Raw genomic sequence first — 72,089 nt, 5'->3', positions numbered from 1 at the left:
GTGAAAACACATATTGTACAGACAAAAATTACGTGGCCCGTTTTAGTATCATCACCCAATGTGGACATGTGCCTTATGTCAGGCGACCCTAAACGTTTAGTTCAACTCCGCCATCATTCTCTGTGACGATATACAAAACTCTGTACAATGGCCAAAATTGAGTGTGGTGCTATGCTTAGTTGTATCTGGCCACTTAGTTACCAGAAAGCAGCAAGCACCAGGAAGACTGCTTCCCGGTACCCCTCCAGACCACGAGGAGGTGGACCCAACTATACACGTACTAAACTAAATGTATTATTTCCAGCACTCATAGGAAGAAGCGCAAATAGTCTCCTATGTGTGAGTATGGGCTTGACACACCAAGAATTATGAGTATCGTCCAGGGTCATGGGTATCATCATTCTTCTCTTTTTTGGTGATTCCCTTCTCTCTCTCTTTCAGGTCACTCAATTTTTTTTTTTTTTTTTTTTGCCTGGTGCAGCAAAAGCCTCAGGCTTCCTTAACCCATATGGCTAATAATGATGATGATCAATGGGCGCTGCTCTTCGTGGACTAATGTTATTAGTGGAGTCCCACATGGTTCGGTGTTGGGTCCACTGTTGTTTTGTATATTTATCAATGATATTGATGAAGGTATATCAGGCTTAATGTCGAAGTTGCAGATGATACAAAGGTTGGCAGGGTTGTTAATGACAGTAATGGCAGTGTGCTACTACAGGATCTAGAAACTTTGGGAAGATAGGCTGAGAAGTGGCAAGTGAAGTTTAACATTGACAAATGCAAAGTACTGTATATGGGTAGAAGTAACCCCAGAGAAACGTACCAACTGTGTGGTACTACACTCAGGGAGTTGGAGAATGAAAAAGACCTGGGGGTAATTGCGCAGTCAGATATGAAGTTTTCTGAACAATGCAGACAGGCTGCAAGAGCAGGTCATGGGCTTTTGTCAATGAAATATAGAAAGTTTGCTAACAGGGAAAAGGAGGTGATTGTCCCTCTGTATAAGGCAATGGTCAGGCCACGCCTTGAGTACTGCGTACAGGTCTGGAGGCCTCATTTTAGGAAGATGTCGATTTGCTTGAGCGTGTACAGAGAAGGGCAACAAGATTGGTGATGGGAATGAAGGGATCCTCTTACCAAGAGAGGCTTAAGTTCTGCAAATTGCAGCGGCTGGAGACTAGGCACCTGCGAGGTGATCTGATTGAGGTGTATAAGGCCTTGAATGGGTTGAGCACGCTGAATTCTGATGGAATTCTTCCACTTGCTCAGATTACCAACCTAAGGGAGCATAAATTCAAATTGAGGAAAGACAGATGTAGAATAGATGTGCGGAAATTTGCCGTTAGCCAGCGGGTGGTTAATTGCTGGAACAAACTTCCATCTGTCGTTGTGGAAGTTGATAGGTTGAATAAATTTAAGGAGGAACTGGACAAACATATAGAGGGAATGGTGGTGTAAATTTTTTTTTTTTTTTTTTGGCTGATTCTGCATAATTTGGCTGATTTTGCTTTCTTGCATCACATGACACTATTACTACTACTATTTACGTGCAGTGGTGAAAATCACAAAGAATCCTACATCCAGTGGAGATAGTGTAATATCAGTGGATGCTAACAGTTCCCGTACGCAGGAAGCCAAGTCTGGGTACGAGCAGGTGAAAATCCCGTCTCTAATAAACTGGAGACCAGCGAATCCTACCCACGAAGGGGCTAGCACAGGGGAAAAAATTGTCCCCAAAGAGACTAGCATAATTAACAATTTAAAAAATATAAATTTAAATGAAAAAAATAATAATTGAATTGCAAATAAAAATAAATAAAATATTAAAATAATAATAATTATTATTATTATCACCCAATATGGGGAGGGGGTGGGGGTTAAAAGTTACTTGAAGGCTCTAATCCATAGATCTTTGTTACAGGAAACAATGAGTACATCTAGCTCAGTCTCTTCTTCTTCCCAGTGATTGAACTATCTATTCCTTCGCGTAATTTTGTTTCTCGATTTAAAGCCAGCGATAAGTGGAACGGGGAGAAGCCGTTTCCTGATTTTGAAACAGCGCCTAAGGGGGAAAAATTCTCTCTCTCTGTCTCTCAGGGTAACTCAGAAATTTTTTTGGCTGGTGCAGCATAAGCCTCAGTCTTCTTTGCACCATATGGCTCATAATAATAATTCCTTTCCAAAATAAATCGTTTCTGGGTTAGGGGGGAACCCTTACCGCTGGTTTTAAATGGGGAAACAAAATTACGCGAAGGAATAGATAGCCCAATCACTGCAAAGCAGTAGGAAGAGCTAAATTTATCCATTTCTCCGTTTTGCAAAGATCCATGGGTAAAGAGTCTTTAAAGTAAATTTTAACCAGAGTGGTAAGTGAGAAATGATTACGAAAGGAATTGCATCCCTGCTTACAGGTCGATTATGAAGTAATCGTATCATATCATGTAATGTGCCTATCCTTGTTTAGTTTTTCCAGTAATGATATCTGGCCGTATGAGTTTTTCGTCCAGCAAACATAGCCTTAGTTGTCTTGGTAAATAACAGACGCCCTTGCGTGTAGTTAGTAGAATCACCACATCGAGTGGAAGAAGACCTGAGTTAAATTCCCGTGAATGACGTGAGGAATTTTTATGAGCTTTATCACAAAGTGACTGAGTCAATTGGTTTCAGGTCAGGGTAGCATGCTTTTTCTCCCGAAACTCGAGTTTTTCGTCCAGCAAACAAGAAAATAGACCTCAGAACTGAAATTTACAGAGATATTTCCAAGGCCTAAGTCGTTGATGCGTCTAAAACCCTACAAACTTAACAACTCTAACAAAATCATAGGCCCCCTCCGATCTCAGGCGGAAGGAGTAGGTTTTTCCCGTGAGTTATTCCGGCTTTTATCAGCCCGCACAATATGAAAATCGGCTCGTGAACACACACACACACACACACACTTCTACAGGCATAAGCTAAAGCGGTGCAATATGGTCTAAGTAGCTGAAAACAAACTACAACAAAAACAAAGTGAGAAGTCAGTTCTCTTAGAGGAAGGTTTATTACAAATAAAACTTACCGACTTTCTGGAAGTATTGAGCAATACCCAATGTGGCCATTAAAATCAGCAAGACCAACTCATTCTCCATGTTCAATCTAGTTAAACAGAAATGATTGAATGATTGCAATTAAAGAATTGCCAGATCTTTAGTCAGAATCCACTGTTGGACCTAAATGATTGAAAAATCAGTTTTGTTACCATAATAAGATCTTCGGGTAAATTATTAGTTTCTGATAAATCAGCGTTACATAAAATTCTTACCTGACAAAGTTTCTAATTATTCTTCTGCAGCCTCTTCCCATAAAATGTTTCCGACTGAAAAGCTAGTTGATTATCAATTAGTGAAATTTAATCGGCATGTATTGTGATGTCACGATCATTATATTACGTCTAGAGTTACCTGACTTGCTTTCTTGGTAGCACTCTTCATGGAAGGTTTTAAATAACAACATTTTAAAGGTCAGCCTACCTGTATGCTTCCTCTGCCTTAAAAGTAAAGTCACATGAAAGCTTACAGAGCACAGATGTAAAAAAGAAATGCAGATAAAATTTACGATAACTTATTATATAAATTATGATAATCTTAAAGCATAAATATAGAATCGCCATCACGTTTCTGGGGGGAAAAAAAAAATATTATTTTAGGGTTGCCCGTAATTAAATACATTAACCCGTATTTGTGTCTGTAAATTGCGTATGTTCTATGGTCGATTTGCCTGTTTTGCTGGACAAAAAAACCCCAGCTACTGGGGAGAAAAACCTTGCTATCTACGCCTGAGACCGACTAACTCAGCCACGGAGTGAAAAAAGCCCATTAAAGTTCCTCGCGTCATCGACGAGATTCGAACCCAGGCCTTTTCCACCAGGTGTGGGGAGGACGGTGACGATACCACTGTGCTACGCGCAGACACGTTTCTGGGGAATGTAAGGTGTAAGGTATGTTAGTGTCTAACGGCTCCTGGGATTTCTCCCATCTCCGCGGGTATACATTGTATCGGGGCAGAGATTTGAAGTATGTGGGGTCATGTGCTGTATATTGTGTTGTGCCCTTTGTTCCTCCGGTCTATTAGCCGCCGAGCCCCTAGTGGGACCCGACGTTACCACACCGTGCCACGGGGAGGCTGACCTGGTGCACCACTGAATCTAGAGTACTCTGGCGGGTCCTCCCACCTACTTTCCTGGGATTTCAGTGGCTAGGACCAGATTTGAGAATGAGATGATCGCTGTTTCTTAAGCAACGGTTGTAATTTTAACAGAGCGTAGGGTTGTTCGCTGATAACTTGTTCTAGGGCCAAATAGGTTGGGCAATAATTTTGATGTATTTAGATTTAGACCTGTGGGGCATACATATATATATATATATATACAAAAAAAAAATTTGTATATATATAAAAAACGTTGTGCAAGAGAAAAGTAAGGGAGGTAGGCAGAAGACTGGAGAATAGGAAACAGAAGAAGGGGGCCGACAGAGAAGATAGCCCCTGATGACAGTGTGGCATGCCCAGTGCCTCACCAGAGAGAAGTAGTGGGGTGGACAAAAAAAAAAAAAAAAAACGTTTCTGGGGAAGTTGAACAAATGCCACGTATGTAGTAGGTAGGTTGAAGAGGTTTATGAGGTAACATGATATCATGTGCATGGTGCTTGGAATTTCGCCAAGAGGTTTGTAGAAAACAAGAATGGACATGAAAACCCTTTCCAAAACGTGGTTGGTTCACTGTGACTGGCATTTGACATTCAGAATAATTGTGGCCGACATGAATTTGAACAGACTATTGGATTGATAGTAAACAAAATCTCTACGTGAGAAAGGTGGGCGCCAAGATTGTCCCAAAGAACGTGGACGAAGAACAGAAAGACAGGAAGCACCATCTTTGTTCTAATAGATTTGTTTTCCACATTTGGTTGTTTCCAAGAATTGAAACTTGACACTTGCATTAATACCGTTTCTTACGAGGGTTTTTCAGTTTAAACACGTTTGGTGTGTGATTGTTTTCAGCAAGGTAGGAAAAACGGCAGCGCGTATGTGGTTAAACCATGGTCAACAGCGGAACTCGTGCCACAAGTAGCCCTTCTCTCGATTTTGGAAAGAATTGCGTAAAACGTAAAAACTGTACAATACAACTATTTTTAAAAATCAGAATGGATGAGAACTACATACAGTTGAAATTTACTTTTACTGCCAGAAATTATGGCACTAGTTTCAACATGACGGGAACCTACAGTTCATATTTATGCCTTTTGAGGTTAATTTAGTGCAGATAAGAAGGGAAATTTGTGAGCTCCTAGCCGTGAGAGAATTAGTAAGGATGAAAGAGTTGGGTGATTATGGTTTCCAGTATGTTCTGGATCTGCCCGTAGGTGGCTCGCGAGGTATTTCCAACATAATAATAATTATTATTATTATTATTACAAGCGGGGAAGAGCGTCCCGTCTCACGAGCAGGACGCTCTTCCCCGAGATTAAAGAATTCATCCTCTCCATTCAAGACCAGGTAATCAGCACCAGAAACTATAGAAAATACATCGCCAAGGAGCCTCGAGTGTCAGATGACACATGTTGACGATGCCATCTGGCCTCAGAAACGATCCAACATATCACCGCGGGATGCAAGGTGATCACCCAGACTGACTCGTAGACACGACCAGGTAGCCAGGATAATACATCAGAAGCTAGCAAGGAAATGTTGATCAAATAAAGTGTAACGTATTACAAGTACGAACCCCAGGCATTACTAGAGACCCCAACCCACAAGCTCTATTGGGACCGCGCCATAATAACAGACCAGACATAACCCTTGTCGACAAGAGGGAAAAGGCTATATATCTAATTGACATAGCGGTGCCCCCAACACTGGCAACCTCCAGAAAACTCATGAGGAGAAAATCAGGAAGTACACGAACCTAAGACTGGAAATCAAAGAGATGTGGCATATGCAACAAGCAACGACCATCCTGATCACCGTGTCAACCACCGGTATGGTGCCAAAGACCATACATAATATAGCACATAACAGCATAGCAGCAATAGGTCTCTCCCAGAGAACACCTGCAAGGAACTCCAGAAAGTTGCAATCCTGAACAAATGTAGGATAATTAGAGAGTTCTTCGACCAACAGTAACATCAGACATAACAACCACCGTATGTACTTCGTACCAATACCCGTCACAGGGTGGAACCCCCTGTGACGGGTATTGGTTGATCTGTGATAGTATCACAAATAAGGTCAGGGAGACCAAGGCTGCATATGAAAAAAAAACATTGACTAAGAGAGCAAAGAATGAGGACAAGGGATTTTTCATGTATGTAATACAAGGAAGAAAAAAACAAATCAGATTGGACCCTTGTGCACTGGGTGTGAGAAAGTCTTAGACAACCCAGCTGATATTGCAGATGAACTGAACAGGTACTTTGCATCTGTCTTTACTGACGACAGACCCTTTATGCTGAGAAGAGGAAGTGCGAGTGAGGCTGGGCCATATGAAATTAGTGATGTCGTAATTACAGATGACTGTTTATTAGAAAAACTTTTGAGCATAAAGGCAAATAAGGTCCTCGGAGTTGATGGCATATATCCTGTAGTTTTGTGGGAGAGCGCGAGGGAGTGTATTGAACCATCGAGGTTAATTATGCGAGCATCTTTGGACTCAGGGGAGATTCTTTTGGATTGGAGAAATGCCAATACATTAAAGCTGTTGGTACCAGGGTCGGCCCCAATATTTATTGAGCCCTGTTCAAGAATTACTTGCGGGCTTTGTTTGTTATTTCCTTACATCCAGAAGTTAAAAACAATACAGTTACAGAAAATATTGTACGAGGAGGAGGAGTGAAAATATTGCAATACAGATATTATTAAAAGTGAGTATAACATAAAAATTCCATTTTTAAATAACGTCCTATGTTCGATGTCAAACGAAACACACATTGAGAATGAAGTATAAGCTTTACCTCTAGCAATTTTCAAGTCGACTCGCGCAAGCGCTCTTGGAGTGATGATAATGTGGGTAACTAGACATTAAGACGGCAACCCATTGAAAGAAATGCGGAAAAGACGCCGATGATATCATTATTTAGACCATTTGAGCGCGGGGCCCTGTTCGACAGAACCGGTTACATATGCTTGTGGCCGGCCCTGTTGGTAACTACAGACCGATTAGTGCGACCTTAGTGGCAGGGAAAATCTTAGCTGCAGTGATTAAGAGTTCAATCCAGGAACATTTAGATAGATGTGGCATTCTGAAGGACACATAACATGACTTTGTTAAGGGTAAATCATACATAACTAACTTAGTAGGCTATTTTGACACACTCTTGAGCTGGATTTAGGGAATAATTTCGATATCGTTTATTTGAATTTTAGCAAGGCATTTGACTCGGTCCCACATGAGAGTTGCTGTATTACCTTGAACAGGTTTGGATTATTGGTAAGATTATAAGATAGATTTCTGGGTGGCTGCGGGGCAGAGGGTTGCGATTAATGGATATTCTTCAGATTGGTGTAACATCAAGAGTGGGGTCCCATGAAAATGAGAAACAACAGTTGGATCACTGTTGTTTCTCATTTTCATAAATGACATCGACGAAGGAATAGAAGGCGTATTATCAAAATTTGCAGATGACGTAAAGATTGGCAGAATTTTTAATGATCGGTGACAAGCATCACATCTTCAGGATGACTTGAACAGACTTCAAATATGATCAGAGAAGTGGTAGCTATATTTTAATTCTGCTAAATGCAAAGTCTTACACTTGGGGAATAACAACCCACAAATAAACTATACACTTGGTGGATTCGAATTAAAAACAGTGAAGGAGGAAAGCGATCTGGGAGTTACAATACGGGCAGATATTAAGATTTCTGTACAGTCTTGGGAGGACCAAGGTATTTCGGTGTCCCCGGCAGAGAGATTTTTTGGCGCCCATTTATTAAAGATATATATATATATATTTTTTTTTTTTTTTTTTTTTGCCTCATTGTTCTTCTGTTTTTGGCGCTCCTTAAAGGATGGCGCCCCGGGTATGAGATCTGCTAGCCCGTACCTTAATCCTACACTGTATGCAGTGTAAACAGGCAACCAGGAAAGCCAATGATTTATTGAACGCTGTCCTCTAGAGATAGAGAAGTCATAATCCTACTGTATAAGGTAATTGTAAGATCACATTTGGAATACTGTGTTCAAGTATGAAGATCTCATCTGAAAAAAAGACATCAACTTCTTGAAAGGGTCCAAAGACGGGCATCTCAAATGGTGATATCGGCAGGACGACCATACGAGGAAAGACTCCGATTATGTGAGCTACAGAGCTTGGCAAACAAGGCACCTCAGAGGAGACCTGATTGAGGTTTATAAGGCTCTGAGAGGGATTAGCAAAATGAATGAAAATGGAATTCTTTCTCACTGTTTTAAACATTTCCAGAAGTGGTGGATGGGGATCATTGAGGTTTAGATTAGATTGTAGGAAGTTTTTTAGCCAGCGAGTCGTTGATTGCTGAATGGAACAAGTTGTCCTCGCAGTCGCAGGTAGTTGAGGCTGACAGTTTGAATAAATTCAAAGGTCAACTGGATAGTTGATCTCTGAATTTATAATTTGAATTAAATTATATGCTTAGAAGCATATAATTTGTGTTTTCTTATCTACTTGGGTTTTTTTTTTTTTTTTTTTGCCAGTGCAGCAAAAGCCTGTGACTTCCTTGCTGTTGTTGTTGTTTGGTTTTTAGGAGCATTAGCAACTAAGGCCATATTGCTCCGGGGATATGCGGTGGTCATTCCCTGACCTTTCCGCATCCTCCGTATTTGGTGGTGACGGGCTCGAACCCCGGTCTAATCAAGAAGCGTGTGCTACGCACTGCTGCTCCTTCCCACCTGGCTACGGAGGCGCCAGACTTCCTTGCACTATATGGCAAATACTATTACTATTACTATCTGAGTTGTAACAACCATTAACGTGTTACAAATAACTTTAAAAATGTCTTTCTGGAACTAAACTAAATGTGAACGTGAATATTTTGAAATACGGTAGTTACATTTCATACCGATAGATGGCAGAACAAGTCGCACAATACAATAATCTAACATTTCAGAAGTTTCAGCCTAAAAAATATTCTAAAAATAATATCATAACCAACGGCAGATGTGGTTTGGTTTTGGTTTTTTTTGGCGCATTAGCTTCTATGGCCATAATGCGCCAAGACCAACGGCAGATGTCCAAAGGGTCATGTTACTTAAGATAATTACTCATTTGAGACTATTTCAATATAATGTTCTTGCATATTATGCTTTTGCATTATTTGTACGTACAAAATTCTTCATATGTGTTACTCACCTCCCAAAAAAAAAAAAAAAAAACAAGCTCGATTCACCCTCGAACACAACTAACATTCTATTGTAAGTATTTTATCATGATTTTGTACTAAGTGGTCACTTTATTAGGTACACCTACCTAATAACAAGTAGGTGTCCTCCCCTTTAGCCCTGAAATCTGCCTGAATTTCTTGGCATGGACTCAACAAGGTGTAGAAATTATGCTGAAGCTGGTCCATGATGACTCAAATGTTTCCCACAATTGTTTACTACTCCGAAGAGCTCGTTCCAGTTCATTCCACAGGTGCTCATTTGGATTGCGATATGATGATTGGGGAGGCCACTGATTAGGGTGAATTCATTCTCATGTTCCTGGAACCACTTCTGTACAATTCTGGCTTTGTGATGTGGCGCATTACCCTACTAGAAGAACTCATTCGCAGATGGATACGCTGCAGCAGTGAATCAATTCGCGTGGTCGGAAGAAATTTACAGATAACTTGTGGTATTTAAATATTTCTCCACTGGTATTAAGGGATCTGATGTGTTGTGTACGACGAAAACAGTGTGCACACCAGCCTGCATTGTTAATACTTAGCAGGATTGGTTCTCGAATTCGTGCTGGTTTTTTTGCTATATTCTGATCCTCCCAACAGCATGAAACATCATAAACTATGATTCGTCAGACCAGGCAACATTTTTCCAATCCTCCTCTGTCTAGTGTTGGTGTGTCTGAGTCCATTATAACCGTACCTTTTTTTTATGTTTTGCTGATAGGAGTGGAACCCGCTTCTGTAGTCTGCTGCGATACCCCAATCTGTAACAAAGTACGATGAGTTGTGCGAAATGCCTGTTTGGTTAACACCGTGTTGTTATTTGAATGACTATAGCCTTTCTCTTTCCCACCACAAGTCTTGTCAACTTCCATTGGCCAACCTCATCAACGATCTGTCCCCCATGGGTAGCACAGTTGGTATAATTACCGTCCTCCCCACACCGGGTGAAAAGACTCGAGTTCGAATTCCGTCAATGATGGCAGGAATTTGTATGGGCTTTTTCACAATGTGGCTGAGTTGTTAGTAGTAGCAGGCGATAGCAGCATGGTTTTTTTCTGCCAAAAACTCGAGTTTTTCGTCCACTAAACAGCATATCGCTCACAGAACACATGCAATTTAGACATATTACAATATGGCCTAAGTTGCTGATTCGCTTAAAACCCAACAAAAACTAACCATCAACGATCTGTTCCCGACCACAGGAACGCCGTTAGCTTGTTTTACTTAGTTATTGGACCGATTTCGATACACCTGAGACGTAAGCATATGTATGGAAATCCCAGCAGTGTTGCTGTTACTTAGATACATATACCACCGCGTCTGAAGCCCACTGCCATGCCACGTTCAAAGTCTCTTAAACCTTTTGTCTTGCCCATTCGTGCACTGAACATGCAGCATCTCTATGTATCTGCTTACCTTTTATATCGCACAGAACGAATACCCAATGCTGGTACTAAATCCATTCCATGATAAAGTGATCAATCTGTGTACAGATTCTCGTATAAGTCGCACCAGGGTTTTCAATGTCATTTGTTTTTAAAAAATGTGCTTATTTGAATAAATTTGTAGAGTAATTTTCCATGCTTCAATAACACCTTTATAGAACTCAACAAGAACAGATAAAAATTTGTTGTTAGTTACCAACAGAATAAATGGTAGTATGAGAGGACAATGTTGAAAATTGCTCTAGTAATTCTTAACATATGAGGAGGTGGGGGGGGTTCAAGAAAGATTTGTATTCCCCCAGAAGTATTTGAATAGAAAGATGTTTTTTTTTTTTTTTTTTTTGTTTGATACCTTGAAATCTCTATAGCAACCACACAAATTTTGGCTTCGACCTGACAATTCATTTTTTTTCTTTGCAGTGTTGAATGAAGTGTTACAATGCATAAAGTGGAATACAGATCAATGATTAGGTTCCTCTTTGTGCAAGGGAAAACACCCAAAACAATCCACAAAGAAATGGTCACTGTTTAGGGAGAAGATTGCTCAAGTTGCAGTGTTGTTGCACATTATTATAAACAGTTCAACTTTGGAAGGGCCTCAGTGCATGATGAAGAAATCCCAGGACGCCTAGCAACTGCTGTAACAGAAGAGAGTGTTGCAAAAATTGAGAATTTAATCCTGGAAGATAGCCGTATTGGCGTCAAAGAAGTAGCTTCAGCACTCCAAATTAGTGTAGGGTCTGTGAATACCATCACCTATCAACAGTTGCAAACGAGTGAAGTGTCTGTTAGATGGGTTCCCAGCTATGACACCTGTGTATGACATTCCTTTTTGTTGTGCAAGCCTTCATAGTGACTTGCGTGGACTTACTCTCCCTAACTTATACTAAACATTCCTTATCATAACAATCGATGTGCGTTCAGCTCCAAACATTTTCACTTCCATACCACAGATTTTGATGGTGCCTTTCGACATCGAAATTGCTACAAAATCACATTTTGTAGTTTTAACGCCTCTGTTTGAGATCATCTTCCACCATAAACACAAACTCTTTTATGCTGAACGCTACGTTTATTTAGCGCTTTCACTGCGCATGTGCATTCGTAATTTTACACGTTTTCATTAAATGGTGACACTGTGCGCAGAATAAATATAATATTTTTAGCACTCGTGTAAATATGTTTCTAGCATTCTTCCACTCGAAGGTATTCTCGTTTTGGTGGTTTCCCATTTAAAATTATCACCCTGTATTAATTAAGAACAGATAGTATAATAAAAGGTAAAAAAGGTAAGGAGCAAAAATTTCCACAGGAGCAGAATTGCTTCACTTCCACATGAGCAATCTAACTCCGACTCTGCTGCCCTCTTGGGTAGCACAGCTGGTGGAATCGCCATCCTCTCCACATTGAGGAATTCACAGTGAGGAATTTTAATGAGCCTTTTTCACAACGTGGTTGAGTTAGTCGGTCTCAGGCAAGGGTGGCATGGTTTTTTTTATCCCGGAAACTCAAGTTTTTCATCGAGTAAACAGAATATCGACCACAGAACACACGAAATTTACAGACGGTATACAAGGAGCAATATGGCCTTAGTCGCTGATGCTCCTAAAACCCCTCTGCAACAACAACAACCGCCTCTGCTTTTCAATGATTAAAACTAAAAACTAAGGAACAGCATGTTAATACAGTACTTTTGAATTTTATCAAAATTCCAAATTGTGAAATGGAACTGTCTTTATACAAGAGAGGATATTTTGCACAATCCTCCCTATCAAAAAATCTTTTTAATACAAATGTTGATAATGTTCCAGAGGAGAAGTTGGTTATTTAAAATTAGTGACAAGACATCTGACAGTATTAGTTGACGTTATGTACTGCCAGTACACAATTGTCGTGAATTTCTGCAGGACATAATATCCGTTAATTTCTCTATTTGATAGTCTGTGCCTATTTCGCTGGATGGAAAATCCAGCAGTTTCCGGTTAATAAAATCAACAAAAAAAAAAAAAAAAAACAGTTCTTCCACTCGCCGGAATTCAAACCCAATCCTTTTACATATGATATGCAAAAGCACATTGGGTTCGAGTCCCGGAGAAATGGAGGGAACTTAATTTCTTTTCACATCAGGTTCCGATTCTGTAAATTGCAGAAGAATATGCAATTTACAGAATCGTGTCTGTAAATTTCATACATTGTATGTTTTATGTTTTATGTTGTGGGATAAAAAACCACGACGTTGTTGTTGTTATTGGGTTTTAGGCGCATCAGGACTTGGACTATATTGCGCCGTTTGTATTTTGTCTTTAAATTGCGTGTATTCTGTAGTCCATTTTCCTGTTTCCTGGAAGAAAAACTCGATTTTTCTGGAGAAAACACCATTCCACCCATGTCTGAGACTGGCTAACTCAGCCACATGTGAAAAAGGCCCATGAAAATTCCTCGCTTCGTTGATGGGGTTCGAACTCAGGTCTTTTCTACCCGGTGTGGGGAGGACGGTGATTATATCAACTGTGCTACCGCGAGGGCTCAAAAACCATGCAATCTTCGGCTAAAACTTACTGACTTGCTCATAGTCTAAAAAACTCCAAAAATCTTTTTTCTATCCTAGCAGGAAGTATTTCTCAACTCATGCAGTGGAATTGACCTCAGGTCTTTTGTACTCTGTGTAGAAAGACAGCGGTCATAGACACACTGTTTCAGCTTCGAGAGATTTTTGTAATGTAGGCTGAAAAACAAAACTTAAAATAGTGTTCATCATTAAATGAATGCAAACTTCCCTGATCTAAATTTAGACGCAATATATATTAGTGATGATTCAGTCTTTCCTCCCCCCCTATTTTTCAAAGGCTTATTCTTTTATTGATACAGAACAGTATTTTAAGATTCCAAGAAAAGAGTTATCAATGTTAGTCTTATTTTAGGTTAAGAAAAAGGCGAAGACCTAGTCTATTCAATTAGTCGAGGTCAAAAAGGACACTTTTACTGCCCATTACCGTGTGTTAGCCAACAGCATAATGAATAAACCCGAAAGAGAACTGGTTTTGACCGAGAAGGGAGACACCGGATGGTGCAAGGGAACTCACTAACAAACATGCCTTGGCGGCCTAGAAAATAATCGCGACTGTACAATATTTACAAGCATACCAACCAATTCTTTGTTGAGAGAGGGGATTATGCTAGCCCTTAATAACAACTCAAACAATTCATATATTATACAAATCTTGCTATAATCCTACTTTCTCTTTGTTTGAGCTCCAGTGTGCCCAAACGTGTCAGAGGAAGTTATTTAAATAGCAAAGCTTTTGTTGTTGTCAAAATATATTTTCCATCTGAGTTCCCCCTCCACTTTTGCGTTCTTGACTACGCTGCGAAGATGTCATAGTACAAGTTTCATTGTGTCGCTTTTATATGAGGCTAAAGTTCTGGCAGCGTGACTTCATTCTTTACCATAAACGATTTCAGCTGAATGTAAAACTTGAACATTTAAACTGACGCAGTGACAACTTAGCTTCTTCAGTTACTGAATTAGAACGAAGTGCATTTAACCGATGAATTTCCACAATTAATCATCCGTGGTTGTAAAGAGAAAGCTGATTCGGGAATGAGGACAAATGGACAGTGGGTACTTATTGAGAAACTCTCATTCGAACTGCCAACATTTTGAGCCACAAATTGAAGAAACTTTTTTATTAATGAAAGTATAAAAAGCAATTTTTATTCTAATCGCGACTCCAGTCAGGCGAGAGTATGCATCTTTTTTCCCAGGAAATTCGAGCTTTTCATCCAGAAAAACACGGTAACCGATGACAGGGACTTTCAGCTGTGCAGAGACTAGTAACTAAACAGTAGGGGTACTGCAAGTTATGATGTGGCAACCCCAATCGCCTGACTTAAACATAATAGACAGGGCCGACTCAAGGGTACACGGTGCACCTATGCCACATTGACTGATGGCGTTCCCCCCTCCCACTGATGCGAAATTTTAATTTTTTAGAATGATTAATTTTGCCAATTTGCGCCAAGGTTTAGGGAACGTTGGCGCCCCTAGGCCAGTCCCTCTCGGCCTTATCCTAAAGCCGACCCTGTTAATAGAGCTTTTATGGGACCATCTATATTCTAGACCATCAAGTCCATGAAATCTGTCCATCTTCACAAAATTTATGGGGAACCTTGGAGATCGTTTGGAATAACGTTAGTCAGGACACTATTATAAAATTAATCACCAGAATGCTATGTCTGTGTAAGGCATTTTGCTGAAAAATCAGAATACTTGTTAATATTAATCATTTCAATATTTTTGCTGCAAAATTTTCAATGCTTATAAAAAATTCTTAAAATACTTTGTAGTGTGTTGTTTTTTTTATATAAAACCTACATTGTTATAGCTAAGTTAAAAAAAAAAAAAACTAAAACTGTTGACATGCACTGTAATTCCAAACTTTTAGGCGAGTGTGTGTGCATCCTTCCTAAAACGAGACCTTCAGACATGCATGCAGTACTCAAGATGCGGCCTTGTTCATTGGGATAATTACCTCCTTATCCCTGCTAGCTAAGTTCCTATATATCATTGACAAACCCCCTAAGCTGCCCTGGCAGACACTTTGCACTGCTCTTCATATTTGACTGTCCAATTAACGAAGTCTTTTTATCGCACAGTTGGGACATTAATTAGGGATTACTCCTACCCATATGTAGTACCTTCCATTTCTCCATGTTAAACTTCAACTGCGATTTCTCAGCCCATCTGCCTAATTTTTACAGATCTTGTTGCAGTAGCTTTCGTCAATATTTTTAATAAATATAGAAAACAACAATGGGTCCAGTACTGAACCCTGGGGGGGACTTCGCTAATAACATTAGATTCTAAGAGGGATCGCAGAGTAGCTACAGGGCAGAGGGTTGTGATTATAGATATTTTTCAGATAGATGTAACGTCAACAGTGGGATTCCCTAAGGATCGGTTCTTGGACCACTGTTGTTTCTGATGTTCATAAATGACATCGACAAGGGGATATAGTGGTAGTTGTTGGCGCATCGGCTTCTGTGGCCATAATGCGCCTCCCGAGGTTTTTGTAGTACTTTGATCCAAGCCCGAGGCAGGATTCGAACCCGCGCCCTTTGGGTTGCTAGGCAGGAACTTTACCCACCCGGCTAGTCCGGTCGGCGGGATATAGTGTGTGATGTCAAAATATGCAGACGATTTAAAGATTGGGAGAGTCGTTAATGATCATCGCCGGCAGCTTTCCTTCAGAATGATTTGAAGGGTCAGAAAAGTTACAGTTATGTTTCAATGCAGCAAAATGCAAAGCCTTACACCCGGGGAACATCAACCCCAAAATAGCTTATACACTTGTTGGGACTGTATTAAAAACAGTACAGGAAGAAAGGGACATGGGAGTTATGATACGGACAGATATCAAATTTTCTGAGCAGTGTAAGCAGGCTGCCGGGAAAGCCCATAGTGTCCTATCGATGATATATCGAACAATATCCTGTAGAGACAGAGAAGTCATAACCCATTGTATAAGGAAATTGTAAGACCGCATTTTGAATACCGTATCCGAATATGGAAACTTCATCTGAAAAAAAAGAAAACGACATTGAACTTCTTGAAAAAGTTCAAAGACGGACAACTCGCATAGTGAAATAGGCAAAAGGACGACCGTATGAGGAAACAGTCCGATTATGTGGACTACAGAGTTTGACGACCAGGCACCTTATAGGGACACCTGATTGAGGTTTATAAGGTTCTGAGAAAGGTTAGTAAAATGAATGAAGGTGGAATTTTCCTGTTATAAATCATTCCACAACTCTGGGTCATAAATTCAGATTACAGGTCAAGAGGTTTACACCAGATTGTTGGAAGTTTTCTTTTAGCCAGCGAATTATTGATTCCTGGAATAAGTTGCCTTCGCAGGTAGTTGAGGCTAACAGTTTGAAGAAATTTAAAGGTCAACTGTATAATTACCTATGTGAGGAGGGAGGGAAGCACAAATTTGTATTTTCTTATCTACTTGGGTTTTTTTTTTTTTTTTTTTTGTAGCAAAAGCCTGTGTCTTCCTTGCACTAACGACATGGTTAATACTAATACTAACTTATTTATAAAGATTTTTTCATATATATGATGTTCTGTTTTTAACTAAAGTAATGCAGCGAACTTTGAACGTCATTCGAATTTCGGATGAATGAATTTTAAGGAATGAATATTTTCATTTTTCAGATCTCTCGATCACTGATCATTCGATTTTGCCAACCACCAGATGAGCTGCTTCAAAAACCTAAATTTACACAGTTATTTAAAAATAATTGCAATTTTACTTGTTACAAAAGAAATAATAACAAATGTTCATTACAATTTGAAGGAATGACACTGCTTGGAAATGAAAATAAAAGTTGTCTGAGGTGTGGTTCCATGGTGTAATGGTTAGCACTCTGGACTCTGAATCCAGCGATCCGAGTTCGAATCTCGGTGGGACCTTGCGATTTTTTTTCTTTCTTCCTTACGTTTCTTTTATTTCTTTCTTTTCTTTTCTTTTTTTTTTTTTTTTTTTTTTTTGTCCTTTGTACCCCTGATTTGAAATCTCTTAACTTAATGAAGGATCAAAAAATAAAATTTTCTTGTATATTTGCATTTAAAAAATTAAATCCCTATTATTAAAAAAAAAACTTTACTATAAAATTAATTTCCAGAATGCCACGTCTGTATAAGCCTCTGATAAAATCTCGTGGAGGATATTTTGATGAAAAATCAGTATAGTTGTTAATATTAATCATTTCAGTATTTTTTGTGCTGTAAATTTTTCATTGCTTAATAAAAAATAAAAAAAAACTTAAAATACTATGTAGTACTGTAGGTTGTTTTTGTATGTTAAACCTTTACATTTTCATAGTTAATTTTAAAAAAATAATAATAATAAATAACAAAAACCGTTGTTATTTGCTGTGATTCCAAACTTTTAGGCGGGAGTGCACACGTAATTTGAAAACTCAGTGCACTGGCGCCTCGTGTCTTTAGTTTCCTTGGCGCAAATCCAAAAGAACTGAAGAGGGGAGGATGAAGTGTCATAATACTTAACCAAATTACTTTATAAATGTGCATTCTAGTTCACACTGGTAGCACAGTAGATATAATCACCGTCGTTCTACGTCGGGAGAAAAAAGAGCGGGTTCGAATCCCGTTAATGACGCGAGGAACTTTTATGGGCTTTTTTCACTCCGTGGATGAGTTAATTGGTCTCAGGCGTGGATAAGGTTCTCCTGAACTCCCAAGAACTCGGGTTTTCGTACAGCAAAACAAGCAAACTGACTAGAGAAAACACGCAATTTGTGTACATAATACACATGAATTCGCTTGCGAGTAGCCCTAATATGACAGTTTTGTTTTGTTGCTCCAGCTACTTCTGAGTGAAGTTTACTGCGATGAAGGGAGTGAAAAGCTGCTTGCAATGATGGAAGATAATTTTATATGATTAATTGATACTATTTTTGAATGCAGCCATTATGCTTATGTCTGTAGTAAAAAATTTAGCTCTCGTTTCCATTAAAATTGTTGAAAAACTTAATTTCGAGAATATATATATATATATATATATATATATATATATATATATTTTATCTCGGTGTTACGCCAGCCTTCATTCAATGAATTAACGGAGATTTCAAGGGAATCGCTCATCTTGAGCGACACGTGTGGCTGAAATTGAGAGATTCTTTGAAAAGCTGCGATAATTCATGAATGCAGTTCGCGTGACTGCTATACAAAGACTGGAGGCTGTATAGCTTTTGGTAAAATACCACTTCACACAAATAAGCTAAATAGACAGACCAGCTATCATTCCATAAGGGTATCAAGGTACTGTGACGACCATGGGGGAAGGAAAGGGCACGGGGGTAATCATTCCCTCTCCTAGATTTTTAGAAGACATTGTTTTTTAAATTATTTCATAGCAATAAGGAAAACTGGAGACAAGCATGTGTATGATTATATCAAAGAAAATTTTGGAAAATTAATTCCATAGGTTCATCTTTACCGAATTATTTTTTGTTATAGTAGGGATTTAAGGAATCAGCGTAATTGATCTTTTCTTTTCGACACAGAGTGGAAAAGACCTGAGTTCGAATCCCGTCAATGGCGTGAAGAATGTTTATGGACTTTTTTCGCGACGCGGCTGAGTTAGTTGGTCTCAGGAGAGGGCAGCATGGTTTTGGCTCCCGGACACTCGGGTGTTTCGCCCAAAAAACAGGAAAATCGACCATAGAAAACACGCAGTTTACATATATACGGCGCATGATGGATAAGTTACCGATGCACATAAAACCCAACAACAACGACAGAGACCATATTGCGCCGTATATAATATGTCTGCAATTGCTGTGTTCTATTGTCGATTTGATGTTTTCTGGACGAAAAACCCGAGTTTCCGGGAGAAAAAACCATGCCACTCTTGCCTGAGGCCGAAACAGCCACCGTTTGGAAAAAATCCCATATTCCTTGCCTCACTGATACAATTGGAAGTCAGATCTTTTCAACCCGGTGTAGGTAGGACGATGATTATATCAACTGTGTTACCGCGATGATCAGTATTTTGTGTTGTTGTTGTAATTGGTTCTTAGGAGCATCGGCAACTAAGGCCATATTGCTCCGTATATACTGTCTGTAAATTGCGTGTGTTCTGTGGCCGATTTTCTGTTTGATGTACGAAAAACCTGAGTTTCCGGGACAAAAAACCATGCTGCCCTCGCTTGAGACCAACTAACTCAGCCACGTTGTGAAAAATGCTTCCGTCATCAACAGGACCCAAACTCGGGTCTTTTCCACCCGGTGTGGGGAGGACGGCGATCCTATCAACTGTGCTACTCACGAGGGCAGTATTTTGCGTGTATTCTACGATACTCCTGTTCAAAGTTGGAATTTTTAAAATTTCTACTATAAAATCAGAGATATCAAAAAAAAAAAAAAAAAGTGAAAAAAAAAAATATATATATACTTTAAGCATTTATCAAATCCTTTGTAGAAAGTGTTATTCTAATACTAAATTACTGCACAAGTGAAGTTAAAATGAAATGAGCCTCCAATTTTGTATGATCGTGACTCGTCTGGGCCCCTTTTTTTTTTTTTTTTTGTCATATTTCAGTTAAAAAGTTTTAATTTGACTACATATTACTGTCTAGATTTTACGATTTCTATAATAAAATCAGTTTGCGTTCGTTTCAGAAGTCGATGATGTTTATACACGAAATCGAGGACAGAAAACAACTTTCCCATTGATAAAAAAAAAAAAAAACAGTTGATTAGGCAACATTTTAATTTAGAAATAATAAAATCTAAAGTAGTAATACTTAGTCCAATTTTCACCCCAAAAAGGTCCACGTAACGAATATCCTAAATCAGAAAACAGATAAAACATTCCCCAGTGCCTTTTAATTGGAACACCCTATATATATTTAATACTACTGCTGCTGAAATGAAGCAATAAAGGAAGCACTGGGAAGTGTAATTTCGAGAAAAATACACTAAACCTATTCCTATGTGAAAGGCAGCAAAGGTGCATGGTCAGCTTTTGTTTTTAACGTACTATCATCTCATAAATAAAAACGTCTAAGATCCAGGCTCTCTCTCTACGATCTGGGACACTGACCCAGCTGACTGCGTAAATTTGCTAACATGCGCATCTGCCGGCCCTCTCGATGCGCCTGTTAGCAAATTTACGCAGCCAGGGGCTCACATCTGGTGAGTATGGGTTTGACACCCCAAGGTTCTGAGCTGGATATCATCATTCTTCTCTTTTTGGTGATTCCTTTCTACTTCTGCTTCTGCCTCTCTCTCTCTCTCTCTCTCTCTCTCTCTCTCTCTCACACACACACACACACACACACACACACACACACACACACACACACACACACACACACAGTATAACACAGAATAAGCCTCAGGCTTCCTTGCACTATATGGCTAATAATAATAATAATAATAATAAACATCACGGTTGTACCTTAACTTTTTTAACTCCAGTGTACTTTTTTGATTAAGCTCACATATATTATATATAAGCTTTTATTAGTAAACACGCATTTTAAAATAACATTTTTCCTATATAATTTTATTTTCCTGAAGTGCTGTAAGAATCTGCTGGATTTATAACTGTGTCTTGTGCGTTACCAATAAATAATCAGCGTTCAGTATTATCCGAAATTAAAGATTGCCCTTGCATTGACCACCGAAACAAAACCGATGCAACGAGCCTTGACCTTGAGACTTAACGATTACTGAAAACGATTGCAGAGGAGCAGGCACGCCAGGGAGACAAGGGGTACAGTTATCCGAACATCCGGGAAATATTCTGAATGACAAACGAATCTCATTTGTCGAGAACTCCACGAAAAATTCGTGACGTCATCGCCATTGCACTGTCGGACCTACGGCGCCAAGTACAGAAACCGAAATTTTGCCCAGTTAAAAGCAGAGCAGATAAATCGCTACGAAAGAAAGACGAAGTGAGACTGACAAAGTCATCCCTCTAGCGAATGACGTCATCGGTGCTAAGTGGGTCTTCCAGGACTGCACTCTGTCGATATACATAAGTCGGCTACCAGCGGCCCGAATCAGCTGTCGGTAGTATCGGGCGGAAATGGCTAAATGGGTGGTGTGTTAAGTAGAAGAGGCGCAAGAACGTCAGAGTGGAGACCTCATTTTTTTTTTTTTTAAATAAATAAATAAAAAATGATCTCGACCAGCCCATGATGTTCGGCGTCAGGTGGTTGCTATGGTTCAATGGATTCGTAATGGTGGCATTGGTGCTGTTCCTAGCCACCTATTCTCCGACAGTACCCCGGAAACAATCTCCGATTTTCAGGTAAGAGGATCCTCCTCTCTCTCCCCCACCCCCAGTGATGATAAATATACAGCCATTACTCCTTTGGCGTTGCTTGAAGTTAGGATAGATCATTGAGTAAATTTCTAATTTCATTGAACGATGCTAAGATAGGCTGGGTTGATTTTTATTAGTATATTTTGAGAAGTTGACACTTGTGGTAGTGGTGTGGTACTTGAACCGATGGTAATGCAATGTTCGTAAACTTTTATAAAGATTAAGTAAGAAATCCGGGTGAAATTTAGCGTAAGGAAATCAGATTTTGTATTTGTCCTTTGAGAAAGGAGAAATGTTTCTTTTAACTGTTAGTATATCCAGGATGTATACAGAAATTTGAGTTCCATGGGGGATGGGAAAATAATTGATAAACATTTGTTTCCATAAAAAAAATTATTTGAACACGTGATGTTGTATTCACTTGAAAAGAAAATTACTTATCGATGTTGTATTCACTTGAAAAGAAAATTACTTATCGCAAGCCTTTCCAGTTGGTGAAGTGGCTAGTTTCTTAGGTTTCATTATGAACACCTGAATATAATTTGGACGCCAGTTTTGTTTCTCAATCAGAAATGTTTTGTTTACTCTCATCCACAGTTATAAACTTCTTCCTCACCTTGCTAAAAAGACCTGGGTTCGAATTCCCCTTGAAATTGGAGGAACTTTTATTAGCTGTTTTTCGAATGGCCGAGTTAGCCATGCTAGCTCGAGGACTGTACAGTACTGAAACATACAAATACTATATACTGGCGCCTGCTGTCCTTAGTTGCCTCGATGCTTAATTTAAACAACCCAACTCTTTTATTTTTAATAATCTCACCTACAATACGAAATTATTAAGTTTATTTCTAATCAGCCAGACTGGATACTTTCTAAATGTATGCATTCTGCATTTGCCATATTTGGCCCACCTTCTTTGCAGTTTCCGTGATTTATTTCAGTTCCTTTTGCAGTGCTCAGAAAAGGTTAAAAATATCCTCTGCAAGTACATTTTATCCGTTGCCATAGCGAACACACATTTTCCGGTAAGGTCGCGTGTCTTCTTGTGCTCACTACCACAAGTGTCGAGTTTCATGTGAACTTTAGAGCAGTTATGTGAGAGTATTCATTGTTTACAGGCTGCTTACGCTTTGTAGATAATTTACAAGGGCGAATACACACATTAGGAACATGGAATTTGTGATTGAAATTAAAACATTTCGAGACTTTCTCCTTCGATTTCTGGTAATTTAATCCCAAATCATGGACCATTGCTTCATAAGTCATGGACCATTCTCTCCAAACTCCCCTATCGTCATCCTGTTGTCCACTTCGACTTCCATTTCCATGATGAACAACAGTGGGTTTAAGAAAATGTACCGTGGATGTCGTTCTAAGAAACTGCAATGTCTTTAGTACAAGTTTAGAGATATTACATACGCCTGAGGGAACTTCGAGCGTGGATGGATTATTGGTCAGTCGAAAGCTTGGTAGTCTACGTGGAAAACTGCTGCTAACGTGGGCCGTGCTGCAAGAAGTATGAGATGTTTGGCAACAATGTTTATAAGAAGGATAGACATACATCCAGAACTTATAACACGAGTAGAGTAATCATAGAGAAATGTCTTATCTCTGATTCATTTTCCATTGAGGCCACCAATACTGCTGTTGCACGTATTCCCAGATTAAATGAATTCATTTTGAGTTATCACCTTAGAGAAAGCGAAGAAGCATTTAACTATGTAAGAACTGTTAGAATTTGTGACTGCTTCTCTAGCTTTCTTTGTAAAGAAGTGGGTTGTTAGGTTGAAACAGGATCGCAAATATTATCTCCTTGAACATTAGTTAACATCTTTGTGGTCAAACTTGCTTTTAACATCCCTACAGTGTGATATTTCTAGACAACCTTCCTAACGAAGAATTTTGAATACCATCAAACGTTTATTAGTGAACTAACGAATATTTGATGATACCAAACAAATATCTTAGATACTGTTTTATTATTATTATATTATTTTCTCCCTGGTTGGGGGTTCCATCTCGTGACGGGTATGGCTACCAAGTACACAGGGTGGTTGTTGTTATTTTTGGTGTTGCTGTTGGTCGAGGAACTCTCTGACTATCCTACAAGTGTTCGGGATTGCGACTTTCTGGAGTTCCTTGTAGGTGTTTGCTGGGAGACCTATTGCTGCTGGGCTGTTATGTAAGGTCTTTGGCACCATACCTGCGGTTGACACGCTAATCGGGATGGTCGTTATTATTATCATTATTTTCTCCCTGATGGAGAGTGGTTCCACCGCGTGACGGGTATTGGTACCAAGTGCAAAGGGTGATTGTTATGTCTGGCTGTTATTACTGTTGGTCGAGGTTATTATTATTATTATTACTGGTTTTTTGGTTTTTTACATCCCCGCGACAGGTACTGGTACCAGATGTAATGGGAGATTGTACTGTCCGGCTATTACTGTATTATTGCTGTTGGTCGAAGAACTCTCTTACTGTCCTGCATGCGTTCATCGCGGCTTTCTGGATGACCCGCATCAACAGGTGCAACACCATCACTTTGCTTATTGGAGGCTTGAAGTGTTGAAACTCATGTTTAGTTTCCAGAGCAAAATTTCCGGTACCCGCCCTCCATCTCCTTCAACCCATGCAAGGTACTAAGTACTATAGATTTGGATACCTTTCGTGTTTGGGGTTTTCATTATAAAAAAGTGTTCTCTGGGAGGCATATTGCTGCTAGCTTTTTATGGAGGCTCTTTGGCACCATTCCGGTGTTTGACACGGTGACAGAGATGATCATTAATTGTTCCGCATGCCACATCTCTTTGACTTTCTGTCTTAGGTCCACGTACTTCCTAATCTTTCCCTCGTAGGTTTCTGGAGGTTGCTGGTGTTGGGCACTGCAATGTTGATGGTAGTTTTTTCCTTCTTAGCAGTGAGAGTTATGTCTAGTCTGTTGTGAGGGATCATCTTGTGTGTTGTTATGGCATAATCTTAATACAGCTTGCAGTTAGGGATCAAGGGTCTAGTACGGCCGGAGGTTCGTACTTTTTTGATTAACTGGTATTTCTTTGCTAGCTTCTGATGTATTATCCTGGCAACCTGGTCGTGTCTGTGGAGTGTACTTTATTATTAACTCCTCATTGCAATAAGTACACGTGCCTTGAGTGACCGGGGTTCAAGCCCGTGACTGCTGAATACGTTGCTGTTTCTGTATTCTGTCTATCTTGTGAACTCCTCTGACCGTTTGGTCGTCCCGGAGTATAAACAGATAATTTATTTATTTATTTATGTACAATACGTATGCATAGCATGAGCCACTAGCAATATACTCCCCCCCCCCCATTGCAGAATGTCAGGAGTTTACAACTTTTCTTGACTAGCAAAAAGATTAAAGATTTAGAAATTAATCAAATGGAAGTATGTAGATACAAATATCAGAAATTGGGTTACATGATAAACATGCAAAGCATTGGATTAATCAGTCGCAGTGTGGCTCTTTAAACATAAATAAATCCTTTGTACGAGTGATTGGATAGCAATCTCGCCTTTTGAAAATTTACCTGAGTGAGTGAGCGAATGAGTGGGTGTTAGTTAAACTCCAAAGCAACTAAGGCTATGAGGCGACAGTATACTGTTTCAGTAAATTGCCTGTATTCTGTGGTCGATTTGCCTGTTTTTCTGAAAGAAAAAAATCCGAGTTTCCGGGAGAAAATCCATGCAACCCTTGCCTGAGACCCACTGAGTCACGTTGTGAAAAAGCCCATAAAAATGTCTCGCATCAATGATGGGATTCGAACCTGAGCATTTTCCACTCGGTCTGGGAAAGACGAGGATTATATCCTCCAAGCCCCCATGAGGGCTAGTTTATTTGAAGTCAGTACTCAAAGTTGATACATTTCTTGGAGGATGTTGGTTCTGTAAATTCTGTCGGTGCAGAGGGTCTCGCTGTTAATTCCAAGGCTGTCTAAAAAGCCGATGGCGTTGACATCCTCTGTAAACTTTGCTGCTGAAGGCTGAGTGTTATAGGTTGGATTGCAGATCCTAGCATCCTTCTTTTGCTGTGCGAAAATAGGACGATTGATGATATGCCAGGTGAGTCTAGTTTGGAAGTGAGGAGTTAGCTAGCCTTAAATTGTGGTTCAGTTTAGAATCAGCTTCCATGGTGTATTTTTGAGATTAGCATAAGGGATCCTGTATGGTAAATGTTTTTGGAGTACTTTGCTCAATCAGCCTAACAGCCAGTATTTATATGTTAAATAAGTGGTGGTTAGTTAGTGGATGTAGGTTAGTGGAGTAATTACCAGACGACAAATACAAACAATGCAAGCGGGAAGACAGGCATACCTGGAAATATACTGGGTAACAAATTTCGGATTTTTCACTCCAACGAAATGCTGAGCGAAAAAGAAACAGCCGATTACTCTGTAATATTTCCATATATAGTGAGTTATGCAAAATTACTGGTATATATATTTTATTGAAAGCTTTCAATTTGATGGCCTTTTAACCACAGACATCCTCTGTGGTTAAAAGTATTTTTGAACTATAAAACGCACCACATTTCTGAAAGTCAAAACGCTCCACATTTTTGAAAATTTAGGAAAAAAATTGAAGCTCGCAATAACAAGATCTCTCATATTGAAGCCACCCGAGAATTACGTCATCTACCCATGTGTATAATATCTGTAAGTTGCTTGTTTCTTCTGGTCGGTTTGTCTGTTTTGTCAGACGATAAACGCGATTTGGCGGAGAAGGGGGAACTTACTTGGCTATCCACTCCTGAGACTGACTAACTCAGCTATTTGAAAAAAGCTAAAAAAAATTCAAAAAAGATTTTAAAAAATCCTGGGTCTTTTTGCAGCCGGTGTGGGGAGGATGGTAATTATAATTACTGTGCTACCACGAAGACTAAAACTGTACACAAAAATTGTACCACCGACTGTTCACTGTTGCGCTGGTTCATCAGTTGCAATCAAAAGTCACTATGTATAAAGTTGTAACTGAGTTTGCGTCCAGTCGATGAGGTAAGCAATTTTTATGGGCCTTTTTTTCACAACGTGGCTGAGTTAGTCGGTCTCAGGCGAGGATAGCAGTTTTTTTTTTTTTCCTACCGTAAACTCGGGTTTTTCATCTAGTAAACAGATAATCGACCTCAGAACACACGCAATTTACAAACAATATACACGGAGCAATATGGCCTTAGTCGCTGATGCTCCTAAAACCCTACTACACAACAACCACCTCCTATTGACCGCGATGGCTGGACCAAGTACATGTATATATAAAAATTTATTTATTATTAAATGGCAAACGATCACAAACAAGTTACAGGACACACGTCCTGCTAATTTCTTTTATCCTAAAGGATATAGGGATTTGTACGATAGCACAAAAAATTCTAGCTTTCTCCTTTTTTTGAATTGGCGAATTCTTTGCTAATTTAATATGAGGCCTTTGTCCATAAGTTCTGTCTAGTTACAGGGACATAAAAATCGTTTGTTGCTTCATGTGTTTTTGAGAAGTTTGAGTGGTTTAAAATACAGAAACACGGACCGGACTATGTTTACGGAAAGATAGCAGTGGCTCTTTCCATTCTAAGAACTTCATGCCTTACTGGCATCGGGAATCCAAGGTAATCGTTTAATTTAAATTCACACCGTAATGGTTTTAGCTTTCACCTGCCGTTCGTTCGCCGCCATTACAGCGTTCCCCATTTCCCCGAACAACGGCCAACTCCCTGCTGTGACCCACTTCACCTTCAACGTATACACCAGGCTAATCTCATACTGCAACTATTGCGACCTTCATTGACCAAATAAGCTGATTCTGAAATGGCGAAAACGACTAAAAACAAGGAACGTGCAATACTGTCCTAAGACCGGTGGTGCATCGTTGGTTTTGAGGGTTCTACCCTTTGTTATAACTACGCTTTAAACATACTTTACATATCGTACTTTACATGTACATACTTTAAACAAATACTTTACGTTTCCCTTCGTGTCGGGACCTGGGTACCTCCCAACCAGTGAACATCCCTATGGCTCAGTCCGCTTAAATGAAAAATCTGTATTGCACAACCAAGGCAATCTTATGGCTGTTGCAAAGTTGGTTGTTCATCTCTGCAATATTTTTGCTCTGCTTGTAATAGAAAAAAAAAAAAAAAAATTCAAACAAAAGAAAATTCTAAGAACTTTCTCTTCTTGAGCTACTAACCTCCGTAGCCAGGTGGGCAGGAGTAGCAGTGCGTAGCACACGCTTCTTGATTACACCGGGATTCGAGCCCGTGACCACCAAATACGGAGGATGCGGAAAGGTCAGAGAATGACCACCACATATCCCCGGAGCAATATGGCCTTAGTTGCTAATGCTCCTAAAAACCAAATAACAAACTAACCTGATGGTTGGTAGTTATTATTATTAGTCATATGGTGCAAGGAAGCCTGAGAATTATGCTGCACCAGCCAAAAAAAAAAAAAAAAAAAAAAAAATCTGAATTACCCCGAGAGAGAAAATAAGAGTCTGAAGTAGAAGCGAATCACCACAAAGAGAAGAATGATGCTATCCAGTTCAGGACCCTGGGTGTGCGAAGCCCATACTCACCAGATGTCAGCCACCTGGGTTTAGTGTCAGATTGAAGCAAATATCTATCTTTTCAAGGATATAGACTTGGCGGATACCTTAGTTTTCTAAAACCAAACTAAAACGGCATCTGCACTCAATACTTCAAATCATGGATGAGCTTGAATAGGGAGAAAAAATAATCAATAATTAATAATCCAGAAAACGCTCGGAAACTGACCAGAGAACACATGCAATTTGTATACATAATCCACGCGGATAGATGAGGTTCGGATAACCAAAATATGACCTTTTTTTTAATCTCTGACGTAAGAGAAAAAAAAAAAAGCCTGATTCCTGAGTTGTCGAAAAGCGTGAATATTTATTGTTTCCTGCCCAGATTGTGAGGCGGAATATATCGGCGAATTAAGGAGATGTCTCAGGGACAGGATGGCTAGACTTTGTGGATTCCATCCTGATAATGCTGGACCTTGGAGCCAGTTGCGTAGTGCAACTGGCTCCATCCCAACTTCTGATTGGTCAGGCGCGAGATACACTAGTACACGTGCTTTGCGTGACCGCGTTCCAGCCTGAGTGAGTACTAAATACGATGCTGTTTCATGTGTTCTCTATCTTGTGAACTCCTCTGACGGTGTGATCCTCCCGGAGAATAAACAAAAGATTAATTTCATTATTTATCTTAACAAATACTTTCTTTGTCCTTTCTGTATTTTTTTTTTGTAACATCCGTGTTGCCACTATTTTTTGAACAAACCTCGTAAAATATGCGCCTTTACAAAAATCATTTGAAATATGTCAAAACAAAATTAAAAAAAAAAAATCTTACCTATTTGTGTACAAGGGAATGTTGCAACTAGTTTATTCTGTGCGTCGGATTGTGGCAGCATAAGATTGCTTAGTTAAGAATTCATTATACAGTGCCAGGAAATAAATATGCTGAACACCAACGAAAGACTTCTTTTGACATACTTCAAAAGGTTAGTGTACTTGTCACCGCTGACTTGGGCTGTGAAGGATTTTGTGTAGTCACAGTACCTGCATGTACTTTTGTATAGGATGAGGTTTTCAGATATATTAAGAAAACGTTTTAATACAAATTACGGTAAAAAATATCCAAACTTCCGAATTGTCTAGGGTTCAGATCTGGAGTCTTTCATGTTTGCAATTGGTTAACGACCGATTATTGATATGCTGATTGTCATAATTATAACGTGGTTCTTTCCAGAATCAGATCGCAGTTATTTTCTTGTAATACTTGCGTAATCTGCTATGCCTTTTTATGTACATCTAGCTAGTGAGGCAGCTGTACAGGAAGTGAAACCAAGATTAATAAATTTTGCTTCGAAGCACCTGGGGAACAGAATTCCAGGAGTTATAAGCTTGGAGTGAGGAGTTTAAACGGTTCTAGAAGTAAAAGACAACATGCAGTGTAAACAGGCGGATGGGAAGGCACATAATATCCTGTTTATGATTTTAGAATCTTTACAAGTAGGAAGAAGGATTTCGCTTTCCCTTTGTATAACATAATCATGAGCATTTAGAATATTAGGTTCAAAGAAGGACGACCACGTTGGTGAGGTTGTGAGGGACGCTAATCGATGTCCATATGAAGAAAGGTTTAGAATGTGCCGACTGCAAAGCTTGGCCGCTACACTTCTTAGGCGTGGGAAAACCTGATTGAAAGATGTAATGCCGTGAAGAGGACTAGTAAAATGAACAAGGTGGTATACTGGTAGGACATGACCTAAGGGCCACAAATATAAAATCTTAGGGAATAACAGAAGCTGGATATCATGGAATTTATCTTGGTATGCAGCATGCTGTAGATTATCGGAAAAAATTATGTGTATGGTCGGAGAGTTTGTGAAGTTCAAAGTTCAAAGCGGAACTGGATAGTCACTTTTTAACGATGGAGAAAAATCTGCGATAAGAGTTTTGAGATATATTATCAATATTTTCATAAGAATTAAGAAGTACTCAAACTACGCAGTGGTTTTAAAACTGAGTTTGGCGAAATCCCTGGGGTTCCGCAATAGATTCCCTGAGGTTCTGCAAATATCTCGTTAAATTTTTATCATTGATTTTTTTTTTTTTTTTCATTTAATTTGTACACATGTTGTCTGCGCAGGTATGATAACCGTCCTGCCCAAACGGGACAGAAGCGGCAGGGATTCGAATCCTGTCGATGACGCGAGGAACTTTTATGGGCTTTTTTCACTCCGTGGCCAAGTTAGTCAGTCTCAGGCATGGTAAGAAAGGTTTTTTCCTCCTTGGAAAAATTGAGTTTTTCGGTCAGAAAAACAGGCAAACCGATCAGAGAATACACGCAATTTATAGACGTAATACACATGGGTAGATAATGTAATTGTCTAGTAGTCCTAACATGATAGTTATTTTGTATACACGTATTACTGCTTTTAATTTATTGTCTATTATAATTCACAATAATTTTTAGAAATTTAACAATAAATTTCACCCACGTCATGTTAAAAAACGTAATTTTGAAATCTGAGATTTGCGTACGTAAAATTTCAATACGAAACGTGCTTCTTTAGACTTTGAACGATGCCTTGACATTAATGCGTCTACAAAATTATCTGCCAATGGTATTTTACGATTAAAACGAATTTCTAACCGTAAAAAACTGCCTATATAATTTAAGTAAAATGAGCGCATGTGTTAAAGCAGCACTTCCTCATGCCCGGACACGATGACTCTGTGCGCCTATTTTTATTATTTTTTTTCCCCATGATCTTTATGGCTCACGATGTCTTTGTTCCGTAATCATTGGGATCGTGCTCTAATGGCATATCTAAGAGTCGTGTTTCTCCATTCTCTACAGATGCATACGGAAACATTAGATAGTTTTGTTCCCAAATACAGAGGTCGTTTCAAAGTTATGGCAACCTTTTCACACACGCCATCTATTTTTCCAACCCTGTCACTAGATAGACCTTGAGCTAACCTCAACAGCTGCTCGAATATATTTCATGGCCGTTTTGTTACTTGAAGCATAACGCTGAGAATATTCTCTCAGGTATGTATTCAGATAACGCACATGCCAATATTTTTAGTGGATCCTGCACTCTTTTTCGAGAATACAAACAGCTATTTTCAGGTTCGATTCAGATGGGGTTATGTGAAAAATGCTTTCGAGCATAATATGTCGTATGCCCATCAGATTGGTGAGAAGAAATTTAATTAAATTTTTGAAATCATAATTTCTAATTAAAAGTACACGTTGGTAACTAAATCTGAGAATTATTTATTTACAAAGTCGTTGATACCCTCTAAGTACTTCCAATCATGTTTCAAAAGTTTGAAGCTTTATATTAATAAAAACATTTTAAAAATGACTGTTAGCTGATTATGTGGTTGTTGCAGTAAAGTTTTAGGAGTATTAGCGACTAAGGCCATATTGATCCGTGCATACTGTCTGTAAAGTGCGCGTGCTCTGTGTTCGATTTTGTTTGCTGGACGAAAAACCCGAGTTTCAGGGGAAAAAAAAACCATGCCGCTCTCGCCTGAGACCGACTAACTCGGCCAAGTTGTGAAAAAGGCCCATAAATATTCCTCACGTCATCCACAGTACTCGAACTCAGGTCTTTCCCATCCCGTATGGGGAGGATAGCAATTCTACCAGCTGTGCTACCATAAAATTTTTTAGCTAATTATAATAAATATAAATATATCAAATATACTACTCAACTAAGACCTAATTAAAGTTGTTGTTGTTATTTGGTTTTTAGGAGCATTAGCAACTAAGGCCATATTGTTCCGGTGATGTGCGGTGGTCATTCCCTGACTTTTCCGCATCCTCCGTATTTGGTGGGCACGGGCTCGAACCCTTTCTCTCTTTGATTGAACAACAAGAATATGTTTCAAAATCTTTCGAGTCGTTGCTGTAGGCAATTGTAATATTCCCATTTGAAACATTATAACTGTCTCCACGTCGTACTTTTTCGTGTTAAAACCAAAAAAATAAAACCAGCTTAAATTGCAAAGTATTAAAGAAGAAATAACAACGTTGTAGTGTGATGGACAATGCACTCTCCATTGCATTTCGAAGAAGGATCAAGATCGAAGAGTTCTACGGAGTCAACGCTTTCAGAATCATTGAATAACATTGTGTAGATCAATCATATGCGGATTTTCCTACTTTATATGACCTTGATATTGAAAGATACAATCAATCCACTGATATATTAGAAAAAACATCACCTAGGAGCTTTCATCAAGGATAGAATCTATCCACTGATATATTAGAAGAAACATCACGTCATCTGATATATTAGAAGAAACATCACCCAGTTCAGAGAGATTGTTAAATCTGGTTGTAGAAGACCAGAAGCTTTGGAACTATCATCAAAGATACAATCCATCCACTTATATATATTAGAGGAAACATCACCTAGGAGCTATCAGGCGCCTCCGTGGCCAGGTGGGCAGGAGCAGCAGTGCGTAGCACACGCTTCTTGATTAGACCGGGGTTCGAGCCCGTGAGCCACCAAATACGGAGGATGCGAAAAGGTCAGGGAATGACCACCGCATATCCCCGGAGCAATATGGCCTTAGTTGCTAATGCTCCTAAAAACCAAATAACAATAACAACAATAGGAGCTATCATCAAAGATACAATCCATCCACCGATATATTAGAGGAAACATCACCCAAGAGCTATCATCACCCCGTTCAGAGAGATTGTTAAATCTGGTCAGCGAAGGCGACCACAAATCGAAATAGATTTTCAAATGTTCTATTCCCTCCCACCCATTTCTATCTTCAATATTACTTGGTTACTTGTATCCTATTTACATTACCCTTCAAAAATATCCGGACACTGGGTTTCACACTGACATCACTGTGACTCACTTGGATAGACTGCCACCAACGAACAATAGAACAATTAAATCAATCCTGGAGCATAGACATCTCATCATCTCACCTGCCTTAACCTGTGAATGTAATAATCCCCAATCTAGCTTACTGCTCTCCAGGGGATGGCTCTAGGGCACAGCAGTAAACTGATATTAATAATAATAGACTGCAGTCGCCACCCACTGAATATCAAAGCCTAACAAGTAGTTCGTGATACATTCCCTAACATCACTTTGAGGATAGTAATACTAAAAAAATTCTCGGCTACCTTATTATTTTGAAATTATAAAATGAAGCGGAACGAGTGGGGTAGACGAATCGTCTCAACAGTCCTAAAACTTGATTTCAACGTATGGAGTTAATGTGACATATAAAGGAGCCTTTGCCCTCGTTGTTAGCACAGTTGGTAGAATCATCGTCCACCCCAAACCGGGTGAAAAAGACTTGAATCCGAGGTCGATGATGTGAGGAATTTTCATGAGCTTTTATACAACGTGGCTAAGTTAGTCGGTCTCAGGCGAGGGCAGCATGGTTTTTCTCCCAGAAACTCGGGTTTTTCATCCAGCAAACAGAAAATCGACCACAGAATACGCAATTTACAGGAAATTTAGAGTTTATAAGATCTACCTGTGATAAGAGTCACGGAAGGGTATTATATTGCATTTTGAAATGGCAACGTTCAAGTTATTTACTTTAGATCATATGTAAAATTGGTTAATAGCGTCTTATAAGGCCGAGTAGTGAGCTTTTTCTGTAATAATTTTGTAAAACTTCAGATCATCAGTATATGCTGACACACCCACGTCAACATTTTCTAGATAATAAAATAAATCATTAATATATAAATGGAAAAGCATGGGACCAAGAGAAGACCCGTAGGGTACACCTCTTAGCTGAAAGGAAGTGGAACACGCTTTATTGGTGCGTACAGAGTACGACCTTTTTTAAGGTAACTTTTCTATCTATTTAAGTAGGGGATGACGAAAATCATACCTGTGAAGTCTAACAGAAGCCGATGGTCGACAGAGTCAAAAGCACGTGAGAGGTCAGTATATATCACATCCGTAGAGGCTCTGGGATCCAGGACACGACAGCCTTTTTGCCAAAAAGTGTACAGCTTTGTCAGAGTAGAACCGTAGGGTTTAAAACCGTGTTCTTCCTTATTTAAAATTAATTTGATAATTGCGAAACACGATTGAATCCAATACAGTATTTTAGTCAATGAGTTCAGTAGAGTAATTTATCGATAATTCGATAGCTGAGCTTTGCCTTCCTTTTTTTTTTTTTTTTTTTTGTATTGGGCATATGAAGCAAATTTTGAAATTGTCTGGACATTAACCCCATTCTGTCGATGAGTTCAACAGGAAAAGAAAAACGTTTGAGAGAAGATGTTGGCCTTTCTTCCATGGTATCGGCGAAATTCCATCTGGACCCGTACCAAAGTCTTTCTTTATATGAAAAAGTACTTCTTGGAAGATATTTTAAATGCATGTTTTTGGGTTGGGTTTTGCTTTCCATTATAAATCTCCAATTTCCAATCTCTTGGGTTTTGCTTTACATTATAAATTTATCTCAATTTCGACATTATTAATTTATTATTATCAGTAGCTTGAAATATAACCAAAATTCTTAATTTTAGCTTCTCATTCAGATTTATTTTATTATTATTATTATTTATTTTTTTATTTCTGTATTTACCTTTATCCATGCGTTTTCAAAGTTTAAAATGGGTATTGTTTCTTCAGAAATGCTGTCGGATTGAAATTCATTATTCATTTATTATTCAATGACAAATGCTCTAATTACATATACAGTACTTCTACTTGTGATAAATTATTATTAACAAGTAAAAATCTACATTAACTACAACATTATGAATAAATATTTGTTTATGGTCTTTTATTCCAGTAAATAAACATTCTAAAATTCAAGGGGTGATAATTTAATTTGCGGATTGATCTTACCTTGATTGTCATCATCTGAATCGTCTACGGATTTCTCCTTCTCGAAATACTCTCTCTCTTGAACTTTACACACTTTCACTATCGTCGTACCCACGCAGGGCCGGATTTAAACTTATTGTGACCCTAAGCTATAACATGTATGAGGCCCTTCTCTCTTACAGTTCACCTGTGACAATATTAAAAAAAGGATTTTTTTAAAATGGAGCGAGGCCCCTTATAATGTGACGCCCTAAGCTGTAGCTTGTTTGGCTTATATGTAAATCCGGCCCACTCATTAAATGCTTCTGTACCCACTCATTAAATGCTTCTTGCAAGCCATTTTTCGAAAACACTGCGAAGTGCTTCCGTTGTGGCTCTGCGAGCATCTTTGTGTCGGACGCGAAACGCTTGCCTTTCAGAGCTTTCTTCAAACATGGAAACAGGAAGAAATCACACGGGGCTAAGTTCGGTGAATAAGAGGGAAGTGACATAACCTTGGCACCTATGGCGGTGACCACTGCTTGCACAATATTAGCCGTGCGGGCCTGGCATTGTCTTGATGGAGAAACCACTTCGCACCGGAAAGTTCAGTCACACCGAATATGGCCGTCCTACCAAGACTCTCATTACTATACGTTTCATTTATCTCTTTTGACTGTTTCGGATGCATTTAAGCCCCGTCTAACACAATAACGAACCACACATCGCTGTTCAATCTGTATGTCCGACATGATACTCGCTTCAAAACTATTGTCAGTGACACGCGGCTAAAAAAACTCTCTTCACGCAACACTAGCGCACACAGAGTCTGCTCAGAGGCAATCAGGAGAGCGCCTCCAGGGCCAGTTATGGAAAGTTCGCGCTGTAAACACAAAATCTTGCACCAGTCCGCGAATTAAATGATCACCCTTCGTATAAAGGAAGCTTTTAGATAACTGAGTGAGTGACAAAATTTATTTTGCATCACGCAACATTCACGACTGAATGCTCTGTAGAAAAAAAAAATCTGATTGCAACTGGGTGTAGCGAGAGTCATCATTCAATGGAACTCATTTACACTGCTCAATGGATCAATTATGGCATTCATTACGCCATGCAAGGAGAGATCGTTGATTGTGGTTACTGACGTTTAGCTTATGCTCCGCTGCTCTCCCATGAAAACCGAAACTCTGGAGCTCCGTAGGTAGTGTGTCGTACACACCTCAAACCTTGTTGACACCAGAAACTCCTGGTTCATGTTTTGCAGGGATATCAACGAGATTTTCGTATTACTCCTCCAAAGGGGAGTGAGCTTCCGCGGTCTTCTTGTGTGTTGCTGGATGGTGCTTTTACCAATAAGTTTCAATTTCATGATAATATCGACGGTCGGCTTTGGATGGTGTCAGCTGAAAATCCTTAATCCAGGAAAGTGGCATCAGACAATAATACCCCTGTCAAAATCAGGCAGTGTGTCTCTATGTACCATGGCTAGAACGACTAACTTCTGTGGTTTATGTCTTTCTTATATGCTGTTCCTGGTGACTAATTTATCCGGGAAGTTCCAATGGATTATGAAAACACGGGTATATGGATACTTTTTTTGGACAGTAGTGTAGGCAAGATTTATATATAAAGATGGTGTGTGTGTGTGTGTGTGTGTGTGTGTGTGTGTGTGTGTGTGTGTGTGTGTGTGTGTGTGTGTGTGTGTTAAGCACAAAAGCGTAAGGCTATGAGGCATCAGTATACTGTCTGTAACGTGTATTCTGTCGGCTTGTGGTTTGCTGAACGAAAAAACCAGTTTCCATGAGATGAAACCATGTGACCATCGCGTTAGACCGACTAGTACGGCCACGTTGAGAAAATGCCCATAAAAATTTGTCGAGACATTTAAGAAATTCTAACTTAAGTTGAAAATAGAGAAATACAAACCTGTCTCGTCCCCCCCCCCCAAAAAAAATAACCAATTCAAAAAACAAAAAGGAGAATCCAGTTGTATTTTGTAACACTCAAGAACGATAACTCATTGGACACCAATAGGCTAATTTTCCTCAATTTTAATTCTCCAAATATGGAATTGTGTTCGACTTCTGTCGAATTATTGTATAAGGTTTTATATAGAATGGTTGTCATTCTCCAAAATAAAATAAAATAAAAAGTCTCGTGTTGATAGTTTAAATATTTCAGATCCTCCTATTAATATTAGGCTAGTGACCAGAAGACATGCAGTTCTCTCTGAAAACTGCTCGTTGCTTCATTTATTTCGGTCTTGGTGCAGATTCGGGAGCTGTGTAACCCTTTGTGTCCTTGCATTTGGCGTCCTGGCTTCGTGCCACATCTTAACCAAAAATAACTATCACCGCAGAGAGCGAACTGAAACCTCAGCCAGCTACAAAACGTGAAGTTTAAAATCCCACACGTAAACAATATCGATTATTATTTTGCCCCTCAGGCACCATGGTAATCAGTGTCATATATCAAAGTGAGAATCCAAAATTTCGGTGACACTCATTTTAATGAGGTTAGTTCTCGAACTGGTTTCAGAAGAAGACAGGTTTGGAAGAAGGTTGCAGAGAGGGGACATTGTCTTCTTCTTACATCATGTTAGTCAGAAGAATAACTGGGGTCGAAGGATAAAGGTCTTGAATGGTGAAAAAAGGGTCAAGTTTCTTGCTATTCGACGTATCATGTCCATCATGAGATAATGGCGTCATGCCAGAAAATTATAGGTCGACAAAATCGACTCGAAAACAAACGGAAGAGCTAAATATTATCGTGTTCCAAGATCAAACACTTCGCACATTTTCCAACAGGTGGAGCTTGAGTGGTACGCACGTATTACCGAAAACACCCCATTCACTGACATCAAAGAGATTTTTTTTTATTTCGACCATTGCGTTGGTGATGATCGAGTGATCGTTATTTCAGGAATACACATTGCTGTTTATTTAGACATAAGGCAACTAAAGGGATGAGGCATCAGTATATGTTCTCTAAATTGCGTGTATTCGTGGTCGGATTGCCTGTTTTGCTGGATGAAAAACTGGGAAAGTCAGATTTTTAATCATTGCCATTAGGAAAAAATCACGTAGATCTCCCTCATCTATCTTTATATTTCCCATTTTTGCCATCAACTTTCTGTTCTGTCTCTTTGCTTATCGTTCCTTCTTCCTCCCTTTCTCTAGCACTTCTCTATTAATATTTTTTTCCTCCTTTTTCGTATGATCCTTCTTTTCTGTTCTCCCATTCATATAAACAGCTGACCGGAAGTCTAATTTTAGATGAAGCTGGTTCTCACCCCCCCCCCCCCACACACACACGTAGTTATCGGAAGCTTCGGTTCCCGTAGTTGGAAGGCGACAGACAAATGCACATGTAGCGAAAACGTCTCTCCGAAAGCGGAACAAATTCGCGTGGTTTTTAACTTCCTGCGACTATCGATACTTCCCTAACAACGGCGGTTGTTTAGAGGTCTTGAGGCAAATGACCCTTCTCTTAAAATAAATGCTCCGTTACCTTTGTAGAAGTAGGATTTCTCGTAGAACTCGACGGCTGAAATGTTTCCTTAAAAAGGCTGGAGAGTGAGTGATAGGATAGTGATTACCGTTGCACGAGTGCATCGCTGCGACATCAGGGTCACTCTTTCCAGTTGCGCCCTCGTTTTGTGATCCGTAGGAGAATTGTGCCCCGATCATTAGTGCCTGGTGACCCGAGGGTCACCCAGTGAACGGAAGCCAAGGATGGTAGATTACTATCGACGCAGTGTGCCCGACATCGGTATTTTTATATCGGCAAATCCCGATGATTTCAGGTGACTATGGCAACCAGTTGCTTGGCAAAGTGCCAGGAAATGTGTGTTCACTCGGAGTGTGAATTTGTACAAAGTAAATGCTCCGTGGACAGCGCGCTTTGAGAAAGATGTGGCCGCGCTCAACTGAGAAAAAACGATGGAAGTACACCGCAGTTAGCAATGCCGACACATTTATAAAGATCGAAGAGAAGCGTAAGGACTACGGCGGAGTATGGTGTAGTGAAGGGGCAGAAAAACCCAGTTAATACAGTAGTTTGATTGTTGAAGAATATACCAAAATTTGCTGTCAACTGTGCAGTTTCTTCATCGTCCCCCTCCTCTCTCTTCTCACCTTTCTCTCTCTCTCTCTCTCTCCTCTTTTCCTCTTCCTTCTTCTCCCCTTCCCTGTTTTTTTTTCCTTCTCTATCTCCCTCCTTTTTCTTTTTCTCTCTTTCTATTTCTCTTCTTCTCTCTCTCTCTCTCTCTCTCTCTCTCTCTCTTTTTTCTCTCTTTCCCTCTTCGCTTCTCTTTCTCTCTCTGTCTATTTCTGTCTCCTCTTTTCCTCTCTCCCTCCCTGTCTTTTTTTCCTTCTCTATCTCCCTCCTTTTTCTTTTTCTCTCTTCCTCTCTCTCCGTCTATCTCTTCCTCTCCCTTTTCTCTCTTTCCCTCTTCACTCCTCTTTTCTCTCTCTCTGTTTGTCTCCTCTTTTCCTCTCTCTTCCTCCCTCCCTCCCTCCCTGTCTTTTTTCCTTCTCTATATCCCTCCTTTTTCTTTTTCTCTCTTTCTGTTTCTCTTCCTCTTCTCTGTACCCCTCCCTTTCTCTTCTATCTCTATCTTTTCTCCCTTCCACTCTCTTCTCTTTTATTCTCTCTCTTCTTTCCTATTCTCTATCTCTTCTCTCTCTCTCCCCCACTCTATTTCTTCTCTTTTATTCTCTCTTCATTCTTTTTCCCTCTATCTTCTCTTTACACCTGTCCATCTGTTTTCTTCCCTTCTCTCTTTATTTTTCTGTCTCTTTTTTCCACTCTTTCTTTTTCTGTCTCTTTTTTCCCCTCTTTCTCCCCTTTTCTTCTCTTTTTTCATCTTTCTCTCTCCCTCTCCTTTTTCTTTCTTCGTCTGTCTCTTTTTTTTTTCTCTCTTTTTCATTTCTCTTTCTTCCTCGGCCTCTTCCCCCTCTTTCTTTCTCTCTCTCTTTTCCCTTTCTTCCTCTTCCCCCTCTCTCTTTTCTTCTCCCCTTCTCTCTTTCCATTTCCCCTTTTATTTTCTCTCTATATATTTCTTTCTCCTCTTCTCTCTTTCTTTTTTCCCTCTCTCTATTTTTTTCTCACTTTCTCCTCTTCTCTTCTCTCTGCCCCTCTCTTTTCTCCATGTCTCTCTTTCTTTCTCTCTTTTCCCCCATCTCGGTCTCTCTTTCCACTTTCTGTGTCCCTTTTCCTCTCTTTCTTTCTCTGTTCTTCCCCCCTTTCTTTTTCTTTCTCTGTCTCATTTTTCCCTCTTTCTTCCTTCATCCTCTCTCTCTTAACATTCTCCATGTTATCTGTATGTCGTACACTATCCTTAGCTACCTAAAGGAAGTCCATCTGTCCCATAATCTTCGGCAGGGTAGTATATCAACACGACTCCATATTTTAATACATGAAATTATAGTGAGTGAAGATAAATGGAAACAAAAACAAGAAATAAACGACTGCGTTTATCACATACACTGCTGCACGTGAAGGACATTACAGGTCAGACACACTGTCTCCACCTAGCGATCGGTAATGACATCGATTTGCTGAAGAGGCAAAAAAAAATTAAAAAAATCTAATTTTAGCCATGAGACAAGTAAGATGATTTTTGTGCACATCTGCTCGCAGTTTGTGTCTTTGTGAATTAAGCAAAACGGAAATGATTGTGACACACTTTTCAGTAATTAGATTTCTTTTTTTTTTTTTTTTTTTGTCGCAAGGTGATTTATGACGTAACCTAGGTCACACCTTTCAAGCACTTAAAAAAAATTTCCGACACTCGAAAAGATTTTTAAAAGACCTTTTATTAATAAACAGGGTCCTCCTTTTTTTCTCTCTGGCGTTAGATTTTTACCATAATGCGAGTGAAGCGTGGATAAAGACGGGGATAATGAAAGAGGGCATGTAGATAACTTGCAATAACAATACATCTTCGCGGCTATTCTTCAGGACGTTTTTAGGTCGCGTGAACGGCCCGCCAGACGGAGGTCACCACTCATTTTCATTTTCATATTTAACCGAAGTACCATTGATGCAAGCTTCAACAAACCCCTCGGGGCACAGTTATACAGCTTGGAGCCTTTCCTTTGTTGAAAATCAGGCAATGAACACCAATTGGATGCAGCACACTATAAATTCGCGGCTAAAGTGGAACAATACTTCGTACAGTACATGTGTACGGCATGGGGAACTCATAAACACCCTCCTTATTTCTCTTTTCCCTGTTTATATTTACAATTGTATCTGTCATCGATTTGATTTTCTTTAAATATTTTTAACCGTTCTGAAATTTTTCCTATCTAACCGTCATCTTTTACCATCTATTTTACAGAAATGAAGTGCCGGACTCTTCCTGCATCCGCAAGAAGAATATCGTGTTCTTGAAAACCCACAAGTGTGCCAGCTCTTCGGTTCAGAATATTCTACTCCGCAATGGACACAGTCGTAACCTGACAATTGTCCTTCCTCCCTTGTCCCGAAGTCATTACCTGTCTCGTCTGGTACCGTTCCATCACAGCATGGTAGATGGGGCCCCTTGGAAACAGCTCGGCTACAACATTATTTGCCATCACATGGTCTTCAACCAGAAGGAAGTAGAGCTTCTCATGCCATCTGACTCCATCTATATCTCCATCCTGCGAGATCCAGTGGCCTTATTTGAATCACTCTATGAATACGACGAACTAGCGAAAATCCATCAGATGAACATCGAGCAATATGCCAGAGCAACAAATGGACCCAAGAGAAATTCACTCTTTCGGAGCAAACAAAGAGTTATAGGTCCCAATCAGATGTTGTACGATTTTGGTATCCTCACCAAACATATCCACAACACCACCTACATTCGCGAGACAATAGCCAGAATCGAAAAGCGATTCGACCTCATAATGATTGCAGAACACTTCGATGAATCCATTGTCCTTCTGAGGCATCTACTATGTTGGGATTTGGATGACGTCATCAGCCTGACGATAAATGCCCGTATGAAGTCATACAAGCATAATCTCACTAAAGAAGCTACCGAATTGTTAAGACGATGGAATGGTCCGGACCAGCAGTTATACGACCATTTCCTAAAGAAGTTTCAATCCATTGTTGATGCCTTCGGAAGAGACCGGATGTCAGAAGAAGTTGAACAACTTCGGCGAAGAAGGACAGAATGGTTTGACGCTTGCGTCGATAAGCAAGTCAAGGCAAAAACTCTAAAAAGGTTTAAAGTGTGGAGCACCAAGGTACTGGGTTTCCGTCTCAAACCAGGGTCGGTCAACAGCACTTGCGAGGACTTGGTGAAACCGGAACGCCACTTCACTAGTGACATGAGACGATTTCAGATTATGAGGAGCATCGAATACATGAACAATAATAGTACAGAAATATGGACTGCAAAGGAAATGAAAATGGCGCTCGCCATGTTGTCTAATGGCAGTTCCCTGGGTAAATCTACTGGGAAAAAAGAACCAACGCAAACCGTCACCATTAAAACCACAACAACCAAAGAACACAATTTGATAAGTCAGTTAATAACAAAAATATTTAATCACTTTTAATATTTTGCTAATTGTTTTCCGGCCAGTGGTCCTCTTGGACAAAAGTGATCAGGGATTCCTTTCTCCAATTGTTGATGATTCTTTCTAGAATGTGTACAGTTTAAATTTTATTTTTTAATACGCAGTTGTTGGAGTTGCTTGGTAAAAGTCTAGCATCCTTAACAACACACTTCAACCGAACTTACTGGCTATCGCTGTCACCCAACAGACACTTGCTGACAATCAACTCATGTTTCCTTTGTCTTTCAATTGTATTATTTTTTTGTTAGAACGATCGACAGGAGCTTTTTCTCGGTGAATGTGATTTTTAAACATTAAAATTTGCTTACGTGATGCCCATCCATATAAAGATTGACAATGTTTCAAGAGAGAAAATAAGTTTCAAAAACAAGTAAAAGGAGAAATTAGATTTCTTCATAACCATTTTTGAAAAATATTTAATATGGAAAATATTTATTATTTAAATTATTGGAGCTGATATTTTTTATCAAATCTGTCATGGTTTCTCGTGTGATATGTGGTTTTAATTTACAGTGGATTTATAATATTTTGACAATATTATATTTATAATACACTGCTCGACAAGATTAACAGAACATGTAGAAAACGTGGTGTAACTTGTGCAACTTGGGATGAAGGAGGACAAAATTTGGTATGGTGGTGTACCATAGAATAACCATGAAATGAGGAGACAGCAAGAACTTCGGACATTTATAGGGGTTGTATAAGAATTACCAAAAAGGGTCACATTACAGAAGTCGACACATGCTCGATAATACGGTCACGTGACAGTACGGCGTATGATCCCCTCCATCTGCTAAACAGGCCTGACAGCGGTCAACCATGCATGGTTTGACAGAATGGTATAAGGGTGCCTATAAGATTCCGTCGCAACAGAATCTTATAGGCACCCTTATATCATGCATTCCATTCCATTCTTCCACCAGCGCAGACCAGCTCACCAAGTGACCGAAGAGTTTGCTGTCGGAATGCAATGCGATGGCCAAAGGTGTCCCACACATTTTCGATTGAACTTAAGTCTGGTGATCGTGCAGGCCACAGCAATCGTTGGATATCTTCAGTTTCAAGGTATTTCTCCACCACTTGAGTTCCATGTGCAGTGGCATTGTCGTGCATGAAAAGAAAATCTGGGCCAGCTGCATCCTTAAAAAGTCGCACATAGAGTTCGAGGATAAGTGTCCCTTTCTCTGATGTTGGAGGAGCAGTACCACCTTCCTCGTCTACAGATGAAATAACGTCTAGAATCTGTTTGTAGTCTTAAACTGGACTCCTATTTTATTGTGAACCGTGTCACCGAAGACACTGTTCATAATCGTGAAAAACATTTTGTTCTGTTAATTTTGTCAAGTAGTGTGTATTTTGACAATAGTATGTAAATATCAAATTAGTTCTTTTATTAAAGAATTTTCACAATCATGTCGTTGTAGAATTTTAGGCGCATCAATGATTTAGGCGATATTGCGCTGTATATATTATGTCCTTAAGTTGCGTTTGTTCTGTGGTCGAGTTGCCTATTTGCTGGAACGAAAAATCCGAGTTTCCGGGATGAAAAACCATGCTATTCTTGCCTAAGACTGACTAACTCAGCTGCGTTGTGGAAAAAGCCGATAAAAATTTCTCGTGTCATTGACTGGTTTTAACTTAGGACTTTTCCACTGTGTTACCCGTGAGGGTATAATCAGTGCGTAAACACAAAAAAAAAAAAAAAAAAACCAAAGTAATAAAAAGTAAGGGTTAAGTTATTGCCAACTACTGGAATTTCGTTCTAACAAATGAACTTAATTAATTAAATAATCTTTATTAATTAGAACTGGTCTTTTCCGGTGGAATAGATTACTTTAAGTTGCAGTGGCAGTCATCAATAAATTAACTAGAACTCTCAAAATTATTAAAATGAGTTTTAATTTATATTAAAAAAATAAAGATTATCAAAGGACGACCATTAATTTTAAATTGCAAAATATTATTTATTCTGAAGATACCCAAACGTTACTAGTAAAAATATGAACTACACTCCACTCTCGGTACCCCTATCAAAATCATGAAGAGGGGTGCGGCCGTTGATCATTATTCCGTCCCACACGAGAACACCGCCTCCACCGTAATGTTCCTTTCTCTGATGTTGGAGGGATGGTACGGCATTCATCGTTGTCTCCAAATGAAATAACGGCTACAATCTGTAGGCTAAAATGGGACTCATCAGAGAACAGAACTGTACCCCATTTGTCAGGACTCCAAGTCACATGTTCATGGCACCAGTTTCGACGAGCTCTGCGGTAATTTTGGGTTAATGGGATGATGGTATAAATGGCGGTAACCAGGGTTCCCGCTATACGCTGGGGATTAATGGGATACAAACCACTGGCTTCCTTGGTAGAGTCCACTTGAATTGAGCCTTCTTAACACAATCTGGTTGGAAATATTTTTACCTGTGGCCGCAACACCCTCAAGAGACAGCTGGTGACAGAACATCATAGGGGTCTATCTTGCTATTAGAGCCAGATAGCGATCTCTTCTGGTAGCCCTCGGGCGACCTTGTCCACTCTTCTTGTAATGGTTCCTGTCTCCTGAAACTGCTTCCATAATCCGAGACGACACTGCGTGATACATTAAGTCACATCCGCTTGCGACTGCCCGGCTTCAACTCGTTCAACGGTCCGCCATCTCAAAGAATCATCTAAACGACGATGAATTGCCATCCTGAGTGCTGGAGATGTGGCTATCCACTGAGCAAGCCAAAAAACGGAAATGAAGTGATGTGGTCGCAAGTCGTGTTTTTATAGGTATGAATAATTTGCATAATATGCGGCTCTGTAAGGTAGTAGATCGATTTCTATTGGACACTCGGAATTTGCATTCCATGATGCCTATTATATCAAATATTCGCCTTCGGTGACACTGTTCACAATATTCATGAAAAACGTATTGTTCCGTTTATTTTGTTGAGCAGTGTATAATTGAATCTTTTGGCACTAGATATCACTCGGCAATCCTGAAAATGGTATGCTGTGCTTACATCTGACTATTAAAGTAATAGTACAACTTTTGAGATTCGTCGCCCGTTTCTAATGTGGTAATAAGATGGATACTTTGGTGGATAACTTAAAAGTCCATTTACAGATGTAAATGGGGTATGGAAGTAATAACTCTAAAGGTTCGCTTGTGTTGAACTGTAGACCTTTCTAAGCTCTAACATATGTGGCCTTCAAGCAGATTTATTATGCAATAAATTTAGACCTTAAGTATACCCGTGTTATGTAAGACCACAGATAACTTGCGAATTCCGCGTGAACTATAATTACTACAGAAATCTTTACTTTGGCTATGCGAAAAGATTGAAATTACCATTCACAACGTCATAGATATCCAAATATAAAAATATAACTATACAAGTTAAATGAATTACTCCAAATCCAAGACTGTCTAATATACGGGATCCCACAATACCCCTACTCAGACTAATTATGTAAGAACAATATATTTTGTCATTACCTGTGCTGAGTGTTATCTTCAATGTACTCTCCTTCTGGCCTTATACATCTAATCCATCATACATCACTACTATACCTGAAAAATTGCTGAAAATTATAACATTTTTAAGGTGCTTAACAATTTGAGTAGCCCTCGTGGTAAGTACAGTTTTTATAATCACCGTCTTCTCCATACCGGATGGACAGGCCCGGGTTCAAATCCCATCAATGATGTGAGGATTTTTATGGGCCAATTTCACAACATGGCTGAGTTTATCGATCTCAGGTGAGGGTAGTATGGTTTGTTCACCCGGAAACGCAGGGTTTTTTTTGTACAGTAAACAGCAAGTCGACCACACAACACTCGCTATTTACAGACGTATTATATATGGCGCAATATGGACTAAGTTGCCGATGCACTGATCCTGCCACATGCGTCTTTTTTTCATGGCCTAAGACCATCAAAAAAGTGCGGAGGAGGATATTCCAACAGTTTTTTCTCATCGCGCAGAGATCTTTTTCGGCATACACTTTCTTCTTCGTTCACAGTGAAAATACAAGTTCCATAAATCTTATGGAACTTGCATTAATTCTGAACAGAATCAGCATTAAGAACCAACCCAGGAGTGTCTAACAACTCATGTGCGACCCACTCCTTTACATCACCCGAGTTTGAAACTACCGTGTCACAAAATACAGTTTCATAATAACTTTTGAAAATATCCCATTTTTCTATATTGCTTTCTCATGATCCCCAGCAGTTGAATCTGGGTGAGATTCGTTGCTTAATCCAGTAATTTAGTAGAACGGAGGTTGAAATGTTTCCATAGATTGCATCCACAATAAATCAATGTTAATGCAACTGTTATTTGTGTCGTCATATGGAAGGCACTTAATCTTTTAATGTTTAGCGAAGTGACACTATGAATGCAGGCAAGAAGTGATTTACAACAATCACTTCTAACAAGTGTGTTTTCTGATTTTCTCAATTATCTCATAGACTTTTATTGTACTGTATATGAAAATAGAAATGATAAAGCACCGGCAAACAACTCCTTTGAGATTTTTCTGTTACAGAAAAGAAGCAGTTTTGAGAAGTAATGTGTAATGTAAATACGTCATAACTTAGTGTGGTTCAGGGAAATATAGCCAGGTCTTCAGTTTGTGGAATCGCAGACAAACATGTGGTAAAATATTTGATGGGGTAGAATCAAGGACAAACAACTGCCACGAGATAAGTCTACTACTGTAACTGCAACTAGACGTCCACTGATGATATCACGAGCCGTGTTTCATGTGCTGCTGCATAATTAATTAGGGTAATGCTACACTAATATGGGTCATCATATTACAAATGGTCTTTGAGGAGGACACAAATAAACAAACAAAAAACTTACGATTATCACACAGCTGCCAGCATTGGTAAGTTTATGACATCCAATATATACCCTAGCAGACTCGTTTTTTTATATCCAACTTATTAGCAGTGTGTGTGTGTGTGTGTGTTTTGTAAGTTACTTACAGAGCAGCGGGGAACTTGAAGAAATCAGTAAACAAATAAAATGATATTTCTTCCTCTTTTCCATTGAACAAAATTATCAAAATAAAAAATAAAAAAAAGCACACAGTCAAAAATAAAATTATCTCCCTATACTTGAGAACAAAAGATAAGTCCAAAATGACAAAGTGCTATTGTTGTTGTTATATGGTTTTAGGGACATCGGCAACTAAGGCCATATTGCTTCGTGTATACTGTCTGTGAATTGCGTGTGTTCTGTGGTCGATTTTCTGTTTGCTGGACGAAAAACCCGAGTTTCCAAGAGAAGAAAACCGTGCTACCCACGTCTGAGACCAATTAACTCGGCCACGTTTTGAAAAAGGCCCATGAAAATTCTGCATGTCATCGAAGGGATTCGAACTCAGGTCCATCCAATGTGGGGAGAACGGCGATTCTACCAATTGTACTACCCAAGAGGGAATGTCAAAGTGCAATAGTTCACAAAATAATTGATAAGTACCTGAAATAGGAGGTATGATTGTTTCTAATAACCAAGCAATACAACATAATAGGCTTTCATGTTGTTCAACAGTCGTGATGCTATCGAAGCCAACTCTCCGGGGGGGGGGGGGGGGGGGGGGTAAGCAGATGTATTTATACTTCGGTACGAATACAAAAGTCAAAGTAATTTAAACCTAATCATTTTGACAAGGATACAATCATGAACCGTATTAGTCATATGGGTTCGAACTATGATCAGTTCAAAAAACGTCCTCAGGTTACGTCATGCTTGAAATCATCTATGATTTTGAGAAGGTATGGTAGGTGGACTTCTCGAATTTTTGGTCCCAAAGCATTCGGTACATGCTCGATGGATTCAGATCTGGAGATTTAGGTGGATATTCCATTCAAGATATATCCTTAATTAGTAGCTCCACTAGTTGCACTTTATGAGGGCGAAGCATTCTTGTCCGATAGTATTAGCATTGGTCATACCTTACAATGAAAGGATGCCAGAGGTTTTTGCCTCATTGGAAGAAAAGAAAAAAATAAACTACTCTGTGTGTCTCCTCCTTCCCGCAGGTACTGATTCATCAGACGTTTGAATATTTCCAAATCATCGGACTCGACTTCCCATTGAGACAACTTGTTCTAATGACGAACAACTCTCAAGAAAAAGAAAACTTCATACAATCCAGGCTATAAATCGCCCCTTTGGTCCTTGATTTTAGTGTCATTTAATACTTTGAAATTTTCACTTTCCTTTTACTACACCCTTTCAAAGCCTAACAAACCCAGGTCTCCTCTAAGGCCTAGTTGCCATGCTCTTCGAAGTGCGGTTTCTATACTTGGATAAATGTTCCTAGTGCAATCTCAGTCTGCCTTATACAGTGGGATTATAACTTTCTTATCTCTACAAGAAATTGTGCGATAAATCATCAGCGGGACACAATGGACCTTCCTTACTGTCTACAGTGCACAAAGAAAGTCATGTCTCCTTCTACAGTAACCTTTAAATCCCTTTTTTCCTGTACCGCTTTTAATTCAACCCTACCAAGTGATTCTGGTGATTTAAGTGATTTAAGATATTCTGGGGGTTGTTATTTCCTAAGTATAAAACTTGCGTTCGCACCATTAAAACAGGACAGCCACTAATTTGACCATTCCCGAAATCGTTCATAAGTTTGGAAACACTGTTCCAAAGAGTCCTGTAAGTGTTCAATGAGATTTAAGTCTGGAGATGTCGGTGGGCACTTCGTAGAGGAAATATCCATAATTTGGAGCTCCACCATTGCACCTTATGAGGAAAACCATTATTGTCTATTAGAAGAAAATAAGACGGGGTGTTCAACCTTTTAAAATCAAGCGAGCCACATTGAAAGATATAATATGCTACGAGGGCAGTTTCAACTAAAGTAATCCATTTTAATTTTTTATGATAAATATTATTGCAATTGTTTATCTTTAGATGCCGGATTATTACGATGACCAAGTAGCTTTTCAATAAGATGAAGCTCCAATCAGCCTCCAAAAATCGCGGTTGGGGTTATGTGGTAACAATTTTTGTTTACTATTTTTAATAAACAACTGAAAGACAGCACCGTCCCTTGAATAGCAATCAGGGGCAATGTCCTGATATGCTGATTATTTGAAAGTAATGCAATGCCAAGGTAATGAAGTGCTGTAACACTACAGAACTAAAGCTATGTGGAAATACATTTGGCTTTCCAATTCTTAAGTTGGCAGCAGGCCAAGTATATAAAGAAAGCCAGTATTGGACCTCTCCCCCCCCTCAAATAACACGCATAAAATCTACTGAGTAGCTATTTAATTTTGTAAGTGGCTGTTTGCAGCATTACCATAAACTGCTAACTAAACAATTTCTCACTATCGATTCGCATGTTTGATAAATGATTTTGTTTACGGTTACTGATATTCGCGTTTTTGTTCCTTGTTTTTTGAACTTTTCATATGTGATGGGGAGATTGCGTTTTGTTTGGCCTATTTTAAATTGTGCTCTTTGGAGTAGTAATAAATTGAATTTTAGAGAAGTTACTGATTAGGTTTGTAGTGTGACTTGTGTAGTGTACTGTTGTAGAGATTAACAATGAATAATCTTTTGGACATAAGTTTGGGAATAATCTTTGGCATAAACTTGGGAATTCTTTAAAAACATATAGAATATAAGTTCTCCTTATTTAATATTTTTAGGAGCATCAGCGACTAAGGCCATGTTGCTCAGTGTATATTGTCTGTAATTCTGTGTTCTGAGGTAGATTTTCTGTTTACTGGATGATATAGCGGAGTTTCCGGGAGAAAAAACATGCTGTCCTCGCATGAGACCGACTAACTCAGCCACGTTGTGAAAAAGACTCGAACTCAGGTCTGCCAACTATAATAAGGAGGATATAATATATAGACTATTAAATAAGGAAGTTTAAATAGCACGTCTTTGAATCTAAGATAGGCGATTAGCAGAATGGATTCAGAATAGCCATCAGCGCCATTTTTTTGCCGATGGCTGTTTTTCCATTAAAATCCTAATTGAAAAACATAAAGAACATCAAAACACATCTAGTTTTTATGGGCTATAAAAAAGCTTATGGGAAATAGCAGCAGAGATAAATTATTACAAAAGCCCTAATCAGATAATGAAAGCCATATATAATATCTATGAAAAAAACATGACAGCAATAAAAATTAACGCAGAGATTTCGAACTGAAAAACCAATAAACAGAGGTACCTGACAAGGATGTTACCTCTCACCTCTTCTCTTTAACGTTTGCATAAATTTTATGAAAAGAAATTAGAGACTAACTATTCATGGTAATATCCCCTTAAACAAGGATCATATTCAGATACTCTACTGTTCGCAGGTGATCAGCTTTCAGAGGCCAGCTCACGTTCACTTCATCATTTAAACTTAAATTCAAAAAAAAAAAAAAAAAGTAATCACAATCCTGAACACCTATAGGACAGTCAGAGAGTTCCTGGATCAATAATAGTAATCAAACATAACAACCACTCCACACACCTACACTGGTGTGCAAAACTTAAGGACCAACACTATTTCTAAAGGTTACAACCACAAAATCTTTACTTAATGTACTCTTTACTGATGAGAATAGATCCAGTCTCAGCAGCGATTCTGGACGTCAGCTAATCTGGTGAGAGGTTGGCACACGGTATCACCCCGCAAACATCACTGAAAGGGATCGATATGGTGGTCGAGGTGTTTTCGTCTGGGGAGGCGTTATCTTGGATGGACGTACACAACTCCAGATACTGGAAGGCGGTACTGTAACCGGTGCACGCCTATGAGAAGCTACAGGTGAAAACCTGACTGGTCCTTAAATTTTTCAAACCGTGTAGTACAAGTACCCGTTGTGTGTTGGGAAAAAACCCACAAGGAGAAGAAAGAGATAATAATAATAAAAACGTGAAAATGTCGCTAGGAAAAACCAAAGTAATACTGAGGTAATCCTTCCCCATGTACGTCTGTTCCGAGGTGCCATTGGCCCCGAGTTCGTGTTTATGGATGATAACGCCACACCCCATCGCACTGGAGCTGTGATATGCTTTTGGAAAGTGAGGACATTGTTCGTATGGATTGGCTTGCCCGTCTCCCCATCGCCGATCTAAATCCCATCGAACACATATGGGACACTCTAGAGAGACGCCTAGCGGCACGTCCACACTCACCAGAAAATGTTCACAAGCTGAAGATGGCACTGTTACCGCAAGAACTTATCAACAACATTGTTCTAAGTATGGACAGGCGGTGTAAAGCCTGCATCAACATTAGGGGTGGTCATATCTCCTACTGAGGACCACCTCTTCCCTTTGTTCTATCTTTGGCAGTGATGCATTTGTATTATGGCAGCCAGTGCTATGTTGCCATTTTTCAATAAAGTCCCTCTGTACCGTTTTGTTCCGTTGTTGTGTCGGTGTTGTTTCCTTCATCATTTCTGTACCTCACGAGGTTCCTTTGGTATGCTTTTCCCATATCCAGGCCACTCCTATGAGAAGCTACAGGTGAAAACCTGACTGGTCCTTAAATTTTGCACACCAGTGTAGTACAAGTACCCGTTGTGTGTTGGGAAAAAACCCACAAGGAGAAGAAAGAGATAATAATAATAATAACGTGAAAATGTCTCTAGGAAAAACCAAAGTAATAGCCTTCTAAGTTAAAGAGACAATAAGAAGAAAAATCTGCTTAGAAAACCAAATCCTAGAACAAATAGTTTCAAATATCTTGAATATCACCTAATGACGAAAAACACACAGCCATCAAAGTACCATACAACAGAGCACTAGGAATCCTAAACCAACTTTTTAGTCTTTTATTTATGCAAAAACGTACAAGAAGCACATGTGCAAACATCTCAGTTATACACTGGGATTTTCAACTCGTAATTCAGTGACTAGAGCGTACCACAAGGAGAGTCCTCTCTTCGACATTATTTTCAGTCGCTCTACAGCCCTTCTTTTCACTGAACAAAGAAATAGTTCACTTGCCGTCGACATGAAATTCTTCATTATTTCCGAAGATTTGGACTACACCAGAGTCTCCCAGATTAAGAATGAAGTAGCGTAGAAGAAGAAAAACTAGCTAGAAGAACACTTTCTTTGAATTGGAAATCAACCCAGACAACTTGCTCTATAAAAAGAATAGAAATACACATAACAGTGTGTATAAATAATTCATGTATTCAAAGAGTCACGCATCATAAAGACCTAGGGATAACATTATCCTGACCAATATCTTGTCATTAGTTGAAGTCTAATAATGCAAAGATATAGGATCAGTAATCCTATTATATGTCAGCTGTTGCCAATACATATTATCAAAACAATTTACAAATTACATTTCCATAACGTATTTCATGCTGCTGGCTGGAGCACCTAAAATGTTCTTGGGGCCATCACCCCTCCTCTTATCCACTCCGGATTGCGCCTACGATGCTGATTTCAAATCTGGAAGGAAATGTTCCAGTAAACCAGTTTTTCTGAAATTTCGAGATTTGTTTTTTATAAAAACACACAATCAAAAATTTAATTATTAATCAATTTTCCAAAAAAGGAATATCATGTTAATGTATGGAAGATAATACATTTTGCTTATTATTTTCATTCAAGTATTTGGGGGAAACTCGTTTATGTACAGTCAGTTCTATTCTCCAGCAAGTTTACTTTAGGAAGTCGAAGAAAGCAGACGTGTTTTAAGTGGCAGGGAAAATCTTAAAAGCAATGATTAAGAGTGCAATCCAGGGACACTTAGATAGAAATGGCATTCTGAAGGACAGACAACATGGTTTTGTTAAGAAAAAATCATGTTTAACTGAATTGGTAAGCTATTTTGACAGTTACTCTTGAACTAGATGTCGGGACAATTTCAACGTAATTTATTTAGATTTTTAGCAATGCATTTGACTTAGTTCCTCATGAGAGGTTACTCTACAAGATGGAGCATGCTGGGATTACTAGAAAGATTAGTATTAATGGCGAATGATCAAAAAAGAAAGATCCTCTCATGCGTGTAGTATGAGCAAGAGGAAGAATGCCATCAGCATTCAGCTTAATCCATTCAAAGACTTAAACACTTCAATCCGATCACCTCACAGTTGCCTAGTCTCCAGTAGTTCCAATTTGCAGATTTGTAGCCTTTCTTGGTAAGACTACGCTTTTGTTCCCCCCAGCAATCTCTTTGTCCTTCTATGTACCCATTCCAGCAGATCTCCATCTTTTCTAAAATGTGGGGCCTCCAGACGTGTGCAGTACTCAAGATGCAGCCTAACCATTGCCTTGTACAATAAGATAATCACCTCTTTATCCCTGCTAGCAAAACTGCTGTATATCCTTGAATAAAAAACCCGTGAGCTGTCCTTGCAGCCTGACTGCACTACTCAGAAAACTCCATATCTGAATGCACAATTACTCCAGGTATTTTTCACTTCCCACTAACCCGAGTGTAGTACCACACAGTTGGTACATTAATCCGGGATTACTGCTACCCATATGCAGTACCTTGTATTTTTCAGTATTAAACTTCAACTCCCTGCCATTTCTCAGCCCAGCTGCCAAATTTTTCTAGACCTAGTTGCAGTAGCTTACCCTGATTGCTGTCATTAACCATCCTGCCGACCTTTACATCATCTCCAAACTCAGCCAATAAGTTCTGATACGACTACATCAATATCATTAATAAATATAGTTTTCTGAGCATTGCGGACAGAACAGACGGCCAGTAACATTATCCTGTAGAGGTCATAATCCACCTATATAAGGCAATTGTAAAACCGCATTTGGAATACTGTGTCCAAGTATGGAGACCTCATTTGAAAAAAAGACATTGAGCTTCTTGAAATGGTTCAAGGACGGGCAATTGGCGTGGTGAGATCAGCAAAAGGGTGACCATACGAGAAAAGACTTTGATTATGTTGGCTACAGAGCGTGGCAACCATGCACCTTAGAGGGATTTATACTGAGGTTTATAAGGCTCTGAGAGGGGTTAGTAAAATGAATAAATGCGGAATTTTCACTATTGCAAACAATTCCAGAACCACGAACTATAAATTAAAATTACAGGTGAAGAGGTATAGATTAGATTATATGAAGTTTTCTTTCAACCAGCGAGTAGTTGACTACCGGAACAAGTTGCCTTCACAGGTAGTTTAAAGAAGTTCAAAGGTCAACTGGATGGTTACCTACGTGAGGTCAGAGCATACCTTGTATTTTCTTATCTACATTTTTTTTTTTTCAAGAAAATTTATTTTATAAATTCTCTTGAAAAGGGTTAGATGATGGAATTTCGGATGAATCCCATTATGTTTAGCTGATTAATTAATTTTAGGGAATGAATTCGATTATTCAGATCTCTCGATTACAAATTATTCCATTATGCGACATTTAAAATTATTCCATTAAAAAAAAACATTAATAATAAATAAATAAATACATAAATAAAAGTAATGTATTACATACTGAGTGACTGACATTGGAAATGAAAATAAAGAACACAGTACGGCATGGTTCCATGGTGTAATGGTTAGCACTCTGGACTCTGAATCCAGCGATCCGAGTTCAAGTCTCGGTGGGACCTGTGAGTTTTTTTGCTTTTTTTTTTTTTTTTTACTTCCTTTTATTTCTTTCCTTTCCTTTTTTTTTTTTTTTTTTTTTTTAATGCCAGTAATTTAAAATCTCTTAACTTAGATAATTTAGGCATAAAAAAAAATTTTTTTTCTTGTATTGCCACCTTTTAAAAAATAACAGAAGAAATATTAGTTTGTTTTTTTCCCCCTCCGCATATCATTTCTATTTTTAAACAATAATTTATTTAATTTTATTTATTTATTTTATTTTTTTACAAATTATAAACTACAGAACAAAGTTTCTCCCTGAAAAACGAATGCGCATGCTCAGTAATAAACAAAAATCTAAAACGATACGTACAGATAATTATATATTCAGTACAATCAATTATGTGGAGTATATTGATATAATTATATGGATAGTTATATAATCAGTATTTAATCATTTAAAAAAAATTCATAAATATTCAAACTCATCGTTCAGCATAGCAACCAGGATTACCCCTAACCCGACTTCCCCCATAGCTATTTAAACTTTCCGATCATTGAAATTCGAAAGGACGTCCCCAGCAATCGGGTACGTCCTTTTAAATATTTTTCATCACCTCTTTATAATCCCTCCATGAGCAATTATGAGCAATTTTCTAATTGCAAATTCTAGAACCGTGACGTCACAGATAGATCATGCGCAGAAAACGTGATGTAGCGAGAATGTACGAGAGCGTTGAAAACAATGTAATTGTAGCTTGCCAGAGCTAATTTACATTTAAATTACATACCAGAGACATGTTTAGGGCCGGAGGAGTCATTTTTCATCGAAATGCTATGATCCAGGGCATTATTCGATTTAAAACGTGTCACAATTAGTAACTTATTAAATGCAGTAACAGTAAATTCGTTATGATTTAGCTGAATATTACGTGAAGGACAACTTAACAGCTTTGCGTGATATAATGCATCGATAAAATTACTTCATAATTAAAACACAGTTCACATTTCTAGAAGAGATTTATATGACATTTTAACCAAGGTCAAGAACTTCTTGGAGAACTAGCAGAGATAATTTATTTGTCATAGAATGTTGCATTTTGAGATTTTGTGACGACACTTTTAATTATTGCGCCATCTAGTGGGATAATCGTTTACTGGCTCGGTTAACTCGCTGTCTCTCAAAATTAAGATGTGAATACATAGAATATTTTGAAAATCGTTTAAGGCATGAGTAAATAAAATTTTGTGCTGTAATAAGTGGAAATAACTTCGATACTAAATTTATTGAAACTCACTTTAGAATTTCTTTAAAAACAATAAAAACAGATTTAATGTAGGGGCATTTTGACAAATTTGATATAACGTAGTGATGCCTAGAAATAAAGAGTACCTAGAGCCCAAGAACACCAAATGAAGCGCACCTAGGGTCTACAATCCCCAAAATACTGTCCTGGGGAAGCAATTAAAAAGAACACAAAGTGAAGAAGCACAAAAATGGTTTTATTTTTATTCAAAGCGATCGCCACCTGATTGAATGCACTTATTACACCGTTCTAAACGTTTGGGTAGAGTCAATGACGGCTTCCAAAGAGTTTATGTTCAGTTAGGCGGTTACGTTTTTCTTCTTGCCCTCAACATACTGAAATCTCTTTCTTCTGAAGGTAGTTTAACCTTGGGAAAGAGGAAGAAGTCCGCTGGTGCTAGATCGGAAGAGTACGATGGATGGTTGATGTGCACAATGCCATGTTTCGTCAGAAATGTATTCACAAGTGTAGAACGGGGGGAGCATTATCATGCAACAAGAACCGGATGCCTTTCTCTCGAAACTGCGGCCACCCGGAAAATGCGCTTCAATAGTCTTCGAAATACCAGTATACGTCGAACGCAGCATTGACTCTCTCCTCTTCAGGTACAAATTTCTTATGAATCATATCCTGTTTGTGGTAAACATAATCAGCATCGTCTTGATTCGGATTTCTGTAAAAGAAACTTTTCGGTGATGATTTTGAAGCCCACTGCATGCTCTGAGGTTTCATCTCTGTGTCGTACAGACACATCCAACACTCATCTCCTGTGATAATACAGTCCAAGAAATCAGGATTATCTTGACAAGTGTGAATGCATTCTTCGAATGTGACATTTTTCGTTGTTATTGATCATCGGCGAAGCTGTGCTGCTCAAAATTTTCACAGACCTTCCGTTTCTTTAAATCTTTACGCAGAATTTAACGAATCGTCTCCTCAGTAATCAGATCCAACTCATCAGCCTCCATTCTGAGGGTCCAAACGACGATCTCTTGCCACAATTTCCCGAAGTTTTGCAAGTCTATCCTCATTTCAAGAGTTTGATGGATGCCCACTTCTTGGGTCATTACGAACCTCCTCACGTCAGTCTTTGAACCGCTTATACCATTGAAAAACATTGCCACAAAGTTTCACTACCATAAACAGTTTTTAATATTTCATACGTTTCTGTTGCACATTTTCCCAGTAAAAGCAAAATTTGACAAAGATCATTAACGCTACTAATGAAACTGGTTGTTACTTGCAATCTATTAGACTACCGGGCATATCTTACTACCATCTGTTGGAGGAAGTTCGAACTACAACATACCACTTACGTTTATTTTCAAATTCATCGAATAAGACTGCAACAGCATCAGTGCTTCGGTGATATAAAAAAAAAAAAGAAAAATACATAAAGAAATAAAACAAATTAGGAATAAAGAAGTAAGAAAAAAATCCTAGGTCCCACCGAGACTTGAACTCGGATCGCTGGATTCAGAGTCCAGAGTGCTAACCATTACACCATGGAACCACATTATGCAAAATGCCAATTTTTAATGTGAAGTGAGACAATCCACAGAATTATTTAAAAACAGCACTTTCTGAATTTTGCATTTTAATAAATAAAAGCCGTTAAATAAAAAAAATTTAATGCATAAAAATGACAATACGCAATTATCTAATTAAAATGAAATGCCACAAAATATTATTAAGAGTTAAAGCAAAATTTAATTAAAACTGTTGCAAAATTCACTGAAAGTATCCATCCACCTTGCTCCTGTAGACATGCATTCTCTCTTTTTGGCGTGTTTTCTACAAATAGTATAAAGAAAATATTCGTCAATGGTACGAACACGTTGGACGATTGTCTTATTTGGTAGCCTGTTTGGTTATTTTTTGCTAAATATGTCTTGGCATTGCAAAAACAATCCATGCAAGGTAATTTTCCTAAATAAACCCACATCCTTCTCAAGAAAAACACAATAAATTCTTTACTACTACTGAAACACCACTGCTGTCAAAAAGAAACCGAGTACTTTTACAAGAATAAATGGGTCCCCAAAAGAAAGGAACCCAAAGTAATGTAAACAATCATTTCCTGGAATGTCTATAATAGTTTTGTGACCCTTACTATTTTTATTATTATTATTACTAATAATAATAATAATAATAATAATAATAATAATAATAAAATCAAAAGATGTTGGTGAGAACTTCGCTATATCCATAAATATAAGTAACCAACAAAACATGAAATACAGTACACGGAATTGAAAATTATACGTTATAAGCGTAAATTCTCTATAAACGACTTCACATGAGATGACAGCAGCAGATGAGAGTAATTCATAAGATAAAATTGGAGTGAGTGTTAGAGAAATGTTGCCAAGATGTCACAGTTTAATTGTTAGACATTGCCCAAAATGGCCGCCACTGTTCTCTGCACTCAGCCTTGGCGACATCATTTTGAAGATCACGTCCTTAATCTCGTCTGTAGAGGAATGTCTTGTAGCAGAGGTGGCAATTCGTTCTCTTAGAAATCGCGATTGGATCAGGCATTTCCTCGATGAAAGATGTTTTAAGCAGGTGATATCCAGTGAGGCCACGCCAAATGCTCACTGAAAATCGTCTGAAAGTTGGTTTTTGTGGTATTGTGAAGATTGTAATCAGAGCAGAAGTATGACTGCTATTTCCGCTTTAATTAAATTATGCTTTATGGGAAAAAAAAAAGAAAGTGTACTTACGAAGTTGGCAATGTGAAACGATCCACTGGTGAAAATCCAAGTGAATAGTTTAAAAAAATAAATAAATAAAAAGATCACGTCTATCGAAATATATCACTGAATCTCGTATCTCAGGTATTTTTCATCCCTTGATTTAATTTACACAATTCATGCAGCAAATATCCTATACGGTTCCACTGCGACTGGAATTCAAGAAATAACTCTATAAAATGTAAGATGTAAAGCTGATGATTCCATACTGGATTTGTCTATTGAAAGGAAAACAGAGCAGATGATATCGCCAGCATCTAAAGTAGATTAGTCTATTAATTGAATGCTGGATTGATTGTGCCTGTGGTGTAGTGGTTATCACATCCGCCTAACACGCGGAAGGTCCCAGGTTCGAAACCTGGCAGGCACAGGGTAGTTACTTTTTGGACAAGCCCGAGTCCAGTGGCTAGCGTGCTTGGCCACAAATATGTACGGTCCAAACATTAATAAATAAAAGTTACAATAAATTTTAAATAAGTGTGGGTATTTAAGAGATTTAAAATGAATGGTATAAACAAAGGAAATGAAAGAAAATAAGAGAAACCAATTAAAAAAGACGACAAAATAAAATGGAAAGACAAAGAAAAGAAGAAAGCAAAAAAAAAAAAAAAAATAGGAAAAGAAGTAAAAGTCAAACATGGTCCAAACAAGATTTGAACTCCAGGCGCTGGAATCACAAAACTTCAACTTAAAAATTAGAAAAAATAAGGAAAACTGGTGCAAATGGTTAAAGGTGCTCAAAAATGTCTGACTGCATATGAAACTTAACATTTAAAGATTTTAAACTTTATACTATACAGGCGAATATTTATTTCCTACCTGCAGCGAATGCTTGAAACTTTATAAACGGCAATCAATAAATGTGTAAAGTTTAACGTTAATTGTTTAATCACAAATAATATTAAATAAAGATATAATAAATTATCGCACAATTTTTATTTGCTTAAACTCTTTTCTTTGCATCGGCGTCCTGTTATTTTGATAAACATGATGATTAATCAGTTTGTTTAATATTAAGAAAGAAGAAAGTGTCAGTTGCTCATTTAAGCTGAGATACTTTTCAGTCGAACTTTCAAACAGTTAAATCCACATTACTTTTTCTTTATGTCCTCAAGATAGTGAAATCTCTTTCCTTTGAGGGCAGTTTTCACCTTGGTAAAGAGGAAGAAGTCAGCTAGTGTTAGATCAGAAGAGTGTGGTGGATGGTTGGTCTGTACAATGCCATGTTTCGTCAGAAATGTATTCATTTCAAGTGTGGAACGGAGCGGGGCCATTGTCATGGAACAAGAAGCAGATGCCTTTCTCTCGAAATTGCTATCTCAATTGCGACCTGGAAATTGCAGCCACCTGGAAAATGTGCTTCAATAATCTTCGAAACACATATCGTAGGACGCCGCATTGACTCTCTCCCCTAGTACAAATTCATTGTGAATCACGCCCTGGTTGTCGAAAAAAGAGATCAGCATCGTCTTGATCCCAGACTTCTGTAAAGGAAATGTTTTGGGCCTTGGTGATGCTTCTGAAGTGCACTGCATGCACGCTTCGACTCTGAGTCGTACTGAAACACACATCTCCGGTGACAATACGAGGAAAATTAGAGTGGTCTGACAAGTCTGGATGACGTTCACGCATGGTGATACTCTTTGTTGCTCTGTTCATCCATGAGGCTGTGCGGCACAAAGTTTTCACAGCCCTTCCTTTATTGTAATTCTTCATGCATGATTTAACAAATCGTTTCCTTATTCATATCGAATTCATCAGCTTTCATTTTGAGGGTCAAATGACGATCGCTTGCCACAATTTCCCGAAGTTTTGCAAGTCGCTCCTCATTTCAAGAGGTTGACGCACGCCCAATTCTTGGTTCATCGCAAACATACTGATGTCTGTATTTGAACCGCTTATACTGTTCAAACACACTGTTGCAAACTTTTATTACCCTCGGCGCCTCCGTAGCCAGGTGGGCAGGAGCAGCAGTGAGCTGGTTAGACCGAGGTTCGAGCCCGTGACCACCAAATACGGAGGATGTGGAAAGGTCAGGGAATGACCACCGCATATCCTCTGAGCAATATGGCCTTAGTTGCTAATGTTCCTAAAAACCAAACAACAACTTTTATTACCATAAACAGTTTTTACCATTTCATACGTTTCTGTTGCAGATTTTCCCATTTTAAGGCAAAATTTGATATTCGTTCATTGCTCCATTGCAAAATCGTGTCAAGGAACATTAACGTTACTAACGAAACTGGTTGTTACTTGCAACCTGTCAGCGTACTGTACAATCTCTGTACCACCATCTGATGATGCAAGCTTGAATTAGAACATAACACTTTCGTTTATTTTCAAATTCATCGAAATGACAGTGCATCAGTGCACTGTCATGGATGCACAGCATCAGTGCATCCATGATATAAAGAAAAAAAAAAGGTAAATACATAAAAATAAAACAAAATATGCAGGAATAGAATAATTAAAATAAAGAACAAAAAAAGTCATGAGAATGAAATTTCAAGGTCCCACCGAGACTCGAACTCGGATCGCTGGATTCAGAGTGCTAACCATTACACCATGGAACCACGTTGAACAACCAGCTATTTCTATTCTCAAGAGGCCATTCAACCGAATTATTTATTTAAATACAGTGTTTTGTGTATTGCTCTCTACAGAAATAGATTTTTGGAGACGCTCAGCAAGAACTTCTAGAAGAGACAGAAAACGGAATGAAGACATAAGAGAGAAAATGGAAGTGAAAAAGAATATTATTGATACTATCAAAGAAAAGCGTTTAACATGGTATGAACATGTAAAACGGATACAAGAAACCAGATATCCAAAGGCTATTCAGGAAGAAGGAGAAGAGGAAGACCTAATAGGACATGGATGGAAGGAGTACGGGAGTGCATGACAGCCCGAGGTTTAACTGACCAAGACACCTTGAACCGCACTTTATGGCGGAAAAAATTCCTAACAAGAAATAACTTATAGGCTGAAGAAACCCCCCCATGTAAATGGAAACACTTCCCTTGAAGAAAAATTTCATGTATTTACATTTTAATAAATAGCCGTCGAATAAAAAAAAATTAATCCTTAACTAACCACTGGACTCCACCTTGGCCAGTGTCCAGTGGTTAGCGTGCTTGGTCACAAATATGTACAGCCCAAAATCCGCTTACTATTTACATTAATGATTAATGTAAATAGTAAGCATTAATAAATCAAGGTTATAATAAATCTCAAATAACTGTCGGCATTTAAGAGATTTAAAATGAATGGTATAAACAAAGAAAAAGAAAGGTAACGAAAGAAAAAAAGATAAAACAATTTAAAAAAGAAGAAAAAATAAAATGTAAAGAGAGAAAAAAAAAGATAGGAAAAGAAGGAAAAGTCGAACAGGGTCCAAACGAGATTCGAACTCCAGGCGCTGGATTTAGAGAAATCGTACAAAGAGAAATAGAATATGAAAAAAATCTAATTAAAATAACTATGCCGAAAAATGGCTAAAGCAAACTTTGATATTCGTTCATTGCGCCATTGCAAAATCGAGACGTAGAACGTTAACGCTACTAACGAAACTGGTTGTTAGTTTCAACTTGTCAATCTACAGGACAATCGATGTACCAACATCTATTGTAGGAAGTCTGAACTACAACATGCCACTTACGTTTACTTTCAAACTAATCGAATGTGACAGCATCAGTGCTTCGGTGAAAAAAAAAAAAAAAAGGAAATACAAAAAAATAGGAGTAAAGTCAGTAAAAGAAAGAAAGAAAGAAAATAAAAAATAAAGAGAAAAGTCATAAAAACAAAACTTAAGGTCCCACCGAGATTTGAACTCGGATCGCTGGATTCAGAGTTCAGAGTGCTAACCATTACACCATGGAGCCACGCTATTCACCTTCCTATGTTTATTTTCAAGTGGAACTATCCACCGAATTATCTAAATACATTACTTCTTGTATTTTGCATTTTAATAAATAAAAGCCTCGAATTAAAAAAAAATTAATGCATAAAAATAATAATACGCGATTATCTAATTAAAATGCAACCCGGTGTGCAATACTACCAAATATTATTAGCAATAAAAACAAAATTTAATTAAAACTGTTCAAAACTCACTGAAAGTATCCATCCACCTTACCCGTGTAGATTCAGTGTAGGGGAGGACGGCGATTCTACCAATTGTGCTGCCCACGAGGGCCTTGGAATTGCAAAAACAATCTGGATGCAAGGTAATTTCCCAAAATAAGACCACATCTTTCTTGGGAAAAACACATATTACCCACCGCACTAATAAATTCTTTACTGCTTTTGAAACACCACCACTGATGTCAAAAAGACACTGAATATTTTTACAAGCATAAATGGGTCCACGAAGGAAAGAAAGTAAGAAAGCGAAAGTAATGTAAACAATCATTTCCCAGAATGTCTATGATAGTTTTGTGACCCTTGCCACACGTCTATAGCAGCTGATTACTATAGACGTATGGCAATTCAAAATGTCTTCAGATTACTTCAAAAACCTTAATTCAAAAAATAAAATAATGCTGTGGAACCCGTTGATAACGAAATCGAATGGTGAGAACTTCGCTAATCCATAAATTTATTATCGAAGTAACCAACAAAACGGATGAAATACAGAAAGAGAAATCGAAAATGATTCGTTGTAACCTAAATTCTGTATAAACGACTTCTCGCGAGATGATAGCATGTGGACATGTGGACATGTGTTTTTGTAATGGGCGGCACCTAGAACATCAGTTCATCTCCGCCTCGTATCTCTGTGAAGAACAGTACCACTGTAGAAGGGCCAGAAATAAGTAGTGTATGTTTGTGTGTATTCTGTGTGTGTTCTGTTGTTGTGTCTGACCGCTTGGCTACCCAGAATCATCAGTCACCTGGACAGATGATTCTGGGTACTCGTCCACACCACGGGAAGGCGGGCCAGTCTCAACGGAGCTCGCACTGTCTCAATTCGAGACTCTGACCCACCTGATGTTGGCAAAAGATGGGCCAGAGGAGAGAAAAAAAAAAGAAAAAAAAAAAGAATTTCCCCGTGGTGTTAAAAAAAAAAAAAAAATATATATATATATATATATATACATATACATATACATAAAAAAAATAAAATAAATAAATAAATAATAAATAAATAATAATAAATAAAATAATATAAAATAATAATAATAATAATAATAATAAATAATAATAAATAAAATAATATAAAATAATAATAATAATAATAAAATAATAAAAATAAATAAATAAATAATAAAAAATAATAAATAATAATAATAAATAAATAATGATAAATAAAATAATATAAAATAATAATAATAATAATAATAAAATAATGATAATAATAATAAATTAAAAAAAATTTAGGCAATGTTGCTCCCTATTGAGCAGCTCCACCAGACAAAGGAGTAGATTTATTCGTAGCCGTATAACTAATTCTTCTTCTTGTGAAAACATCAGATGCAAACTGCTGAAGAGCAACATAAGAATTCTTGTCTCCCACCAGCAAAGTTTCTTGCCCATGAGAGAGTGTAGAAACTAGAGTGTAGAGTGTGTTTAGTGTCAAACGGCACCAGGGGTTTCCCCCATCTCCGCGTGCTATACATTGTGGGTGTGAAACAGAACACTGTCAATGCCAGAGGTTTAAAAGTATATGGATTTTGTATTTGTGTAGTGTCGTGTACCGTTGTTCATCTGGTCATTTAGCCGCTGGGCCCCTAATGGGACCCAACGTTGCCCCACTCCGCCCCGTGGAGGCAGACCAGGTACACTACTTAGTTATTTACTCTGGCAGGCCCTGCCACCTAATTTCCTGAGATTACAGTGGCAAGGACCTATAAAAAAAAAAAAAAAAAACACGCTATAGATAGGGTCAGCCAAAACAAAGGGAGTACTAGTTGGGCGATTTGATGTTGTTAAGTTTTTGGATGTAGGGCTCAAACAATTTGGAGTTGATTCAGACACTAGTTGTAAGTTAGAGAAGGGGAGGGAGACTGAAGACTGGGGGGAAAAGACAGAGATACGGGGTCCATAGGGAAGATGACCCCCAAGTCAGTGGAGCAGGCCCATGCCCCACCAGAGTGAAAAAGAGGGGTGGCGAGGGGGGGAGGACACCAGGGATGAACTCCCCCTCCCGCCAGGGAGTGGAGGCAAAGGACCACGCAAGAGAGCGTGGCTAGGGAGGCCTAAAGGCAGCAGCTGAGCTGTACTGATGTAGGTTCTGTCACTCCTGGGACGAAGGAAGAAAGGAGTGTTTTTTTTTTTTTTTTTCCTTTTCCTGAGAGGACTGTCATATCCAGGAAGTTTCTTGGATATGACAGTCCTCTCAGGAAAAGGAAAAAAAAAAAAAAAAAAAAAAAGAGTGTAGAAACTGATGAACGAAGAACATCTCTAAAGTCATTACTGCGAGATGATAGCAGTAAATGAGAGTAATTGGAGTGAACGTTAAAGAAATATCGCCAACCGTCACAGTTTTAATTGGTAGACAATTATCCCAAATGGCCGCCACCGTTCTCTGTACTCGGCCTTGGCGATCTCGTTTTGAAGATCACGTCCTTAATCTCGTCTGTAGAGGAATGTCTTCTTGTAGGCAGATGTGGCAATTCGTTCTCCTGCGATTGGATTAGGCATTTCCTAGGTGAAAGATGTTTTAAGCAGCCAAATGCTCACTGAAAATTGTATGAAAGTTGGTTTCGGTTGGTTGATATTGTGAAGATTGTAATCAGTGCAGAAGCGGGACTGTTGATATTTCCACTTTATTGCTGATTAATAAATCATTGAAATTCAAGAAATAACTCCATAAAATAGAAGATCTAAAGCTGACGATTGCATACTGGATTTCTGTTTAAAGGAAAACAGAGCAAAAGAAATCACCAGCTTCTACAGTAGATTACTCTGTTAATTGGGTACTGGATTGGTGGTGCCTGTGGTGTAGTGGTTATCACATCCGCCTAACACGCGGAAGGTCCCAGGTTCGATACCTGGCAGGCACAGCATGATTACTTTTTTTGGATAAGCCGGAGTCAAGTGATTAGCGTGCTTGGTCAGAAATACGTGGTGCCCAAAATCCACCTGCCATTAAAAAATCAATCTTAAATAACTATCGGTATTTAAAAGATTTGGAATCAATGGTACAAACAAAGGAAATGAAAGAAAGAAAGATGTGGACATGTGTATATGTAAAGGGCGGCTCCTAGAGTTTTTGTTCAACTCCGCCTCGTATCTCTGTGAAGAACAGTATCACTACCAGATATGTGTGTGACGTCGGTTTGTGTGTATTATGCGTGTGTTCTGTTGTTCTGTTCTGGCCGCTTGGCTACCCAGAAGCATCAGTCACCTGGACGGATGATTCTGGATACTCGTCCACACTACGGGAAGGTGGGCCAGTCCATGTAAAGCACGTACTGTCTCAAGAGAAACTCTGACCCACCTAATGTTGTCAGAAGGTAGGCAGGGATCCTCTGGGGGCCCATTCCAGAGGGGGAAAAAAAACGATCACCCATGGTGCTGGATTTGGAACCGAAATTATTAAAATAAAAAATAAAAAATAATAAAAAATAAAATAATTAAAAAAATAATAATAAATAAATAAATATAAGTAAAATGGTAGTGGTGCTACTAAAAAATAAAATAAAATAAATTAGTAAACAAAAAAAAAATTATGATAATATATAAGTGCATAAATAAGTGATGCTACTAATAAAAAAAAACAAGAAATTATAATAATAAATAAATACATATAAGAAGGAAAGTGGTGCTGCTAAAAAAATAAAAAATAAATTAGTAAACAGAAAAAAAAAAATGATAATATATAAATGCATAAAAGAAAGAAAGAAAACACTTAATTTTGTCTGCAGGCCGGGGAAAAATTTCACTTCTTGAGGATTTAAGTTTATATATTATTAAAGGAGATCTAACCAGCTATGCATCAGCGGGACCATTGTGCTGCATTCTGTTGAGATCTGTCGACACTGAACGCCTTCGAAGAAATACGCCTTGAGCGAAAGCCTGAAGAATCTAAAGAAAGAAAGATGACAAAATAAAATGGAAAGAGAAAGTAAAAAAGAAAGAAAAAACAGCAAAAAGAAATGAAGTCAAACAAGATTTGAACACCAGGCGCTGGATTTTCAGAAATCATACAAACAGAATACGAAAAAATTCGAATTAAAATAATAATACTGACTAAAGCTAATTTATGAACATTGTAGAATAAAAATGGCTGAGTCATTTACTAAATATGTGGCAAATTTAGCTGCAACAACAGTTGAAGCTGTCTGCTTTTAAAACGGTGTTGCAGCTTTTTTTTTATATATACTGTATATAAAGAACTGCTAACAATGTTATTACATAAATACTGTAATTAGTTATATATTATTACACAATTAGTATATCAGAATAACTACTTGACCCATTAAAATTATTTATTAGCTAAATAATATATTTTAATTACAGTATTTTCCTTTTATAAGACTTAGCGGCCCAGGTTTTAGAATGCGAATTTTGGTAAAATATATTTTATTGCATGTACAAGAAACACAAAATCCAAGTGCTAACTATACAAAATATCAGGGTAAACCGAATATACTCGTCACAAAATCACAAAAGTTCGCTATTTTCACACTCTTCAGTACCATCGGTAGTGTGAAAGTATCATCAAGGACTGCTGATTCTGCCTTTTTTTTTTTTTTTTTGAAAGACTTTGGGTTTATAGGAGTAATGTTTTTTTTTATCTTCTCTGGGAAATAAAGGACGATCTTCACTCGCATATGAACAATATACAGTCTGATCTAAGAAAAAAAAAAATGTTTTTCCTTTACATGCATTTATATGCCATCTGACTATAAGATGCAGAAGAATTTTAAGTAACAGTTATCAAAATATAAAAGTGCGTCTTAAGGTCTGAAAAATACGGTAATGATTATTTTATTTTAGCTAATTATTAATAAGGTATGTGGCTAGCTAGCTAGGTATTAATATTAATATCTTATTAATAACTAGCCTTATTAATATTAATAAGGTATTCGCCTTTTCAGGCGAATGTTTAACAACATCTCCTAGGTAAAGAACAAATTTCCTGCTTGGAACTTTATAAACAGCAAAGTCAGTAAATGTGTAAAGTTTAACATTAATTATTTTATTATAAATAATATTAAAGAAAAATATAATAATCTATCGCTCGCACAATTTTTATTTCTTTAAGCGCTTCCTTTGCTTCGGCCTCCTGTTATTTTGACAAACATGATGATTAATCAGTTTGTTTAATATAAAAAAAGAAGAAAGGGTTGGCGGCTCATTTAAGCTGAAATACTTTTCAATCAACCTTTCAAACTTAGTTAAATCCACACAGCTTTGAACAGCGGGTGTGCCACAACTCATCATTCCGCGACTGTTGGTTTCAGCAGCAAAAAAAAAAAAAGAACTCGTAGCAGACCCGAGAGCAATTTAATTAAACAGAGAAAAGCCTTCACCACTTCGGCAATGAGGGACAAAGATCAAGTGAGGGTGTGGTTATGTACGAATACGACAAGTTAAAGTCTACATAAAAGCGTTATCCACGGCTTCCTTAATTAAGTTCATCCTTTTAGGAGTTTTCCTAAATTTCGTAATGGATTTTTTTAAACATCCACCACCCGGAACATTTCATAATAATTTTAAATCCTCCAATCCTCCCATTATTATTAAAAAAAAAAAAAAAAAAAATACGTTCGTTACATTCTCATTTCGGATTATTTTATTATTTAATTTTTCACTGTTAAGGGGAAGCAAAATTTTTATACTTCCTGGGCACAATAGCACAGGTGTGAGCATACTGTGCATATTTGCCGTTATTATCGATTTCAAGGAAATGTATTTTATCAATTCAACATAAAGGGACGGATCAGACAGAATTGCTTCAATAGGCACTGCTCTTGTTAGACATTAAGTTCAAGGAGAGCAGTGCCCATTGAAACAACTGTGCAAGAAGAGCAGTCCCCCAGTGGAGTCGCCCAGGCTACAGTGTTGGGCCCATTATTTACATATACATATGCATTGCCCTACCATTAATATCCGGACACCCCTTCATGGATGGAGAAACAGGTCCTAAGCATGCAACACGACACAGGACTTCCTATAAATATGCACACTGGGCTTCGGACAGACAATTGCAAAAGTGGGCATGCAAGATGACACGCCCAATAACTACCTCAACAGTTCAACAGAATTTATCACCTCAACAAATGCTAGACGCCGATTAACATGGTGTAAGGAGCGCGAATTCTGGACTGATGGCCGTTAGTGTGGCGAATGACAGGGGATCAGTTCCTTCCTGATTGTATCCTCCCAACAATGAACTTTAGTGGAGGTAGTGTCATGGTATGGGGCTCCTTTCATGGTTTGGCTTGGGCCCATTAGTTGTTATCGACAAAACCATGAATGCTGTGCAATACCAGGACCACCTGGACAATTATGCACTTCCAACATTATGGTAATACTGCGGGGAAGGTCCATACCTGTATCAGCAAGACAACGCACCATGCCATACTGCTTGGGTCGTAACAGAGTGATTTGAGGACATGGGTGTGGAAAAGTTGGACTGGCCACCCCAGTGTCTTGATCTGAACCCTATCGAGAATTTTTGTGATATATTGGATCGTGGGGTACGTGCACGTCGAGGTCGCCCAAAGAACAAGGCCGAACTGGTGGCTGCGTTAAAGGCCAAGTGGAGAAACATATCGCCTGATATTTATAAAAAGCTGGTTCAGAATATACCGCGAAGATTGAAGGCCGTCTTAAAAGCAAATGGCTTCAGCACAAAATATCAAATGACTCAATAAAAGCTCTTTTTTTTTTTTTTTAAGGCAAGTGTCCGGATATTAATGGTAGGGCAGTGTATACACAGAATCACTGAATCATGACCACTTACCTAAGCGTGTATTGGACCATGTTCACACAGGTATCGGCCACTATTCGCCCAGGCAGTGACTCCACTAGATATCTGACGACGTCCGTAGAGATCTGCAGTCATGCTGCATGCAAAGCCTTCCATAGTGTCGAAATAGATGACTATTTCGTGTCCATAAGCCTCATTCCGGTCCCAAAACATTCCCACAGGTGTTCAATTAATTCAGGTCAAGCGAATTTGGAGGCCAATCAAGATGGGTGATATCTTCGCTATATTTCTCGAAACATTCGTGCACAGTGCGGGCCCGATGACATGGCACATTATCGTCTTGGAAGATCCCATTTCTGTCTGGGAAAAAAAAATGGACCATGGAAGGGTACACGTGGTCTCCTAAGAGCTGTCGATAGACCTCACCAGTGAAACGTTGGTCCATACGTACCACGGTCTTAGTCTCCTTGCCAGCAAAAGCAACCACCACCACCTGCATGGATAGTGGGTAGCGTGCATGATGAGTTTATGGACTTGTAAAGATGATTTCAAATACGTGGCGTGTTGCACCAGGTATTTGGAATCATCAGATCAGAGCAATCGTTTCCAGTTTTCCAGTCCTCCAGTGTCCAACCAGCATGTTGTTGACACCACTACTTTATCACTTTGACTTGCACGACCAGATGCAAAGTACCACTGCTCTAACGAACGAAGATGTTTGGCTTTTTATACTGAGAGTTATGGGACATAGTACATTAAGGGTGGAATGGTAATAATTCAGTGATTTAGTAATTAATTGATAAGAAAATAATTATATTTATTTTTACATTTCTATTAATCACGGAAAATGAAAAAAAAAAATGAATACAAAGATATACAGTCAGTCCTCGTATAACACGTGTTTGCATTACACGAATTCGATCATACACGATTTATACATAGGGGAACGTTATCTTATATAACACGAACCGAATTCGCTTATACACGATTCGCCTTTGTGTTTACAAGAAATGGCAGTCGAACGCGGAATGACCCCAACTGAACGCAACACGATAGGAATGAAGGAGATTCTGAAAATGTATTTATGTGTTTTATATCAGTGAAGGGGAAACACATTTCACCATAATAACGTAAAAACCAACACAATTCCAGCTATCGATATAATCGCAAATGCAATTAGATCGAGTTTACTACCAGTTTATAACAGATTCCACTAGTAGAAACGCAACTGGAAAATGTTTTTATTGTTTTATGGTAGTAATCCCTAGAAATGTGCTTTAGTAAAATGTGAGGTGTTAATAGTGTATCTCGGGCTTTAGTGTTGTTTATTCAGTTGCTACACGCGCGCTCAGCTTTGTTTATGTGTATCAAGCTTGCCTCCTCGTTTTGTAATTGTGCTTTATTCCCTAAAAATTAGTAAAATACTTAAAAGGTGTGAAAAGGAAACGTCCTGGCGAAGACACTGCAGATTCAGAGAGAGAAAAAAAAGCAATATGGATAAACAGAGGCGGACTGGCTGAAAAATTCTTACCCGGGAAAATTTATAGTGGCCTCATACGACGGTTTATGGCCAAAATCACACCGGCCTCCGGCCCACCGTGGTTTCCCCCGTAAGGCTTATGGCCATTCCGCTTCTTTCGATAGAGAAAAAATATGAAATTTTGAAACGCTTTGAGCGAAATGAAAGACCATGTGATATTGCACGTGCTACAGACCTAAATGAGGCAACGCCGAGAATTACAAAGAATGTAGATAAAATAAAAACAACTTTCATAGCGGAAACAACTCAGTATAATTAAAATCCATTAGATTAAGACAAAGAATTGGAAGAGATGGAACGGCTGTCATCTCTTTGGATAGAAAATCAAACAAAAAGCAAGTTTGCTTACGATAGAAGCAAAAGCATTAGCAATATTTTATTACGACTTACGTATTA

General features: G+C 38.5%; 1 protein-coding gene and 6 non-coding genes across 7 annotated transcripts; 5 read left to right on the top strand and 2 right to left on the bottom strand.

Annotated features, from left to right (window-relative positions):
- Positions 1 to 17,244: 17,244 nt before the first annotated feature.
- TRNAQ-CUG (transfer RNA glutamine (anticodon CUG)) lies at positions 17,245 to 17,316 on the top strand. The gene has a single exon. It is a non-coding gene; the product is annotated as a tRNA-Gln (tRNA).
- A 4,251-nt stretch (positions 17,317 to 21,567) lies between these two features.
- Positions 21,568 to 42,969, top strand: LOC150090139 (galactose-3-O-sulfotransferase 2-like). The gene is made up of 2 exons (XM_090368967.1): positions 21,568 to 21,694; positions 41,423 to 42,969. The coding sequence occupies exons 1-2, from the start codon at positions 21,579 to 21,581 to the stop codon at positions 42,636 to 42,638; spliced, it is 1,332 nt and encodes a 443-aa protein (XP_090225093.1). The 5' UTR covers positions 21,568 to 21,578; the 3' UTR covers positions 42,639 to 42,969.
- A 12,190-nt stretch (positions 42,970 to 55,159) lies between these two features.
- On the top strand, positions 55,160 to 55,231 carry TRNAQ-CUG (transfer RNA glutamine (anticodon CUG)). Its single transcript has one exon. It is a non-coding gene; the product is annotated as a tRNA-Gln (tRNA).
- A 2,725-nt stretch (positions 55,232 to 57,956) lies between these two features.
- TRNAQ-CUG (transfer RNA glutamine (anticodon CUG)) lies at positions 57,957 to 58,028 on the bottom strand. The gene has a single exon. It is a non-coding gene; the product is annotated as a tRNA-Gln (tRNA).
- A 1,540-nt stretch (positions 58,029 to 59,568) lies between these two features.
- Positions 59,569 to 59,641, top strand: TRNAV-AAC (transfer RNA valine (anticodon AAC)). Its single transcript has one exon. It is a non-coding gene; the product is annotated as a tRNA-Val (tRNA).
- A 3,439-nt stretch (positions 59,642 to 63,080) lies between these two features.
- TRNAQ-CUG (transfer RNA glutamine (anticodon CUG)) lies at positions 63,081 to 63,152 on the bottom strand. Its single transcript has one exon. It is a non-coding gene; the product is annotated as a tRNA-Gln (tRNA).
- Positions 63,153 to 66,202: 3,050 nt separating this feature from the next.
- On the top strand, positions 66,203 to 66,275 carry TRNAV-AAC (transfer RNA valine (anticodon AAC)). The gene has a single exon. It is a non-coding gene; the product is annotated as a tRNA-Val (tRNA).
- Positions 66,276 to 72,089: the final 5,814 nt, after the last annotated feature.

Source organism: Mastigoproctus giganteus, chromosome 2 (assembly GCF_048544385.1).
Source record: "Mastigoproctus giganteus isolate SK-2022 chromosome 2, ASM4854438v1, whole genome shotgun sequence".
NCBI classification, from domain to species: Eukaryota; Metazoa; Arthropoda; class Arachnida; order Uropygi; family Thelyphonidae; genus Mastigoproctus; species Mastigoproctus giganteus.
The sequence above is the reverse complement of the archived record's forward strand: the minus strand, read 5'-3'. Positions and strand labels throughout refer to the sequence as shown.

Coding starts and splice junctions, on each gene's coding strand:
- LOC150090139 (XM_090368967.1), top strand. CDS start 21,579: ATGATGTTCGGCGTCAGGTGGTTGCTATGGTTCAATGGATTCGTAATG. Junction 21,695..41,422: donor AAACAATCTCCGATTTTCAG/GTAAGAGGATCC, acceptor TCTATTTTACAG/AAATGAAGTGCCGGACTCTT.